At 48.8% G+C, this 71,717-nt stretch overlaps 1 protein-coding gene across 1 annotated transcript; it reads right to left on the reverse strand.

Moving 5' to 3' along the window:
* Positions 1 to 6,399: 6,399 nt before the first annotated feature.
* Positions 6,400 to 55,570, reverse strand: CUNH1orf94 (chromosome unknown C1orf94 homolog). Its single transcript, XM_004704985.2, has 7 exons — positions 55,242 to 55,570; positions 30,582 to 31,273; positions 27,240 to 27,500; positions 26,087 to 26,256; positions 16,286 to 16,363; positions 12,230 to 12,426; positions 6,400 to 6,482 (listed from the first exon to the last, which is right to left on the reverse strand). The coding sequence occupies exons 1-7, from the start codon at positions 55,568 to 55,570 to the stop codon at positions 6,407 to 6,409; spliced, it is 1,803 nt and encodes a 600-aa protein (XP_004705042.1). The 3' UTR covers positions 6,400 to 6,406.
* Between the last annotated feature and the right edge of the window lie 16,147 nt (positions 55,571 to 71,717).

Raw genomic sequence — 71,717 nt, forward strand, 5'->3', positions numbered from 1 at the left:
TTGGCCTTTAGGAGTGTTTTCCAGTTGAGTCTGTTGGGGAACTTGCATCCCTGTTTATATTATTGGGGGGGGGGGATGTATTTGGAATGAGTAAGTTGTTGGTCTTACAACCTTCTATCACGAGACCTCTGGTGTAATTTCTATCGCCAAGGCCATATTTTCCCGTTTCTCATCCTTCTCCTTTGTTGCCAACTTTCACCTTCCAATCACAAACAGTTATAATGTATCTTGATTGTGTGTTTGGTCAACTTGAGACTGCAGAAATTGGTGAAAAACTTTAATTTCTTAATTTTGGGCATTAAGAGTTGGTGAATAAAATTGAATAATAATTGTGTTAGTCTGGGTACTTTGAAGAAACAAATCCACAGAAACTCGTATACATAAGGCAGTTTATATAAAGGTTAAGTGCACATCAAGAAAACATCCCAACCCAGTGCTGTCCAAGCCCACAAGTCCAACATTAACCCATATGTCTGACACCAATCCACAAAGTCCTCCTCCTTCTCACAAAACAGAAGCAATGATGCCGACTGCAGGAGGAAAGCCGAGTCAGTGAATGTGTAAGCATCTCAGCACTGGCAGGGGTCTCCACATGGGTGCCCCAGCACCCAAGGCTGCATCAGGGTAAGTCCATGTGGCTTCTCCTTGGGGATGTCTTGCAGGAAGTGAGCCTTGCCAGCTAAAGCAGGGAACTGGCTAAGGCAGCTGCACCCTGGTCTAACCATCAGGAGGCAAGAGACCTGAGAACTAGAAAGGTGGGGCTCACCGAGCCATTTATCCCTCCACCCTTCAATTAACCCCACATGTTCATCGGCCACGTTGGCACAATGAACTAACTACCTCAATAATCTTAATTTGTGTTCCTTATAGACGTATGGATAGTGCCCTATTGCTGACAGTGTTGAACTTCAGGGTAGATTTTATCGCTAAATCTCCCCACCCCACCCCAAACTATTTAAAAAAAAGCCTCTTTATGACAATGAATGCTATTCCATTCCTCTTCAATATGTCATGCTAGCTGTAGTAGACCATGTGATAGTACAATTCAGATGGTCAATACATGTTCATGTCAAGTCACTAATGCCCAGGATATCAAGAGTGTTTCATTTCATTTTCAATTTCCCTAAATTCATACTTAAAACATTCTATATCCCAACTATGAATAGATGTTTGCTGGTGTTTTTTTCTCATTCTGAACAGTGTCACATCAGTGGATGAAGGTACTGGAAGCTTTACTCCATCTATGTAATTAAAGTCAACTCTACTTTGAGGAGGCTGCTCTTCCCCAGGGGTGTCTTGGGCCCCTTCTAACCTAAGGAGATCATCTTCTGACACTGTATCGGACAAAGTCCTGGTGCCACTCTAAGGTTTTCACTGACCACTTTTTTAGAAGTAGATCCTTCCCCGTACTCTACCATGGTCTGAGACCCCAATGAAAACTGCCCATCGTGGGTGAGCCTGCTGTTATTTAAATTACTGATGGCATAATTTTCTGCTTCACACCAACATGCAATCCACCACAGCAAGCCAGTTGGATAGACTGGTGGTGAATATAATTATGTAAATTCTCTATCTCTTAACTCGTCTTAGATATTACCTACTCACTTCCCAATATGATAAACGAAGAATTTAGTTCTCTTCCCATATCCCTTTTTCTTATCTCTCCTCCCATTGCGATTAAATGACAATGTTTGATTAAATCCTTATTTGGGCTTTTTATTTTGATGATCAAGTAATAAAGTTCATTGCTGAGTTAATAACAATGGTTTCATTTTTCATTTGAATTTATAGCTAAATATCCCCACCCTCACTAGCTGCTATAAAACAACTCTCAACACATTGTTCCACACAGTTGATTGTATCATTTTCTTTCTCTCCCACATCTCCCTCACCAGCCCCCCCACCCCCCCAAGCACAGATCTTTTTTGGAAGTTTCCAACTAACTGCCTGCTCTAATCTGAACTGGTGGTGATGGTGATGACTGTCTGTATATTGCTTCAAGGTTCTTAAGCGAAGATCTTCCTTTTCCATGACTAACTTCCCTCCTACATTGGGTACCGCTGTCTCCCTTTCCCTGTCTTCTTATGTACCGAGGTGTTTTAGTGGCACACATCCTCCTTTTAGCTTTCTGAAAAAGGTACAAGGAGGAAAACATTTTGAGACTTTTCATCTCTAAGGGCATCTTCATTTTACCTTCAGCAGGTCTGAGTTCAAAGCTCTGGGTTCAATTTCCACTCCACGTTCTGCCAGTGTTGCTTCGGCATTATCTAGTTCCAGTGTTACGGTGCATGTCCAGAAGGTCAAGCTGGTTGATTGTGTTGTTTAGCTCTTCTGTTTCTTTATAGATTTTTTTGGTTGCTGTTGTTTGTATTTTTTTCTTAAACCCTGATGATGTCTGCCCTTGAGAGTGGTGTTTTGAAGTCTCCGACTATTGTTGTTGATGTTTCATTTGTTTTCACCTCGGTTAGAATTTGACTAGTGTATTTTGAGGGTCTTTCTGTGGGTGTGCATATGTTTATTAAGGTTTTATGTTCCTGTTGCATTATTTCTTTAATCATATGTAGTGTCTATTCTTGTCTTTCATTGTTACTCCCCTTGTAGTCTATTTTATCAGAAATTAATATTGCCACTCCTGTCTTTTCATAGTTGACATTGGCTTGGTAGATTTTCTTGGCCATTCTTTAATTTTTAGTCTTTTCCTTTAATGTTACTGATGAGCATTCTGATGTCATTTTGATGTTTGATTCTTCGTACGTGAGCTGTATTTTGCTGAATTTGTTATAATCTTGGCTTTGTCCCTGATATTCTGAAATTTCATATCTGTATGCCTTGATATAAGTCTTCATTAATGTTGCTGAGCAGTTGTTTGGACTATTCAAGATGGGGAAATTGCTTGTATATTTTAATACTTACCTTTCCTCTATTTTCATTGTTCTTACTAGGACCTCCATCAGTCAGCTATTGAGTCCTGGAAGGCCTGATCCTCCCCCTACTTTTAAACGAAACCTTTATTTCCTGTAATCCATCCCTACCTTTTTAAGATTCTTTCTATGAGATTACCCTGATGTTATTTTACAGCCCTTTCATTGAGAAAATGATATCTGTATCACTATTCAATTTCCAAAAGCACTTTCATGTTCTGGCATAAAAACAATAAATGTATGACATTGCTGTGGATTGAATTATGTCCCCCCAAAACATGCATTATCAACCCTGCCCCCTGTGGGGTCATAATCTCACTCGGGACTGGGTTTTCTTCATTATGTAAATGGACAGTATTAGTGTAGGGTGCGTCTTAAGTTCATCTCTTCTGAGATATAGAAGAGATTAAACAAAGCAAGCGAACAGACAGGAAGGGGAGCTGCCTCGAAGATCACCAAGGAGCCAGGGACCTGAAGCTGAAGAGACAAGTCTTCCTGCAAAGCTGGGCCCCTGAATTTGAGGCTTCTTAAATCGTGAGGAAATAAATGTTTGTTAAATCCACCCACTTGTGATAGGTGTGTTATGGCCGCACTAGATAACTAAGACAGGCATATCAACCTGATTGTTTCAATGAACTATTTTCTTCTCTTATCTGGGAAAACGATGGTTTGGCTCTCTTTTCTTGATTCCTTTTGATCTTTGTTTGATTCTGTTTCTTTCCTGTTGGAGACTGGCTATTCTTATTAAGAATCAAGTCTTAAAACATTGATGGGAAGAGCTCTGTGTACATGCACATAATCGTAATTTTCATTAATACCTCCAGATGTCTTTGGGACAGCTCGACCATCCTCCCAAATGCTGTATCTTGGCTAAGACCTGAAAACTGACATTCGTGTGCCCCCCATTTTAATCTCCATTCTCTGTCTGGGTCCTCATCTCCACAATCCTTATACAGGGTGTCCTTAAGCTTCTCCAGAGCAGATGTCTCTGACTAGTCTAGTTACAGGCTAGTCCCTGGCCCCTAGACATGCTAGACAAAAATAAGGCCCTTGCTTTCACCTAACTCTGCAGTCCTACCTTCCTAGGTGCCTGGCAAATCCAATTCCTGAGACCATCAGGGCTCTCCAAGGAGAAATGTCTTGGTTGGTCTCTTGTTTTGTGATGGTTGCACCGGGTGCAGCTGCCTTAGCAGTTACCTGCTTCAGCTTGCAAGATTGACTTCCTACAAGACATCCCCAAGGAAAAGCCACATGGACCTATCCCAATGCGGCCCTGGGTGCTGGAGCAGCCGTGTGGAGACCCCTGCTAGTGCTGAGATGCTTATTCGTTTGCTGACTCAGCTTTCCTCCTGCAGTCGGCATCATTGCCTCTGTTTTGTGAGGTGGAGGACTTTGTGGACTGGTGCTGGGTTTGGGTTAATGTTGGACTTGTGGGCTTGGGCAGGCACATCAATTCCATCTTCCTCTGTTCTGCTGGACCATTTCCCATTCCTACATCCTCTTTCTGCCCTAGTAGAGAGTGGGTGGGATTGCAGGCTTCTTTTAATTATATGGGGAATGATGTTTATCTATCTGTGCTCTTGTGATTGGGGAGCACGATTCAAAAGGGACAGCAATGTCTCTACTACACTAACTTAAATACACAAGTCTATGCTGTCTTTCAATTCTCATGTATTAATACTATCATTACTGGAACTGAGATTCAGGGTGGTTATGTTTTGTGCCCGAGGTCAGAAGTGGAAAGTGGCTAAGAACCCAGGTCTTTCTCTTCATTCTCCCACTGCCCCACATCTGAGGAGAACAACAACTTGGGTCAATACCTGGAAGTGATTTGAAGATCTCCTTAGGAGGGAAATGGGCTCCTGCCTGGGTGAAAAATCCCAGGTAACTAGAGTTTCTCAGAGCCAATGAAGAAGCTGGGCTGTTAGTGTAGGCTACCAATGAGAAACAGAACTCCTGGCAAGAGGACCCTGCTTTGGGACAAGAGGCGGAATGGAGCCCAAGGCTAATCTCCAGACTTAAACCATAGAGTCACAGAAGAATGATCAATAAACCCTGAGAGAACTTGGGAGGTAAAGTGGTTTTCAGTGATGCAGGAAGGCAAGCTAGAGGCTAGTGTAATGGTGTGATAATGTGCAAGAGAAATGCACTTGTGAGCACTGAGCTTAAGGCCGTCCTGAGATATTGGTGACTTCAAGATCAGGGTTAGGGCTCTTCTTGCTCTACCGGTGCAACTCTCCTTGGCCGCAGCCCAGGTGGGGCTGAGCTTCAAAGTGAAGAACGGGGTTGGTAACAGAGCATGCTGAAATGAACAATGGCCCATCGCACACGCGCATGGTTTATTTTTGTAAGACTCAAACTTGCGTCTTTACATTTACTCTCTTTGTCATTTCACCTTCTTAGATTTTGCCAAGACTGTCAAATGGGCTTGGTTTCACACACTCACTGTGATCAGTGATAGCTTCCTGGAGCACATCTGAAGAATGGTGCCATAGCTTTGTCCAGGCTCAGAGCAAAAGACTGCCATAGTTGACTAGTGATGCCTGCCATGGGTGCAAGAGAAGAGTTAAAGTACTTCTGCCATCACCAATTCAAACCACTGTTTTGAAGTTTGTCTCTTAAATAGGACTCGTGTCCTCTTTAAATGTGACCAGAATGCTCTTATCCAAGATATGGATAAAGTACTTGAACATGACAGGTCCAGAGGAAGGATAGTTCCATGTGCTGTAGTCTTTGAGACTCATCTCGAGATTGGCATTGTTGTGTATCTTTGGATATAGTTTGGAATTATTTAAAATTGTTTTTCAGTCATTTTTCCACCTTGTACACAAGAGACACGTCCACTTGGGGAAAGACAGAGGAGTATGTCCTCATTTTATATCCATTCCTGACATGCATAAGCTGGAATACTCAGAAGTGTGTGGATCACAGAAGAAAACCTACCGCTGTCAAGTCAGTTCCAACTGATTCAACCCTAGAGGACATAGGGAGAGAGCAGACTTTGAAGTCTTCTAGTCCCTGGTCTCTTCTCATGCCCTGAGCAAATGTTGAGTGCAGTGGGAAGAACGGGCAGTGAAGACCATGCAGAACATAAAATACACAAACAAGCCACATTTCAATAGCTCATACTTTTATCATAAAATACAAACGTTCTAAAATTAAATGTCTTACTTCTATTTTACCAACAACAACAGAAACAAAAATCACTCGTGTTAGCTAAATACAGGTATGGATGTAGTGGAACAAATGAGCATGCAGATGAAGGGTGTGTATGTGTGGTTGGTGGTGGTGGTGGTGGTGGTGGTGGTGGTGGTGGTGTGGTGGTGTGTGTGTTGGTCAATAGATGAGTCTGGTCTTGCTGTTTTCTGTCGGTGACCTGGTTGGAACCTTGGCTTTCCAAACTTCATACCAAGCTGTTGCAGAATCCAGAATTCCAGAGCCCCTAGCCCTTGAGTCAGGGCTAAGGAGGGAGAAGAAGAGGAAATCTAAAATTTGATGCCATTCCCACAGGAGGAAAAATAGGGGCTGTTCATGAGTGGGCCCCCAGACGTTGAGCTGAACCTGAAAGAGAGGGAGTAGGAGAGCTCTCATGAAACCCCTGATGCTGTCAGTGATATTACCTAAAACTCTACGTGAATTTTTGAGATTGTCAAAGAGTATGACGATCATGACAGGTTTGGAGGCAGAGTGCTTTGGCATAATGAAAGGGCAATGGCTCTGGGAAAATAAAATATCAAAGCAATATAAGCAGAAGATAATAAAGAGCTTTATCGGCCACTTAGTTCAGTGGGGGAACATCCAGGGATCTGTGAGGCTCATGCTTTGGCGTGGGGGGCTACACTCTTTCCATGATCAGGATGACAGGGAAGGGGGTTCCCCTGGGTCTGAGCACCTTTACTGAGTGGCTGTGCTCTCTGGAAATGCTATAGGGGACCAGGTGTGTTCCACGGAGATTCCACAACACCGGAGAACTAGGGTCAGGCACCAGCATTGGCCTTGGAATCTAGAGAAGCCGAGGGCCCCCTCTTTCCTTATCAGCGCCGAGCTAACTCAGGCACTTCATGTCAGTGCTGGTCCAAGAAGCGAGGCCTCACTGAGACACCTGGGTCTCTGCTGCACCTTCAGGGAAGGAAGTGCTACTAAGAGCAGAGAGAAGTGCACACCGTTCTACTTTTTCTCCCTGACACCCTCCTAATCACACTTCAAAAAGAGTTCAAAGGCCAGCTCTTCTGGGAAGCCTTCCCTGGACTCGGTTGCTTTCCTTTCCGAGTTCCCACTGCAATTTCTTCAACCATCTGCTGGGGTACTTGGAGGGATGGGAACACAGCTCGGTCCAAATTGCAGCAGAGAAAATGCCTAGATTTAGTCTAATCCAGGGATTCTCGATCACTTTTCAGCTCGGCAGATGCCTATTACCCAAGATATTCACATTTATAGCATCCTCCCATGAACTGAAAAAAGGAGGCAGTGTTGGAGGAAGAGGGGGAGGCGGGGGGAGGGGTGGGGAGAGGGGTAGAGTGGGGACAAACCAAAATCAATGGACGCAAACCTTAGCTGTCTTAGCTGTCAAGAGCGTCTATCTCTTGCTATGCACTTCCCCAGACAAGCTAGGATTTGTTTGCTGTCAGACACCCTTCTCATTAAAATAAGTTCCATGAGGGTAAAAACTCTGCGTGGACCATTCCCAAGGCAGTTATGCAGGGATCTAGGCCAGGACTTGGCACCAGGTGAAAGCAAACGAGTTGCCATGAAGCTGACTTAGACCCCTGGCCGCACCATGTGTGTCAGAGTAGAACAGAGCTTCCTAGGGCTTTTCAAAGACTGGTTTCTGTGGAAGCAGATCACCAGGCCTTTCTACCTCGGGGCCCTTGGATGACTCGGACCTCCAATCTTTCAGTTGGTGGACAAGGGACAGGAGGTAGATGTCAACTAACTCTGCCTCTTTACCTTTCTTTCAAAACTCATATTGGAACCTAAATGATTGAGAGTGATGTTATTATAGGGGTCCCCTGCACCCTACTCTGATGTGTAAAACAAAGGCCAGAACCCATGCTGCTGGTTTTAATAAATTACTCGGGATGCCCTTCACATTTGATGGCCACACCCCAAATATCTAGGCCCTCCACGTTGAGAGATTCACTTAAAGGCCCAGGAAGAGGGGAAGTCCTGTGGACTGAAATAGTCAAGAAGTTATTTGGAGGTTGGGGGTGGGGAGGAGAAATTTGAGTTGCTCCTTAAGTATGGCAGCCAGACCTCCCAATCGCCCGGGAGAGACCCTGCGCTGGCACTTGCAGTGTGATAATTATCAATGCTTCTTTGCATTCTCCACATTATTACTGCGCAGAAAAATAAATCATGTGGTTAGCCAGTATTGAGAAATATCTGCAAATCGCCTTGGCAGAGGAAAGAGAGAGCTCTTCTCTTCCTTCCCTGAGATCACAAAGGCCGCCTGCTCCTTCCTCTCCCACTTGATAGAGTTTAGCCTCTTGATGGCACTTCATTTTCTCCTAACCCAGAGAAGAGCCGACTAGCCTTGTCTTCCAGGCCTAAGTCTCCATTGAGGGCCGTGGGTCCTCTCCTTCTGAAGCAGCCATTCTGCATCACCGGCCCTCCCTCCAACACACCGCTGTGCTCAGTGCTCCCTACACTGCACCCTACAGTGCCCAGGCTTCCCTGCCCCACTGTTACACTTCCCTCCTTCACCCCTCTTCCTTCACCCCTCCTTCCTGCAATCATTTGGATGACTGGCCCCTATGCTTTCTTCTCCCATCTCACTAGATGCTCCTGAGCTCTTGTGCTGACTTCTCCATATCCTACACTCAACCTCTAGATATTGGAAGCCCCAGGTCTCAGTCCTGGGACCTCTGCTCTATATACACTCACTCCCTGGGCAATCTCAAACCACCCCAGGCCATGGTTTTCAATATCATCTATATGCTAATAGAGCTCATAGTGTATGATCAGCCCAGCCTCGCCCTTGAGCCCCAGAATTGGATGCCCCTCTAGCTATCAAGCATTTCACACCTGTCCACAACTGAGAACTCGCATGACGCAGCTTCTGGCTCCAGTCACCCTAATCCTAGCATGTGGGGCACCGCCAGCCACCCAGTTGCTCCAGGGACTACGCTCTCCCCTTTCTTTTCCTCAGCCCATTTTCACTCCAGCACCAAGTCCTAAAAGCATCTCAGATCTTGTCACGTGACTCCTCCTCAATAAACCACTAGCTCTTGCGTGGGCACCTCTAAAAGCATCCTAATTTGCTCCCCTATGTCCAGCTCTTACCCCTAGAGTCCACCCTTCCCGCTTTGGCCAAGGTAGTCTTTTTCTGAGGAGAATTCCTATTTGTCAGGTTATCATACTATGGTGGCTTGAGCACTGCTCTGGTGCTGGGAGCTATGCATTAGTATTTCAAATACAGGCAGGGTCACCCGCCCGGAGTGGCAGGTGTCAGCAGACCTTCCGGGCTAAGACAGACTAGGGGAAAAGGCCCATTGGCTAATGAAAACCCTGTGGGTTACACAGAATGTTTCTGATCTGGGAGGTTGGATGGTACTCAGAATACAGTGGCTGTAACCATGGATACAAGCATATCAAAAATCATCAAGCTGGTGGAGGACCGTGCGTGCGACATGGCTTCCTGTTGTACAGAAGGTCACTCAGGAAGCAGAGGCAACCCAACAGCAACTAACTACAACCTGCTCCATCCACAGCATCACATCAACTCTTCTCCCCGTAGCTCCTTCTTCACATGTTGGCCACAAGGACCTTTAGAACGTCGAGAACCCGAGGATGCCCTCACCAGTTTAAAGGCTTAACAGTTTCCCGGGAATCCCAAATAAAAGGGAAACTCCTTGCCAGGCACGCCAGGGCCAGTAGAGGCCAGTCCTGGCTCCCTCTCGGATTTCAACATCACACTCCGGGCTGCAGCGGCGTGTCTCCGTCTCGGGGTCTTTACACTTTCTATTCCTTCGGCCTAGACGTGTCCATGGCTCATTCAGTCACTCGTTTCACTCTGAGCTGGGTTTAAAATCCATTTCTTAATTCTCTTAGCCCACTCCATTTTCCTTCAGCGTTCCTTCCTTCGTTTATCTCCTTATTGTCTCTCTTGCCTCTAGAATGCAGGCTCCTTGGAGGAAGGACAGCCTTCATCTGTCCACTCACCCTAGTGTCTCCCCTGCCCACAGGAGTGTCAGCCATACGAAAGGGGCTCGTCGATGGGTCTTTAATGGATGCTCTCTTTGGAGACATGCGCCTGCACTCCGTGTCCCCTGGTACTGACTTCGCTTTCCTTGTCTTCCCAGCCTCTCAGGCCACCACTCCACCCGGCAGACCAGGCTCTCCGTCCTCCGTGCGACCCCATTTCCGCTCTCCCCAGCCTCTCCTGCACGTCACACGCTGTGCTTCTTCTTCCTCGCCTTGTCCTCCCTGCAGTCGCCCACAGAGGCCAGGTCCCAGCCCTCTACCCCTAATCTGCATCTCCCTTTTCGTAAGTGACAGGAGGCACAGGGGAAGATTGCAGGGCGGCAGGCAGCTTGTCTCTGCGGTCTCACTGACTCTCTGGCCTTTAGGGAGGGGGTAAGCATGTATGAACCCCAAACCTAGCCCCCCACCAAGAAGTCAATTCTGACTCATCGTAACCCCATATGAATAGATGCTCATAAATAAACCCAAAGAAAACAAGCTCCACTGTAATCGAGTTGTTTCTGACTCAGTGTGACCTGATACGGGGTTTCTGACGTTGTATCTCCTTACAGGAGTAAGCAGCCTTGTCTTTCTCCCAAGGAAGGGCTGGTGGATTTGAAGCGCCACGCTTGCCCTTAGCAGTGCAACGCTTACAAGCACTCCCCCGCTGCCATCGGCCTGACTACAACTCATAGCGACCCCTACAGGCCAGACTAGGTCTGTGCCTTTGGATTTCCAAGACGTTCGGTCTTTCCGGGAGCAGGCAGCCTCGGCTTTCTCCAGCAGAGCAGGTGGGTTTGCACTGCTGCGTCTCTCGTCGTATAACCCTCTCGCTCACACAGACCCTGAACGTCACCCCTAGACACAACTCCTTTTCTTGTCTCCCAGGTCTCCTCCGTCCAGTCAATCCACTCTGGGTCCCCAGGCCTGGTAGCCAGCAGTCGTTGGCAATTCTATGGCAACCACCCTGTTCCCATCTTGTCTTTTCTCCTTTTTTCAGGGTCAAGGAAGGGAGAAAGGAAAAAGAGAGACAAAAGGAAGTTGTGAGGTTCATGTTCAAATACCACTATCAACCATCCTCTTGAAGATTCTCAATACACCCTAGGAAATTAAATGATCAGAGAATTTCCACAGTTCAGAAATCTATTCATCTTTCATCCCCACAGCTTTCCCCAAACATACCTGATTATAGAAACTTCTTGCTAGCCTATATCCCCTTTAATGAGACATTGGGTGAGGAGTGCTGACTAGAAGGACGAGGGGTGGGAGAAATCAGTGGACCTTGCAGTAAAGGTCTGGGATGGGAAGTGGGAGGGGAGAGGACAAAGGTCAGGGTGGGAGTGCTGGCCCTGATCCTATAAACGAGCCCCTCCCCAGCGGGGTGCACACTCTCCATGGTGTGCCTGGGAGACTCCAATCCCAGGGGAGGGCACAGCACTTCCTCTTGGAGTTATGAGTTGGAGACTGGGCGGGTAGAGATGACAGCTGTTGGTGGCTCTGGTACAGAGAGTCATTACTGAAGATGTTGGTGTATTCATGCTCCTGCTGGGGGTTTGAGGCTGTGTCTCAGACCCCCCCTGGAGACTGTGACCCCGTCTTCTCTGCTGTTTGGGGGTCTTCCGTGGGAAGGCATGAGCAGCGCTGATAAGCCGTTGAAGGCCCTTCTGCAGGGCCTGTCATCAAGTCAATGGGGTGTTCAGGAGATTACCCTGGCCAGGGACTCTCGGTGCACTGGATGGGAGGACAGCGGTAAGAAGATTACCTGGCCAAGACCTGTTGGACACTAAGCAAATGGGTAAAGGCAAAACAGCCTGCTCCACGACTGCCCTTCCTCTGGCGCAGCGTGGCTATTCCACAATGGTTGCATTTCTGCAGTCCAATTGGAAAGCCCAGCCTGGACTGGACATACCAAGGGGAGTCCACCAAGGACCTTTATCCTACTCACCTCTGTACAAGGCCCCTCCCAGGATTCACAGGCACAAGGCTTCCCCCACCACCAGCACCACCACCCCCAGCCACAAAGCATGCATACCAAGAAAGCACCCATGAAGCCCACCACACTCCCGCCCCCTGTCCAGCAGCTTTCTGGGTATGGGCTGGGCTGCTAGAGTCGGCTGAGGACTTACCCGTAGGCCTGGGGAAAGAGGTACTGCCGTCCATCTCCTGCCATGGGAGAAGGGTCTCGGGGGTTGGTGGAGAGCTTCGGTGGAGTCCTCTGAGGATATGGATAGTTGGGCTGGACAAAGGGGATGTAGCTCAGCAAGGGGGTGTAGGATGATCGGAAAATCTGCTGTCCAAACTGCTGGGGGTTGTACGGTGCCACCTGGAAGTCAGAGGGAGGGAGGGAAGGGCTAACTCCAGTAGATCTCCCTGCTTCTGAACATAACCATTCCCAGGCCTGACCTCTGCCCCACCTCAAGCCCTCAGCCCCTGTGCTCAGCCAGGGAGGGGTACAGAGAAGGCAGCATGATTGCATGGGAACAGCACCGGAGTCAACTTCTGCCTATGAGTCTAGTGATTTACTTAAATGTTGTGCGTCTCCGTTTCCTCATCCAAAAAATGGGCAAACGCTGTCAAGGTTGTGTGGGAATTGAAGGAGCTGATATGAAAAACTCACATCAAACAAATAGCAAACACATTTTGTTAGTTTTCGCTTTTCAGTCATCACCCTCCCACTCTCCTTGTTCATCTCCAATAAGTAGGGAGCACAGGCTTCCACCTCATGATCTCACTAGACCCCCAAGTCCAAGACTGTGCTAGCTAGTGAGACTCCTTGATAGGACCCCTGTCTGTATCTGTGCTGCTCGATGCAACAGCCATTAGCCACGGGTGGCCCTGGGGCACACAAAATGTGGCAAGTGCACTTGAGGAACTGACTTTGTTAGTTTTACTAGATTTTCATGGATGGGGCTTTAATACAAATTTAAATAGCCACACACAGCTGGTGGCTTCTGCATTACACAAGGTGGCTCTAGGAGAAGGGGCAAACGCCCCGAAGTGAAGTGAAATTCAGTTCCAACCCTAGAGGAGTACAGGATCGCTGTGGGGCTTCTGAGGTGGCCTGGCTCAAATGTCCACCAAGAATTGTGACTCCAACCATCCTGCCCCAAGGTAGTGACCGCATCTGTCTGATTTTCGGATCTTTCCCAGTCCCTGAGTAGTCTCTGGCACATGGTAGCAGTTCAATACATGCATGTTTAATGAATGCATGCAAGATAGGAACAGAGCAAAAGGAGGGAGGGAGGAGGGAGGAAACAAAGGAGGAACAGATCACTAAGAAGCTGCTTAGCACCTAAATTGATGGGGATCTCACTACACTGTGAGGATTGTATTCCACTATTGGTAGCTCCAAGCACCAGAAATCCCTTCCTCAGAAGGAGCTGGCATCCTCCTCCTGAGCCGAGTGAAGGCGTGAAAGTGAAGTGAAGAAGTGGAGAAGTTTCTGGATCCCCACTTGAATAGCAAGAGTCTGAGGTCCACGCTGCTTGGGGAGCAGCATTCTGACAACCCTCTCGTACCCTCTTGTCTACTGAAAAAGAACGAAAGCTAGCATTTATGGGATGCCCAGGGTGGGTCAGGTCTTTGCAATGGATTCTTTCACTTAAACCCCCAAACAACCCTGGGCTGTAGGACTATTATTTTCCCCCTGCTGCATATGAGGCAACCGAGGTTCTGGGAGGTCAAGTGACGCGCTTATTAAGGTTTTTGAGCATCCGAGCTATGGCTGGAATACCCATGGTGTGAGCCCAGACTCTGGGAGCAGCACCTCTGGGCTGTGTGCCCCGGAGTTCTCTCTGCCTTTCGCCTAATGGAGATACAGGGTCTGCTGAGAATGTCACCCCACCCCCAAGATAACGAGCTAAGGTTTGGACCCACCAAGGGCTCACAAGGAGACCCAGGAAGGTCCTCCCGGGACAGACCCCTGCGGGTCAGCATGGCAGGCAGATTGTGCTCGCAGGAATGACCCCTGGACTTTGCACTGGAGGGCAGGGTGCGGACTTGGGAGGAAACTGACATGTAAGACAGGATGTGGGGCCCAGAGCTTACATAAGCTTTCTTCCAAGATGCAGCCCTAACTCCGTGTAACTGATAAAATGCATAAACCGGAGCTTTGTCGACTGTTCTGGAACCATCTCCAAGATATACTTGTCACTGACAAAAGCAAAGCCCGGAACAGCGAGCCCAGAATGCCACCGTTTGTACAAAACGGGTTCTATAAATAGATTTCACGGGAAGGATACCTAAGGCACCATTATCAGTGATTGCTTCTAAGCTTGTTTGTTTTGTTTCACCATGTTCTTATCGTGCTGTTTATATTCTTATATGGTGCATGCACACACACACAGTTATTGTCCGAGCGCATCCTCTCTGGGGCCAGACGGACGGATCACGGCATCACTGCTCATGGTGTCAGCTGAGCTTCCTTGAGCCAGGCGATCGATTTCTCATGGTCACTTCATCTCAGGCCACAAAGGGCTCTGCAGCTGCAAGGCAGTCCTGGCCCAGGGGACAAGGCCACTTACCCTTCTGGGCCGCCTCCCTGCTCTTGGGGCCAACATGAGCATTCTAGCATTCTAACCTTTCAGGTCAAGGTGCGGAGGCAGGGTGAGGCTCTCTGAGGAGAGGGATGAGGCAGAGTTTTCGGGGAGGTGAGGGTATGTGTGTCCATCCAAGTGCAGACCAATCCACGGAGGTAGAAGGTTGGCCTTTGGTGGCCTCTACCCCCCATTCTGAGCTCCCTTATCACTGCCCCAAGAAACCCAGTGTTTCTGAATGGCCTGCTTGCTGTGCATGTGTGCACCTAGATCGTGTGTGTGCAGCGGTATGTTTCCTTGCATCTGTGTGCCCGGGGTGTTGTCTTGTTGGTTCTGCGGCTCTGTTGCTGGCTGTCTTTTACTGTAACGGTGGCTGGGAGCTGCAGCCCCTCGGCCTTTGGCTCCTGGCAGCCCCACGGTGGCACAACGGAACGGAGCGCTGCTCAGCCCAGCGTCAGCCTCATGATGGATCCAGAGGGCTTTCACTCGCTGCTTCTCAGAAGTCGATAACTAGGCCTGTCCTCCTAGCCCTTTGTCATCGGGAAGCGCTACTGAACCCTGGTCAACATCTTAGCCACACTGGCAGCTGGGTGGTGGCTGAGCAGGAGGTACCTTGGCTGGGAATGGGACCCAGGTCTCCCCCCTGGAAGGTGAGAATTCTACTCCCGGGCCGTGAGTATGACGGGAGCGCAGCCTGGCGAGGGGGAGCACGGACCCTGATGCCCGAGGTCATACCCGGATCCTGCCAGTGTGCCAAGGGCCAGCTGATGCTTGCCTGCCTCTCCTCGGTGAGAGGAGGGCCATCAGATGTAGCCAAGTAAAATGCAGGACGGCAGTTCGAGTTGTATTTCGGTTCCATAAACGATTTTGAGAAAGGGTGACCCCGCAGTAAGTGAGATACACTCATGCTGCGGTTGTACCCACGGTCCCAAATGCATATGAAAGTTGGATGCTGCACAAGGAAGACCAAAGGAGAAATGTGCATCACCATCTATGGTGCTGGCAAAGACGATGGAAAGAACCAAGACTGTTCAAAGGACAAGCGGCCCTATCTTGCTGGAAGGACAGCCAGGGGATCCCTAGAAGGGAAGATGGCAAGACTCTGTCTCTCACGCACTGGGGACATGTAATCGGGAGGCCCGTCTTTGGGAAAGCAGAGGGCCAGTGCAAACGAGGACGACTGGCATGGGGATGGACTGACGCAGCAGCTGCAACAAGGGGCTCAAAAAAACCCCCAGGCCCGGGCCGTGCTCGGTTCTGTGCTCCACAGGGCTGCCGGAAGTTGGGGCTGACGTGACAGTACCTCACAGCAGTAACGGACTGTCGATCTGGGGGACGAGCAGGTTGCACTAGTCAACACAGGCAAAGCCCTTGCAGGTGCTCTCGGCACGCAGTCCAGGCTCGGCCCACGTGGCCTGTGATTCTCTCGTGACCATGCGGCCCCTTGTCTTCACACGCGTGAAGGTATGTGTGTCCGTACTCCTGCGCTAAAGGCCCAGCAGCACGTGTGGCTAGTAACAGACTGGACAAAGATGACTACCAGAGCAGCAGCCGTTTCTACTGGACCCTGTGGTGGGGACTAGCTGAGTCCATGGATGGGAAAGGCCTTCGTGGTGCTAAGACTAGGGTGAGCAGGTCATCACTCACCTGTCGGGAGTAGCAGCCCAGTTGGGGGTGCAGGGTTTGCTGGTAGGGCATCCTCATGGCTCTTTGTGGGTACAAGCCCTGGGGAGAGGAGGGAGGGGCTCAGTGTCGGGGACAGCAGCGTGCCAGCCGCACGGCCATTGCTCCCCAGCTCAGCTTCCAATGCCCATCCCCAGATCATTAGGCATGGCCGATCTGGTTCACCCCACTGCTGCCCAGTCCCACAGTCATTCAAGACTGGCTGGAATCAAGCCAAAGGGAACACAACTTAGGCCACCCAGTAAGCTCCTCTTCAGCAGGGGCTTTTTGGATGAGTGGTTAAGATTTCAGAAGCTTCAGGAGCCCGATATGTTTCTTGAACCTCAGGGCAACCCCTCACTGGCTGTGTTAGCTTGGACAAGTCGCTTCACCTTTCTGGGCCTCTTTTTCCTTATCTATAAAGTATGTGGGCTGAAGGCAGCCAAGTTATCATTGTGGCCACCTTCACACCTCTCCCCAAATCCATTCCTGCCCTAAGACTCCTGAGGGCCAGGAAAGTCTCCCTGTCGCTGTTGGTCTCCATCTCTCCTTGTGTGTGTGTGTGTGTGTGCGTGCGCCTGCACCTACATTTACTTATGTAACTCTGTCTGTACTGACATCTGCATCTATGCAGCTGTACATTTCTGTGTGCCCAGGTGTATTAGTGTGGGTTTCTTCTGCTGTGTGTTCATACATACGTACACCTGTGTCTGTGCCCTGTGGGAGGGTTGGCGTGAGAACAGATGAGTTAATACATCAAAAGAGCTTATAATAGTTACATAAAAAAAAACATCGGGGAAAAAAAACCAGTAAGGACGTGATAATGCCTGGCATTTTTATCATCTCTCAGTGCCCCCTCACTTGAAGAGGCCATCTGGCAGCTCAGCCAGATTCTAGTCACAACTTTGTCCCAGGCGGCCTTAGGATGCTCTTGTGCACACACACATGTGGTGTGCGAGTGAGTGAGCGTACAAACACACACACACACACACACACACACACACACACACACACACACACCATTGAGTCAGACTTCAGTTATGCCACTGCAAGGAGGGTCCATCTTAGACTTCTGTCTCTACCCCCATGTTGTGCTCAAAGCCCAGCATGCCCTCAGCCCACGGTTCCCTCCCTGGGAGTCCACGTCCTGAGACACCCTGTGCCGCCACCCTGTGCTTGGACAGTGACTGGCATCAAGCAGGGTCAAACGTAAAACAAGGGCCCCGGAGATTCTGACCGGGAAGATCTCATGTGTGCCAGGGTGGCACTGTGTGCTCCACAGGGTTTTCAATGGTCGTGTCCTTTCAGAAGTAGACTGGCAGGCCTTTCCTGTGAGGCACTTCTGAGTAGATTCAAACTACCAACCTTTGGGCTAGTAGTCACACAGTTAACCAGTTGCACCACCCAAAGTCTCCTTCACAGCCCCTGGGGCCCCGGTAGGTAGAAGGCTCTAGAATCACTGACAGGGGCCCTACCCAGATGTCTCCAGGCTCATAAAGACTCACCAGCATCTCAATCCTGAGCATGAGACCCTCTACCCCCATGCGCTTGACTCTGCCCACCCAACCTTAACTCCTACCAACTCTTGCTCAGGACACCTGCGCCCTCCTCCCAGGCCTGCTACATACAGGGCAAACCCACTCATTCACTGCCAATGGCCAGCAGCCTTAGCTTGGAACTGGACATTGTAGCCAGGCAGATAGGGCTGCCTTGCCTGCTTGGCCCTCTGGTCAAGCTCCGGGGCCACTCCACAGAGTGCCAACCTGAGCTCCTCCACCTTATCCCTCCGGTGGTCTCCCTCCTACCCTCCAGGGGCACCTAACTCTGCTTTCTACATTCAGATCTCCTCCCCAAAGAATGGCAGTCTCCCTCAACCACCCCCTGACCATTCCTCTTGAGCCTGTGAGAGACAAAAAAGCTACCCACCCACCCCTGCCAGCTCGTTCTGGGGACAGACTTCCCAAAGAAGGGCATCGTCACAGTCATCAGTATGAGCAACACTGTCTGCACGACTTTCAGAGCATTTCTGCCGTTAGAACTGCAATTCTGTAAAAGCATCAGTAAGAGTAAATAAACATCAATGCTTTGCTCACAGCGAGGCCTCTTCCCACACACCCTCCTTCCCTCACTGGGAACAGTTTCTCGATGCCAAGCAACCCGGGGGCTTTGCCTTCCACATCTCGGCAGAGATTCCCTTGGGGTAAATCCCATCTGGGGACTCATCTTTATTCCTAAGCAAGGAAGATGGCTACCCCTTCTCTGGGTCCTCGGCCTCCAGATCTGTGGAGTCGCGGGCAACACTGCCCAGGACCCTGGTGACAGGAGGAGCATAAACGCTGGCATCTGCACCATAGTTGAGCGTTGACAGAGTCCCTTCTCATAGTGACTCATCTAATCCCCATAACAGGGTCAGATGGAAACGGCCGCCACTACTCTCATCATTAATAGCCACTTGTGCAGATCCACCACCTATCTGTCCGTTTGTACTATGGTGGGGACTGAGATGATGCTGTGATACTGGACATCTTGACACTAGTGTTTTAAATACCAGCAAGGTCACTAAGGGTAGACAGGCTTCAAGTAAGCTTCCAGATGAAGACAGACTCAGAAGAAGTCTTGGCGATGGTATTTTGAAACTTAGCCAATCAAAACCCTATGATCACACCAGAAAAGTGCCTGCTATAGTGCTGGGAGAGGATCCCCCTACCGTGGAAGGCATTCAGATGCACAGTGAACGTAACAAAAATACACAGCACACCAACAGCCATGACAATGGCAAAGGCCTGGGTGATGCGTTGTCCCATTGGGCATGGGGCACATAGGATGGCCAAGAGTCCTAGCTGAGTCAGGGCAACTAAGGGTAACGTGGTAGAAATGAGGAAACCCAGCCTCAGAGAACTTAACCAACTTCCCCAAGGCCACACAGCTGGAAAGCAGCCGGATTCTTTTAAACCCCGGTTGGTCAACAAATTCCAAAACCCGCCTTCTCCCTTGACCAGCTCTCTCGGAGCTTGGCAGTAGCCTAAGGCCATGAGAAGTTGCAGAAAGTAAGTCGAGGGTCCCTCACTGCTCCCTGGGAGGATCAACTGCTTTCACAGCAGACTTCCACAGGCTCATTCGGTGCCTAAACTGCACTAGAGGGCCCAGAGGTCCTGTCAGCCCTGGACTGCTCTGCCTATAGCCAGGGCACCTGGGAGTCAGGCCTTATGATGTGCATAGTAAACAGAGGGCACCTTCATGCTCAGAAAATGCTAAGTCCAATTCTAAGCCACTACAAGAAGTCAAGCCAGAAGAAATTAACATGACAAAGAGACATTATTTCCTCTTTATAAAGCAAACCATTGCAAATTTGCTTTGCCTGGTGAGCTCTGGGAGTGCATTTTAGAGTGACTTGGTTTATACCATATAAACATATATGAGTGTTTCTCTTTCCGCGGTGGAGGGTGTATGGCCTGAATTGTGTCCTCCCCCAAAGATATGTGAACGTCTGGGCGAGATTTGACCTTGTTTGGAAATAGGATCTTTGAAGATAGAACCTGTTGAGGACCCCTGGTGGCAGAGTGGGTTAGGCACTAGGCTGCTAACCCCAGAATCAGCCATTTGAAACCAGTACATGAGGCTTTCTTTGTCCCCAAAGATTCACAGTCCAAGAAACCTACCGGGGCAGTTCGACCCTGTCCTGTAGGGTCACTATGAATGAATCAGAATCAACTCAGTGGCAGTGGATTTGGCTTTCTTATGACCACTTACCTTAACCTTAGGTTGTGTTGGAGTAGGGTGGGATCTAATTCAATCTGAGTGGTGTCCTTATAGAAGGGAAGAGAGGCAGAGACAGAAAGACAGTCATTTGAGGAGGAAGATAGATGTGACTGCTAGCCACAGGACACCAGGATGCGGGGGAGCCACCAGTAGCATGGAACAATTTCTGTCTCAGAGTGCTCGGGAGCAGACAGTCCTTCTACTACCCTGACTTGAACTTCTAGCCTCCAGAATTTATGAGGCAGGACCTTTCTGCTAGTTTCCTTTCAGCAGCTGGAGGAAACCGACACAGAGGTGTCCAGTGTGCCTGCTGTTGGTCTGTGGTTCACTCCTCCCTGGGATCAAACTCTGAGCTGCCCAGTCCCCCTGCCAGCCCCCCAGAGCACCGTGCTTGGCCTCTAAGTAGACTTTCCAAAAATTGTTTCAATACGTGAGTACATAAAGAATGAATAAATCAGTGAGTGGTTGAATGGGCAGAGAATAAGCAGGCACAAAAATGCACAGGTAGAAGAATCATGGGGAAGGAGTCAGGGACACAGGAAGCCCGTGAACCAAGCACTTCCCCCAAAGACCTATGTAAGCGGAATGCGCTGCACGTGGGAAACCGCTGCGCTGTCACGCATTACAGTGCCTTGCATAGGCTTCATTATCCCCTCACCTCCATGATGGGACAGGAGACTTTCTGTCCCGGGGGAGCGAGGGTGGACAAACAAAGAAAAAAGACTTGAGATCGTAAGTGAGGCCAGGCTTCCCGGTCAGAGGGAGGCTGGTTGGGCATCCAACCTTACCCTTTAGGTATGGAACGGTCTGTATTAGAATAATCAACTGTTCGTGATCCAAAGTGCGGCACTCACCCAAGGACAAAGTTCAGAGCCCTCAGAGAAGAGGAGGAGTGGAAGGAGAGAGCACAGGAAGTGAGGTCCAAGTGGGACTGCCATGAATCAGAACATAGAACTCTCTCTGTAAACCTTCACCCAGTTCACAATCAAAAGCTTAAAAAACAAAACGGCCTGCTAGCAAACCTCTGAGAGAGAGAGAGAGAGAAAGATCGGTGTTAAGACATTCCGTGGAGTTCCAGCTGAAGATTCAGGAACTAAGTCTGATGGACCAGCAGAGAGAGTCTTTACATGGATTATATTTAGGACCGCTGAGAGAAAAAGATTCGCCATCAGTTGTAGGGGAGAAAATGATCTGTCTTAGTTACCTAAAGATGCTGTCACATAGATGCTATTAAGTGCCATGGAGTTCATTCCGACCCATAGCAACCTTATGTACAAAGAACAAAATTCTGCACGATCCTTCGCCATTTCACAATTGTTCCTGTGCTTGAGCCCATTAGTGTGGCCACTGTGTCAGTCCCTCTCATTAAGGGCTCTCCTCTTTGTCACTGCCCCTCGACTTGACCAAGCACGAGGCCCTTCTCCAGGGCATGGTCTCTTCTGACAACATGTCCCAAGTACAAGAGACGAAGTCTCGTCGTCTTTTCCTTTAAGGAGCATTCTGGTTGTCCCTCTCCCAAGACAGCTTTGTTTGTCCTGCTAGCAGTCCATGGTTCTTTCAATATTCTTAATTCAAATGCATTGATTCTTCTTTGGTCTGTGTCCAACTTGCACATGCAGATGACACAATGGAAAAGACTACGGCTTGGCTCAGGTGCACCTTAGTCTTCACAGTAACATTCTTGCTTTTCAACATTCCAAAGAAACCTTGTGCAGCAGATTCTTCCCAGTGCAGTGTGTCTTTTGACTGCTGTCTTTTGACTGCTGCTTTCATGAACAATGATTGCGCAGCCAACCAAAACAAACTCCTTGACAGCTTCAAGCTTTTCCTCGTGTATTATGATGCTACCCATTGGTCCAGTTGTAAAGACTTGGGTCTTCTTGACATTGAGTTGCAATCCTTGATCTGCATCAGCAAGTGCTTCAAGTCCTCCTCACTTGCAGCAAGTAAGGTTGTGTCCTCTGTGTATCACAAGCTGTTAAGAAGCCGTCCTCCAAGTCTGATGCTACACTCTTCATAGAATCCAGCTTCTCGGATATCACATTTACTAATGGAGACTGGAAGCTAAAGGTTCAAATCAGGGTCTAGGCCAGAACCCTCTTTGCTGATAGCTCCTGACATTCCTTGGTTCCCCAGCGTTACTTGACTTACAGGCTATCCTGCCATGCCATCTATCTTCCCCAAGGGTGTCTTTCTGAAGCTGTTCTTGTCTTTTTATCATTGAGAAGCGACTGGGTTTAACATTCTCTCTACACTGGTACGGCCTCAACTGACTGACTGATTGACTGGCTGCATCATACCACGTTGCATTTTGGAAAGCAATCCCCTCTCTCCAAGGCTAACTAATCTAATCACATGGAAATACTCCATGACCACAAGTAGACCAGTGTTTGGCCAAATAATGAGGAACAACTGATTATCCAGGCTGCCACCTGAAATTAACCATAGCATGACCTAAGGGGTCAGGGAAGAAGAAGAGGCACAGAGGCAGGACAGACTGAGTGTTGGGCATAGATCTCTAGTTCCTTTCTCCAGCTTTGCCTGACAAGCTTGAGGCAAAGGGATCCCCAAGAAACTGGACATCCCAGTTTGTTTGGGTTCCTGTCTCTTCCCCACACACCGACATGTCGATCTGGAGAGAATCCAGGTAAGGGGTCTGAAGACTGAGAAAGCTTAGAGACCAAGCAGTTTTCCTGAGCAGTACCAGAAGGGACTATTTAAGTTATTGAATTGGACAAAGGTTTAAACTAGAGTGGACAGTTATTTGATTTCTCCCTCCTACTACCTGGTGGGCAGCAGCTCTGGAGGGATATTAAGTTAAATAGACAAAATAAAGAAACTACATTTTCCCTGCATAAATAAGTTCCCTGAGTAAAATTTCCAACTCCATTACAAATGTCTCCTCATCCCTTTGTGTCTGGGCACACTTTCCTTTTAGCTATAATTCCAACACCAAGAATGTATGCCAAGTCACCTTAGCTGGGGCAAGCTAAGGGTGCTCCAATGCGGTTTAGGGCCCCATAATTTCACATCCAGACTAAGGCCATACAATGTAATGTCCGATCGAAGATGTGTATGTACTTGAATTTGTATGTGTATATTGTGCTGCAATGGTCATTGGTGTTCATGTATCTATTTGAGTCTCTGATGTCAGGTCCTTTGGATATACACCTACAAGTGGAATTGCTTGTCAGATGCTAGGCTCTTGATGAGATGGGTTGGCACAGGGGCTGCAACGATGAATTGCAGAAACCACCATTGTGAGGATGGTTCAGGACCGGGCAGTGTTTTCCACAGTCATGGTGGCATTTTCTAGTTTGACCAGCACCCTCGCCAACACCTGTTGCTTCCTGGTCTTTGTTTTTAGCCACATAGACCTTCAGGCGGGTGTTGTAGTGTCTTACTGGAGCTCGCTTTCTATTTCCCTAATGACTAATGAGCATCTTGTCATGGGTTTGTTGGCTATGTTTCTTCTTTGGTACAATGTCTATTCAAGTCCTTTGCCCATTCTTTCCGTCGGGTGGTCTGTCTGTGTGCTGTTCATGGCAGCACTCTTCACAGGGGGTGAAAGGTGAAAACCAATCTAAATGTTCATCAATAGATGAATAGCTTCACAGAACGTGGGACCTATGTAGAGTGGACTACTCCTCCGCTAATCGAGAGAAATGAAGTGCGTGCTGTGCCGTGGATGAACTTTGAAAACCTACTGAGACAAATAAGACCGTCGCAAAGGATAGATAGTATATGATCCACTTATATTAAACTATCTGGAAGAGGGAAATGCATGTAAAGACCAAAGTTTACCAAGGGTTACCGAGGATGGCAGGGATTAAGAGAGAAAATAATTGCGTAGGAGGCACTGAGCTTCTGTGGAGGATGATGAAAATTTGAAAATGGAAGATGGTAAGTATTTCCCAGCATGATAAATGCAATTTGTGTAACACATTTTATAGAAAAATCGTTACAACAACGACAAAAAAAAGCAATAACTACCAAAAAAAACATTTTTTGTGGTTGTATTGTTTTCTTATGTTGTTTTGTTTTGCTTTGTCTTGTTTTTGTGCATATTACTGTCTCTGCAGGTCTATCTAGATAAGATAGGTGAGATAAACAATCCGGAGGAGAAAGCAACAGTACCGATGGCTCCGGGGTCACATGGAGAAGGGGAGGTTGGGGAAAGGAATTGGGTATTAACAAACCCAGGGACAAGGGAACAACGAATCATCTAAAATTGATGGTGAGGTGGGTGTAGGAGGCCTGGTAGGGCTTGATCAAGGGCAATGTAACCAAGAGGAATTACTGAAACTCAAATGAAGACTGAACATGATAGTGAGACAAGAGGAAAGTAAAAGGAAATAGAGGAAAGAACTAGGAGGCAAAGAGCACTTAAAGAGGTCTAAATACAGGCATGTACATATGTAAATATATTTTTATACAATGATGGGGAAATAGATCTATGTGCATATATGTATAGGTTTAATATTAAGGAAGCAGATGGACATGGGGCCTCCACTCAAGTACTCCCTCAATGCGAGAACACTTTGTTTTGTTAAACTGGCATTCTATGATGCTCATCTTCCCGACACGATCGCTGAAGACAAAGTAGGTGCATAAACAAATGTGAAGGAAGCTGATGGTGCCTAGGTATCAAAAGATATAGCATCTGGGGTCTTAAAGGCTTGACGACAAACAAGCGGTCATCCAATTGAGAAGCAACAAAGTCCACATGGAAGAAGCACACCAGCCTGTGTGATCATGAGGTTCAGGTATCAGGCATCAAAGACCCAGAACAAAAAAATCCTATAACTGTGAATGAGGTGGGGGGAGTACAGATTGGTGACCCAAAGCCCAGCTATAGGCAATTAGACATCCCCTTACAGAAGGGCTCAGGGAGGAGACGAGCCAGTCAGGGTACAGTATAGCACTGATGAAACACAATTTTCCTCTAGCTTCTTAATGCTTCCTCCCCCCATCCCCCTACAATCATAACCCCAATTCTACCTTACAAATCTGGCTAGACCATAGCACGTACATGGGTACAGATAAGAGCTGGAATACAGGACAGATAAAGTTCTCAGGACCAATATTGAGAGTAGCCATACAAGGAGGGGAAGGGGAAGGTGGGGGGAGAAAGCGGGAACTGATTCCAATGATCTACCTATAACCCCCTTTCAGGGGGATGGACAACAGAAAAGTGGGTGAAGGGAGACATCAATCAGTGTAAGAAATGAAAAATTATAATAACTTATAAATTATCAAGGGTTCGTGAGGGAGGGGGAAACGGGGAGGGAAGGGCAAAAATGAGGCAACATATGTACAAATGTGCTTGACACACGATGAATGTATGTATTGATTGGGATAAGAGTTGTACAAGCCCCCAATGAAATGAATACAAAAAAGATTTGTGTGAGCCCCCATTAAAATGATTTTTAAAAAGAAGAAACGTTGTTACAATAAGGTGCCCATAGAATTTAACCACCAAACTAAGCCCCTTGGGAGTGAGTGGGGATGTTTTCACAGTTGTGCTGAAAGAGAGCCTTTACACAGAGACAGGCACAAGTCACGTAGGAGGCATGGTCATCTCACTTCAAAGGAAATTACAGGAGGTAGGTGGGAAATGAGGAGCATCCCATCATCCTACCCATTAATCCGATGAGAAATTGTACGGGAAGCACAGAGCCAAGCAAAATTTGAAAAGCAGCGCTGGGATACAGTCCAGAGTGAGCTGGATACAGAAATAGATATGTATCGATGCATAAAGTGCATATGTGTGTGCCTGCATTCTCGCAGGCACGCGCACACATGCGTGTGCACACCAAATGATTAGTGTACCGTGGCCGCTGGAAGAAAAGCACTCAGCAGGTGCTTACCATAGTGCCCGTGAGACCTCTGGAATGGAGGGATGGAGATCAAGAGATAGCAGAAGACTTAGGATGAACTGGGTTTCCTGCAAGCACCCCTCCTCTATGGTCAGACCCCCGAGTGGGTGGCCCCAGGAGGAGCCAGGCCCAGCGCCCACACGCTCACCTGATACTGTGGGAAGGCGGAGTGGTTTGTGAACACCGGTGGAGGAGGGTAGTTCAGGTTCAGCCAGAGTGGCTGGTTCAGGGTCGCGGAGGTCAAGGCGGTGGCAAAGCGTGGGGTGAAAATGTTGCCTGTGTACTTGTTCTTCTCTGCCGCTGTCACAGACCGGTGCACTGCAAGTCAGAGGAGAGAAGAAGTGTTCCAGTGCCCAACGGGGGCATCGCCAAGGAGTATTGTTCTCTGGAGGAGGTCAGGTTCCTTAGGCTCCACGAGAGTTCTGCAAGGTTCGGATGCATTTCCAGCCACAGGGAAGGAGGATGAGTTCCCGTAGTGCAAGTTTGGAAGGGGTGAAACTCCCAACGTGCTCTGGCTTGGAGCTTCTTTTTCCCCCATCATCCTTTAAGGAAGGCGGCAGCTTAGCAAGGGAATGCAATAAACCATATTGCTAGGAAGCGATTGCCTCTGCTTACCAAGCCAAATTCTTTCAAGTGCTTGAGAAAAATCCAGTTTTCTGCAAACAGTTGCTAGGCCCCTGGAATCCATTCTTATCAAATTATTAAAGCAGGCCCCCTAAGGACACAGACTTGGCACTGCTGCGAACCTTGCACGGGTTGTTGTATTTATATGGGAATAATTTGTTTAATGATCTTTTTAAGTATTATATAACTCAGCTTGGCATGAGGCCAAATTTATCTGAAAGAATGCGGTTTTGTTGAATAGTTTCAGGATATGAATCCTGGAGTCTGGCCAGGCGCCTGTGGCCAGAGCCGCAGGGTCCTCAGTTTCCCCCGTATCAGCATCTTTCCGGGAGAAAGGAGGTTTGACGGCCCGTCAAAGAAGCCCATGGGGGAGAAAGCAAGGAACCAAATAACCCTAATGGGTGCACAATAACCTAAAGCCGTGGACCCTCCTTGGCCACGTGACAGCATAGGATGCATGCTGGGTCGGGACTGTATTCAACACGGGCCATTCATCATGCCCAGGTGACCCATGGAAGCTCGCATCATAGTCCCAAGAAGAACCGCAGAGAGAAAGGCAGCTCCCCACTTTGCAGGTTGGAGAGCCGACTCCGTTTGCTGTCGGAGGTGCCCTTGGGGCCCCGAGGGGTCCCAGGCTCCCTCCCGCTGCTGACACCCCCTGGGGAGGGCCGCCTTACGTTTCAGCTCCAGTCCGTCCACCTCCACTTTGCTGCGAAGCCTCAGCTGCCCGCTGGGGTGCTTGGTGGCCCCGAGGAGCTCATAGAGCAAGTTCTTCTCGGCTGGCCTTGCAGCCTTCTTGGCGGCCAGAACCACGGACACGGTCCCTGCTGGGTCACTGCAACCCTTCTCGCCACAGCTGTCCTTCCGGCTCAGGGGCCACTGACCGAGGCAGAGGCTCTCTCGAGCCCTGCTCGGCTCCTTGGCGCCAGGGTTCCATTCTAGAGCAGGAGGAAACCGAGTCAGGGTCCTAGGAAGGTCAAGGGCTGACTGTGAGGAGCACCTTCTAGTGACCTAAGTGATGGGCCCTTCATAGCACACACCTCGGGCTCAGGTCACCCTGGGGGGCTGTTTCCCCTCCATCCTCCCAGGCAAATGCAACCTCAGTCTCCTCCCTGAAGGCTGCCCTGACCATTGTTTCCTCTGAGCTTCCCCTTTCATCCATCCATCCACTCAGTGGTCCAGCCACCCGCCACCCCTGTCTGGTCTCCTTCACAGCCACCCGTACACCCTTCCCTCCATCATTATTTTCTTCCATCCAAACCTCATTCCTACCTCCCTGGCTTCCTTCTCTCCTTTCTTTTCGGTCCCCTTTCCTCACCCCCACTTTTCCTTCCTCCCTTCCTTCCAACCGCCCATCCATTCCCTAGTAACAAGCCCTGTGCCGGATGCTGGCAATACAAGGATGACTTGGACGCAGTCCTTGCCTTCAGGGGGCCTGTGAGTTAGTGGGAGGGACACACATGGTCGGAGCCACGCTGCTGGACCTTTTTTCCTGGGCTCTACTCTATCTCGTTGTTTATGGGCAATTCAGCCAGAGCTCACTCTCTGAGGCCCATCCCTGACCTGAGGCCTGGGGACGCTGAGGTGAGTCCGTCAGACTCTTGTCTGCAGGGGTTCGCAACAAGAGGGAGAGAGAGACAGACTAGAAATAGCTCTGGGACACAACCGATGGGGATCGTGAGGTGACAGAGGGATGCAGTGAGAGGAGAAGCCGGCTAAGACCACTGCTGTCTTAGAGGGCCAGAGGACTCCCAGGAGGAAGTGGGGTTCAGTAAGGCCTGGCATGCAGGTGGGGGGAGACGCATCGAGTGGGGTAACTGCATGCTTAGGGAAAAGGCATGGCAGCACGGGAGAGATGTGTCGAGTCACAGGATGGTGCCCAAGCCAGGGGTGGTACCTCTCTCCAAAGACCCCAAGCACGTCCCTAGCATGAGGACGCTATCTGGGCCAGCGGGGGTCCTCCGCAGCTGTGGGCGCCACACAGCTGTTTCTCTTGTGAAGGATGGGACTCTTTCTTAAGACAAAATTAAGTGTATTAGTGTATGTATATATATATATATATGGCTATATATACATATTCATATGTGTGTATGTATGTATCCATATGTGGATATAGCCCCATAAAGTCACACATTTAATTTTACTTTAATATACATATCCCATAAAAGTGCATATATATGGAGAGATATATATGCATATGTGTGTGTGTGTGTGTGTGTAGATATAGCTATTTTTAAGGCATTGCTTTGCCCGCCCACACTCCAGTTCCTTTCACTCCTTGCCCAGCCTAGAAGTTCGTGAAGCCTCCACGGATCTTTGCCCGGAACAGGGTTGCGCACCAGGGACCTGTGCCCTGGTATTCCCGGTTTGGGAGGGGGTTATTTGCTGAGCCCGGCAGCTCTTGGCCCCACCCTGGCCCCACAGCCTTGAGGCCTAGTTTGGGTGGGACCTCCATGCCTGGTACCGTGCCAGCCAAGGGAGAGCTGCTCTCACCTGAGCTAGTTGAGGAGAAATGCCATTTTTAGCAAGATGTGTCCCTAGAGTCTCATCCAAGAGTTTCTCTGGTTGCCGCGTTTAGCCCCCAGCCAATGCACTGAAATAACAAATACTCACTAATAATAGCCATCTCCCCAAAGACCCACACACCTGCAGAGATTCTCTCCTACACACCGACAGTGCCTGCTCGCTCGTTCACAACGCACCCGCTGTCCAAGTCTGCACAGACACACATGCACACAAGTACACACAGGAGAGGTGCCTGTACAAGCAGGCAAACATGCAGGCATCACTCACCCAGCGAGTTCCCAGTACGCTCACACTTGCAGAGTTGCCTTTGACACACGTGGCCCACACATGACACATGTGGCCCACACACACAGGAGGGAGGACAAGACTGCCTCAAACCCAGCAGCCCAAAGAGACGGAGGGACAAGACAACACCTTCGTGAAGAAAGGCACAGAAGGAAGTCCCCTCCCTCCGGGCAGGCCTCAGCCCTCTTACGCCCACACAGCTCATCATCCCCAATGAGCCCCCTGGCTTGATCAGAACCCAGAATCTAGTTCCCTGTCCCAAGCTCTAATCCAATGGTTCTCAATCTTCCTAATGCCGGGACCCTTTCATACAGTTCCTCATGTGGTGGTGACCCCACCCCCACCGCAACCATAAAATGATTTTTGTTGCTACTTCATCACTGTCATTTTGCTACTGGGATGAATCGGGCGACCCCTGTGAAACGGTCGGTTGTTTGACTCCCAAAGGGGTCAAGTGCGACCCACAGGTTGAGACCCGCTGCTCGAATCCCTTGGCTTTCCGACGCCGTCCCAGAATGTTCTCTCAGGTAAAGTTGGTTCCTATTTTTCTTGGGGGATGGATTCGGACCCTCGCCGATGCAGGCATCTCTCAGTGAGTCATCCACACTCACCCAAAGCCCTCAGAGTCAGAGGCTTCTCGGGGTGCAGATCTTTAGGGGCACAGATAGCCTCATCTGAGTTAGAACTGCTGACAGTGTCACCAGATCTCATGGTCACAGCCGGCTGGTGACTTTCGTTTGGGTGGCCTGGGGGTGACCTGCCTTCCTGCTGACTGTGGACTGTAAGCACATGCCTGCGCCATCAGGCTGCCGTGCACCAGAGCAGTCACACAGGCACAGAACACAGAGTCCTGGGAGGGAGGAGATGCGCCGGGGCAATGGAAAGGATGAACAGTTCTCAATCACGGGAGGGACCATTTTCTACGTTGATAAGGGCTCACAGCCCAGAACCAGCCCTCTGAAAGGCTGCTTGGGGAGGGGGGTGGTGTGGGCTAGCCACAGATCCCCAAGGGATGCTTCTTCTTCTTCTTCTTCTTCTCCTCCTCGGAATCTGTTGGGTCTGGGCCTCCTAATGTGCACCCAGCAGAGGAGGGGCTTGGGGGCTGCACACGGCCCGTGTCCTCCAGAAGGGGCACCTTTTCCTAATTTGCACAAAGGTGTCTTGCACACCTGACAGGCCTGCACCCTCCCTGCTCCAGGTGTACTCACCCATCAAGAGGTGGCCCTCAGCGGCCGTGGCCATGTCTTCTTCCGGCTTGGAGCAGATCTTGGCAAACACCGGAAGCTGCCTCTTCTGAGTGGGGAGCTCGGGAAGCTTGTCCAGGGGTACAAACGGAGGCGGGGGCGGCAGCAGCAGAAAGGGTCCCAGCCCCGCCGGCTCCTTGGTTCCGGTGCCGCTGAACATGCTGTTCTGCAGGAAATCCTTGATGACCTTGGCCTCCTCCAGCACCATCTTGTGGTCAGGGACCTTGGTGTCCATGGACTTGAGAGGGAACTGGGCCAGGAGCTTGCTGATCTCTGAGTTGGAGGGGCCCAGGCTGTGGCCCCCATCTTCTGACCCTTTGGCACTCTTGACCTTGGCAGAGCGCAGGATGCCGGTGACGGTGGACATGGCTGAGTCGCAGTTCTTCCTGTTGCCAATCACAGACATAGCCATCTTCGGCTTCAGAAGCTTGTCACCGGCGATGACAGCGGTGCCTGAGAGCTCAGTGCTCTCTGCTGCCAGAGAAGGTCCGATGATGCAGGGAGGTGGCTCTTTCCTTCCCTGGGCTGAGCGGCCAGCTGCCTCCAGCTCACTGGGGCTCTCTGGCCCGAGGACGTGGTTCTCTTTGGTGAGGCTCAAGAACTCCTGCTCCACCAACAGGGAGATCTCATCCTTGCCACTGCTGAGTTCCAGTGCCCTGCAAACAGACCAGGAAGACAGACATTTCTAATGTTAGATGACCCAACGGTGGGTTCGTAGCAGGACACAGGTCCCAAGGAAAGGGGGTGAGAGAAACCTATTGCTTTCCCAAGGGGAGACCAGAACTGGGGTACAGCATCCTCTCCCAATACCACCTCTTGCTTCACTGGACCTTAGCTGCAATCCATCCTGCCTGGCCAGTCGTGTTCAGGAGCTGAGGCAATGAGACTCTTGAGAGGTGGCTCTCTGGGAAAGACTGCACTCGAGCAAAGAGGTCAGAGGTCAGTGCTTGCTTGAACTGGGTCTGGGGAAGCCCCGAGCAAGGTAAGAGTGCCCTCACACCCTCCTGGCCCTTCCCCACGGGGTGGCCTTAGGCGGGTCTCTCAGTGTCTGGGCACCTCAGTTTCTTTGCCTAATTAGCAGGTGTGTTAGTCTGGGTAGACTAGAGGAACAAAATTCATAAACACTCATATTTTATGAGAGAGTTTTACATAAAAGGTACGTGTACATTAAGAAAACTTCCCAACCCAGTCCAGCCCAAGCCCATAAGTCCAACATTAGCCCATATATCCGACATCGATCTACAAAGTCCTCCTCAAACTCACAAAACACACGCAAAGACGCCGACTGCAGGAGGAAAGGCGAATCAGTGAGCATGTAAGCATCTCAGCGCTGGCAGGGGTTTCACGAGGCTGCTGCAGCACGCAGGGCTGCATCAGGATAGGTCCATGTGGCTTCTTCTCAGGGATGTCTGCAGGAAGTGAGCCTTGCCAGCTGAGGCAGAGAACTAGCTAAGGCAGTTGCAACTGGTCTGACCCTCAGAGAGCAAGAGACCAGACAGGTGAGGCTCACTGAGCCATTTATCTCTCTGCCCTTCAATGAATCCCACATGTGTTCATCGGCCAGTTTGGCACACTAAACCTTAACTATCACAGCAGAGATGGCATCGTGTCCTCTTCCGGTGGTGCTGTGAAGATGCAGACCACAAAGGACAGTGTCTGCCACACAGAAATTGTGACACGAGAGTCAGCCTGGCAGGGCCAGGGGGCCTGGATTCCACTCAGTGCCCCCCCAGATTCCTCTTCCCCTGGCTGGCCTGACCCTGTGACCAGGTCACAGCCTCTAGACTGCGCTTGCTTTCTAAGTGACACTGGCAGTTGGATTGTCCCAGCAACTGATTTGAAAGGACCTCTTTAAATGGAAGACTCTGGTACCTACAGGCTCCCTAGACCCCTGCCTCCCCCACCCCACCCCAAACGCTCACACACTGGAACCCGTGATGGCCAGCACTGCCTGATAGGGGCTGATGTACCTGTGGGCCGGGATCCACATTGTTTTGGGGTGGCAATCTTTCTAGCCTGGCCTGGAACCTCGGTCTGCCTCACTAGAAGTCTTGGCAAGGATGCATCTTCTTCCATGGTGTGCCCAGAATGACCATAGCCACCTAGCTTGGAAGCACCTGCTGTACCTATTCAATGGGCTCCTGTGAGGGCCAGATGAGATAGCATACATAGAACATTCTGGAAACTGAAAAACACTCTGTTCCTGGGAGCATGAAAGGTTAGGGGGGTTAAGAAGAGACAGAAAGAAATTTAAAAAGCTCCAGAGGAGATCTCAGCTCCGGGGGCTTGCTGTTGGCACTTGGGGAGGAAGCCAGGGCCAGGCCAGGGAGGAGGGAGGCCCAGTGCCTTTGGCTCAGAGGGCAAAATGAGGCTTACAAACAGTGAATATAAAACACTGTAAGCAGAAATCATCCTGCAACCTGGTAATGTTCTTTGCGCATTAGCACACAGACGCACAGACACACACAGTGATCGTTGTGTGTTTGTGTGATACATGTGTGTGGAGAATGGCATAGGCACACAGGTACACGTGTGACCTACACGGAGCTAGGAGAAGAGCATATGAGAACCAGTGAGAATGACAGACCGAGTCTTAGAGGCCCCACTGGGGCGGGAGTTAAAGTCTTGGGATAGTGACGAGGGTCAGCGGAACCCGTTTGGAAGGCCTGAGCTGCCAGGCCACTTGGGAAGCCTGGGGGTGAACTAGGTCCTGAAGCTTCGGAAGCCCGGTGATATGGTAAGAACGGATAGAGCTGCAGCTCCTCAACACCAGGACGCATGCTGGGGAGCAGGAAGCCATGTGAGGCAAAAGCAGGCTCCCCCAAAGCCCTGGCAGCACTGTGTCCTTCCTGCCAGACCCTGGGAGCCTCAGGGCGACCCCCTGTAAGATGGGCACGGCACTGATAGCACCCACCCAGTGCATGAGCTGTGGGGAGCCTGGCACAGTGATGGGCACGCAGGGCACCTGACCCAGGCTGTGCAGGAGGTCAGGCCAGCCCTACTGTCTTTCCTTCTGTCCGTCTCTACGGCTCCCCTTCTCTCTCTCCTCGTCCCTTCCTCTTGTGTCTCTCCCCTGTCTAGACGTCAGTCTATAAATAGGCCCAACTCTCACTTATGTGCCCCCTGGGAACAATCAGAATCAAGAGGTTGCCAATCCATGGTCCTCAATTCTAGGCCCCTGGCCCCCTCTTCCTCTACCGCCTCTCCATCCTCCTCAAAGGAACAGGTGAACCTCACGTCGCAGGAAGGACCAAATACCCGAAGGACCGATTGTCACCACCCTCCCCCAGAAAACACGCTGCCGAGCAGGCGGTCGACCAAATAGCTTTTCTGAATTAAAGATTTCCCTATAATTATGTCAATTTTTATAGAAATTATGATAATGGTATTGTACTTATACTTTTTTAACAATTGGAAAGCACCCTTATCCCTGAGAGACAAACTGAAGTGTATACAGATCAAATGGTGCCTGGGACTTGCTTCAAAATGAAGGCAGCAAAGGGAGAGAGGAGATGGACAGGGTCTTAGTCAGTTAGCCGTAGATTGGTAACTGCTCGCGCTGGGTAATGGGTAGGTACAGCGACGTTCACCATGTACTATCTGCTCTCGACCTTTTTATGTGTCTGCCTGCACACACGCTCACAAGAGACTCACGTGAGACCCTCTCAAGCACAAGCCCCAAGGTACAGGCAAAGCAAATTCCAAGACCTGAAGTCCCTATACCAAAAAAAAGGACAGTCCCTTTTGACCAGCTGAGAGGATGCTCCTAGCCCTCTCGCAGCTGGGAGTCGGGCTGGCAGAGAGGAACAGGCAGGAGCTTGGGTCACCTCTAGAGCTTCTACTCATTGGCACTCCAAAGCACTGACGAGTAGGTCTTCTCCATGCCCTATCGCACTGTGAGAAGCAATCTCACGTCCTTGTATTTGCTTCACACAGGTTCTTGTGGGATGTGGTTTCCAGACTCGCCCGGTCATTTCCCTACGGGCACGCCTTGCAGTCAGAGCCAGCATTTCCAGAAGGGGGGCACAGGGCCCACACCAGCAGCCCCCAACACCCCCCACCCCCTCACCCACCGCCGGGAGCCCCTGGAAGGCACTGCTGAGGGGCCTGGAGGCTCCCGAGGCCCGGTCTCTGCAAACTCCTGCTAGACTGGTACTTGTCATCACAGAGCAGGCAGGCGGGACGCCAGCCATTCACACACACCCCTACACTGAATCCTCTCCACATCCTAGACAACAGACAGTGTGACCCTACTGCTCAGAAGAGGGATGTCACCCCGGGAGACACTAAGGGTCTTGCCAGGGGGGAAGTCACGGGGTCGAACGGCGGACGCAGACGGGTCCAGCTGCCTTCGCTAACTCCTCCCCAGCCCTATCCTGGTCTTCTTTTTGTGGGAAGAGTGATCAGCAAGGTCTTCCTGCTCGGGGCTGGCTCTGCTCCCCAATCTGAATGTAATCACGGTTCCTGCTGGTCTCCTCCCATCACTCCCGCTGGTGGAGAATCATCCCGGCGAATCTTGAGCCCATCATCCATGGCATTAGCTGTCCCTGACAGCCCCGCGTCAGCTGCATGTCTGATGAGCATGTCTACTGGGTCTTCCGCCAATTTACAGAGAGAAATGTTGAACAGGGGAGAGACCAGGGCAAAGCCGTGGGGACAGCAGCCGAGACCCTCCTCCCAGCCTGACCATAATCCTGGCTCAACACTGGAGGAATGAATCAATCCAGGGACTCTCACCCCATCTCCAGTTTTCCATGAGAGCCTTTGTCAAATGCCCCGCGGTAATCAAGATCTACCACCCAATTAGATGCTCCCGGATCGAGAGGCTCCCTTGCCCTGCTCCCTTTGCCCCACAAAGAAAACAGGGTTTGTTCTTATTTCTTCTAGAAAACTGCATGCCCACAGAGCTAGGAGAGTCTTGGAACTCAATGCACACTACTCCCCTGCTTCAAACCCTCACCGGGCCTCTCATCACAGCGGGAGCACCTCCATCCAGATCCCTGTCAGGACACCCCCAGCCCCACCACAGGGCGCTGCGTCACTAGCAAGGCTGGGGCGTCCTGTCCCTCTTTACTTCCCCCTTGTCCAACACAACAAAGCCACATTGGTCTTTTCTTCCTGCTTCTATTTCCCTTGGAATATGCACTTCATTCTGCCCAAGGGCCTTTGCATTTCCCCCTCTCTTCCACCTGCAATGCTGTCCCTGCTGTCTTCCCAGGACAGGCTTTTTCACACCCCCGATCTCAGTTCCTCAAACTGCCCTCTCCTGCCTCCCTTTTAAAGGCATCTCTTCCCAGCCCATTACTAGGCGCACTCGTCTCCACCCATATGCTGGTTCTTCTTTGCAGGTGACACTCTCTTGTGTCTTCTTGACAGTCTTACTCCCTGCAGATGAACCTGGTAGCGCGGAGGCTGAGGGACCAAGAACCGTTCTTGGCATTTAACGCCCAGCTCAATGAAGAAAGTTGTCAGCTAGCTCCTCACTGGCCTCCATCCTTCTCCACATCGGAGCGTGCTCCCATTTCCTGCTGCTCACCCACTCCTGCTCCGCGCCTTTGCCTGTTCAAGGACGGCCCAGTGCCTCCCACAGGCTGCAACCTGTGGGGCTTTGATTCCATTCTCTGACCACCCATCTCAGGTCCCACCTCCAGTCCCATGGTCACCAGGGATAGGGCTGGTCACAAGACCCTAACCATCCTGCAGGGCCAGCTTCAAATACCTCCAACCTCCCCAAGGCAGTTCCAGGGGCCGGCAGACCCCACACAGAGCTCTGGCTGACACTCAGCGCTCACTTGGGGGGTCCACAGAAAGACCTTCAATGACCCCCAACCCCAGCTACTCATCTGCATTTCCAGGAGTCTACCTTTCCCCCTCCCTTCCCAAGAAGTCGTGCTGGCCCTGGCACCTCTCCCGTGCTATTTGCTTTCTCCTCCGGGTTGGTAAAAATCATCGCCTCTCTCAGGGATGCTACCACAGTGAATCATTCCCAACGGAGAGGGGTGAGGATGAGGCTAACTCAGCTCCAGGCTCCTGACAAAGGAAGCAAGTCGGAATTGGAGCTGTGGCCCCGACCGCCGCCACCCTGTTCTGCTTCGCCCACCTCCAGAAATCATAGGTGCTGGATGGAGGCGCCGCACATGGATGCTGTGCCTACTTTATGCGTCTGCCGTGCACGGAGTCTTATGAAAATAGAGGCTATTGACTGGTTGGCACCCCTTCCCAGAATAATGACTAAGCAAGCATGCTGTTAGCTCCCCGACAGCAGTTCTGTGTACATAACATAGAGCAAAGAGGGAAACTGCTATTCATCGGAGCCAAACAACAGAAAGATGCAAGCAGAAAATTGTCAGTGCTGGAGGAGGACACCAAACAAATATTTTCCTCCAGCTATGTCATTTCAGCCCGGCGACGCACACGGCGCGCAGGCCCGAGGCCCAGGCAACACGGCTGGTTGAAAAGCACCAGAAGGGAAGGGCTTCCAAGTCAGACAGAGACCTGACCTTGAGTTGTGGCCTAGCCATAGCCAGACCTCGGGGCTCTGGGAGAGGTTCTGACTTCTCAGTGTGGGTGTAGGGAAGCAACATACCCAGCAGTGAGGCAGAAACTGGGTGCGGGTCCTCACCACTCACTGATGACCAGCTCTTGAGCACGCTGCCTGGTATCTCAAAGGCTCATGCCTTATTATATAAAATAATAATAAAGGGTAAGTGAGTTAGTTTGAAAGGCGGAGGGATAAATAGGTGGTGAGCCTCGCCTTTCTAGTTCTCGGGTCTCTTGCTTTGTGATGGTCACACCAGGGTACAGCTGCCTTAGCAGTTCCCTGCTTCAGCTTGCAAGATTGACTTCCTACAAGACATCCCCAAGGAGAAGCCACATGGACCTATCCCGATGCAGCCCTGGGTGCTGGAGCAGCCGTGTGGAGACCCCTGCCAGTGCTGAGATGCTTGTTCCTTCACTGACTCAGCTTTCCTCCTGCAGTCGGCATCATTGCCTCTGTTTTGTGAGGTGGAGGACTTTGTGGACTGGTGTTGGGTAAATGGGTTAATGTTGGACTTGTGGGCTTGGGCAGCATTGGGTTGGGATGTTTTCGTGATGCACATTATCTTTACATAAAACTCTCTTATACATGAGTCGCTGTGGATTTGTTTCTCCAAAGTACCTAGACTAATACAGTAAGTGACTGTGCTAAGCACCTCACATGCAAAACTCTCATTTGGATCCATGAAGCAGTTGCAGTCAGTAGTGTAACAGGCTGAGCCCTATGGTATACCACTTCTGTGCACCCACACCCTCTAACAGCTCCCTCTCATCTTGACAAGTGCTGGAACACTGGGGTCCAGCCTCTCGTTCTTCTTGGAATGTGGCTATCTCCTTGAGGACAAGCACGGGCTAGCCTGCTGGAAGGGACACATCACACGAAGGAAACATGACGCGTCCCTCAGCAAATGTGTGGATGAGCATGAGCCCAGGTCAGCCCAGGAGAACCATCTCACTGAGCCCAGCCGAGCCTTCTGAGCTGTCAAAATTAGCTTAAACTTTAGCGCCCTATCACTTGATCTCCCTTGTGATTCATTTAAATTTGTCCTAGTTTTTTTTTTTAATTTAATTTTTTTAAACTATTTTATTGGGGGCTCGTACAATTCGTATCACAATCCATACGTCCATCCATTGTGTCAAGCACATATGTACATTCGCTGCTCTCATCATTCTCAAAACATTTGCCTTCTACTCTAGCCCCTAATAGCAGCTGCCCATTTTCCCCCTCCCTCCCCACTGCCCCCTCCCTCATGAAACCTTCATAATTCACAAATCATTATTGTTTTGCCATAAGTTACACTGTCCGATGTCTCTACCCTCCCCCTCCCTGCCCTCTTCTCTGCTGTCCATCCCCCAGGGAGGCTATACGTAGATTCTTGTAATTGGTTCCCCCTTTCTACCCCACATTCCCTCCACCCTCCAGGCCTCGCCCCTCTCACCACTGGTCCTGAAGGAGTCATCTATCCTGGATTCCCTGTGTTTCCAGTTGCTATCTGTACCAATGTACATCCTCCTGTCCCGCCAGATTTGTAAGGTAGAATTGGGATCATGATAGGGGCGGGGAGGAGGCATTCAAGAACTAGAGGAAAGTTATATCGTTGCTACCCTGCACCCTGATTGGTTCATCTCCTCCCCACAACCCTTCGGTAAGGGGTGTCCAGTTGCCTATATTTTCTTTTTTCTTTTCAATTGACATTTTCTTTTTTTTTTCTAATCATTTTATTATGGGCTCTTACAACTCATCACAATCCATACATACACCAATTACAAGGAACTATATGTGATGTCCTCCCTGGGGGACGGACAACAGAAAAGTGGGTGAAGGGAGACGTCAAACTGACATTTTCATCTGTTTTACTTTGTTATTGTTGTTAGGGTTGGGTTTTGTTTTTTTTTTTACGTTTTTCTGTATATAAAATGCAGCACAGATAAATATATATAAACCATAACTGGACTGATGGTTCCTTCGGGGTAGGACAGGCGAGGCTGGAGGGAAATGGGGAGCTAATTATAATGAATACAAGCATGAAGGAAAAGTTCTAGAACCGATGGCGATGATGTCTGTACAACTCTCCTTGGCGTGAATGAGTTGTTGAATTGTATAATACGTGAATTATATGCCAATGGATGGATGTATGGATTGTGATAAGAGCTGTAAGAGCCCCCAACAAAATGATTTTAAAAGAAGAAAAAGAGGTAGAGTTTTGGCCACTAAACTTTGGGATGGATTGTAATATATCAAAAGCTAGCTGACACACATAGCTGCAAAGAGCTCAAGTCTATCAATGAAGCAGCCAATTCATACAGGTCAAGTCTTTGTCCCAACATCACATTACAAAGGACAAAGTGGCTGAGCCCAGCAGGTGAATCTTGCTTAGCCGGCCCCTTAACCATCCACTCTCACATCTACAGTCCGGCCGCACATCCACGACCCCACAGCCCTGGGGATCTAGCAGGAAGAAAGCAAACTAGGGACTGGCAGTCCGAGGAGCATGGTGGGGCTCTTTCCCTTTGGGGGGGCGGGGGGAACAGTGGAAAACAACTGCAGATTCCATTGCCATCCCAGGGCCGGCTGTGCTCCTGCATCCCACTGAGCGCTGTGTGTTGAGGCCTCTCTGGCAGGGTGGAGGGGCTAGGGTGGGAGAGGGCCTGGGAACGGTTGGGCTCCCAGCTCTTGGCCTCCCTCCTGCTCCCCAGGCTGCCAAGAGGATTAAGTGAGCTGATGCATGCGAAAGCACTTGGTAAATTGTAAGGAGTGCTAGGCAAATGTTAGCAGTGCTGCCTCAGAAACTGCACGGTGGTGTGGGAAAGCCGGCCGGACCTCATAGTCACACTGACCCCATTCCCATCCCAGATCTGGGCTTTCTGATGACGCCAACTCCAGGCAGCCACCGCCACCTCAGGTTCTTCATCTGCAAAATGGGAGTGGTGAGATCTACTAACGTTAAAGGGGATCCGGCTATGAAATCTCACCACGCATGGAGTGTCATGCCTGGGCTTTTTGTTACGCCAATTTCTCAGTACAATTGTTGACACAGGATAGATTCGATTAAAAAAAAAAAGCTTCTGGCATACACTTCAAAAGTACACAAAACCAAAAGCCCCCTTGAATCCCCTGTCATTAAGTCCATTTCAACTCACAGGATGGGGAGAACTGCCGCTGTGGGTTCTCAAGACTGCAAAGCCTCATCTCTCTCCCATGGAGTGACTGGGGGTTTCAAACTGATGACCTTGTGGTTCAAGCCTAACAAGTATCCACTGTGGCACCAGGGCTGCTCTTCCTAGGAGCAGAAAGCCTTTCTCCCGGCATACACTTCGAACTCAATAACTATTGGTCTCTTTCCTTCTGTAAATCTCCTCGCCGCTGGGCCCCCAGTCTGGGCTGCCATTCTCTTTGGTCCCCAAAGTGTCACCCAGCCTTCTGTATGCACAGCATGTCAGTCGTCGGAGGGCTTACTTCAAAGGCAGAGTCCTGGACATTCTTGAATAAATGCCAATGCCCTTGATCTACAATGATGCACAAGCAATTGAACACCCTTTGGACACTATCACCATCGCTATCACCACCAACCACCCAGCCCCTGCCAAGTTTTCATGCAGATGGTGAACTTGGAGATCCCTGGCTGCCAGTCGGGGTCTGCGGTCTGCCATAGGCTCAGTACCAGTGCGTCACCTCCTCCCAGATCGCCTGCCTCTCTATGACTTGCCCGCCCACTAGAGGGGAAAGGAGGTGCTGGGAAAACGGGAGCAGGTGTGAGTAGGACCAGGGACTGGAAGGTGGGGGTGGGGTGGGGTGAGGGATTCAGTGAGCTGGGGAATGAGACAGGAAATGCTGGGGAATAAATACAGCAATAAAGGAACTTCGGCTGGGAGCTACAGAGCGATTCTTATTGTTCAAATTATCTTTAAAACTTTTCATTTGAATCTGTTTAATAAGGGAAGGCTTACCCTAAGGAAGAGGTATTTTTTTAATGTGACTTGGGAGCTGAATTGGAAAGAACGTTGCAACAAAGATATTAAAAGGGGGATTAAAGCAAACCACTGGTGGCCCATCTCTGCGGCTCCCACAACCTGCGACAGAGCTCCCGAAACCATAAAATTAAATTAAACAGGGGGACACGGGAAGTGGGACGTTAATCAGGATTCATCTTCCCTTCACCGTCCCTGACTCCTGGTGGTAAGCAGACACTGAAGGCTCCTGGTGTCCAGGAATGAGCTACGACCTCGAAGCACCACCTGGTCCCTGGCCCTGCTCTGCCCCTTCTTTGCTGAGTGACTCTGGGCAGGCCGCCTAACTTTTCGGCGCCTCAGTTCCTTAATCTGTACAAGAGAAGAAATCTCAAACATCTCCCTTGAAGACAGTGACCTAAAATGGAAATTTAAAATGCAAAACCCAAACTAAACCAGTGGCCACTGAGGCGACCTCGTGGGTGCCAGTGCAGAGCTGAGCACCCAGCGTTTTCAGTGGCTGTGCTCTTTTGGAGACAGATCGCCAGGCCTTTCTTCCGAGGTGCTTCTGGGTGAATTTGAACTGCTAACCTTTCTCTTAGTGGCTGGTCATTTAACTGTTTGTATTACTTAGGGACAAGACCATGAAATAAAAAGAAAATTAAAATGAAGAGCCTGGCATCTATGCAGCGCTCAAGAAAAGGTTCATTTCCTTCCCTGCAGTGGAAGGAAGGAGGGGAAAAGAAACACTGATGTCTTGGCTTATTGACATTCTGTTGCTCTACTGCTCCGTGGCTCTGGGGATGATCATGACACCCCACCCCAGCCCCCATTTGGAGCACAGCCACCCTTGGGCTTCACTCCATTGGGATATTTATGGTGCGTCCATTAATTCATGTCTTCATTTCCGCATACACACCACAGGGTCCCTGGAGGGCAGGAACCAGGCTGACCTGAGCGAGGGAGCAGGCGAGGACAAAGAGGAGCGAGGCACAGCCTTTGGCCTTAAGGCACTCAAGGTTAAGTGGGGAAGAAGGATGTTGCCCAGGAAACTGAGCCTGTGCGAGGTTGGGTGACTTCCCCAGGGTCACTCAGCAACACTTGGTCACAACATATGACTGATGACCCCAACAGAGTGGTACAACTGGGTCTGATCTGGGTGCGTGCCCGGCCCTCTGGCCACAGAGCAAAGGAACACGGGTTCTAAACTGACTCACCCATCCCGTCACCTTGCTATAGAGACCGCGAGGTCCTCAAAGCCAGGGAAGCGCTTGTCTTTCTCAATGATCTCATCTGCTTTCTTTTTTTAAGCTTTGATGAGTTTGGGAAGCCAATTGTTGCATTCCTCCTTGTGATCCTGGTGTTCAAGGTATTCAACGAGAAACTCGGTCCTCCATCGAGTAGCTTCCCTTCTCACATGAGTCTTGTCTCCCCAGGCATTCCTAATCATTCCACCACGGCCTTCTTCTTTTTACAATGCACACAATGTGTATAAGAAATATACAATGAGCTTGATCATGTTTCAGCTATGCAGACCTTATTTTATTAACCTTCCTAATAATTCTGTAGGGTGGTCACTGGCATGGTTCCCATTTTGCAGATGAGGCATTTTGCAGGAATTGAGGCCCAACATGTTTGAATAACTGGGTTATAGAACTGAGGAATATGATAAGATTCTAGATTCCTGCCTCCTTATTTTACTGTATCTGAATCACCTTAAAATCCTTAAGAAGGAGATTGGCTCATCCCCACCCCACGCCCCAAGGCAAGAAGAGGAAGAATAGAAATGCTGATTGGGTGAAGGGTCAACTATTCAGAGGGCGGTGCATTTACTTGCAGCCTTTAAAGATGGAAAGAATTTTACAGGGATTTGGAGAAAGGGCCTTCCTGGTAGTGGTAGAACCTGAGAAAAGACAAGATGATGTGCACCTCTTGGTATCACCTCTTATTTGAGAGAGAGAGGGAGGAGAGCAGCAAGTTGTGCATCTGGATATGCAGGTCAGCTCGACTACAGAGGGCCTTGAAGATCGGACTCAATGGTCAGAGGACAGTGAGCACCATAGGAGAGATCTGAGCAGACCTGTGAGTGTGCTTTAGAAAGAGGAAGCTGATCCATGCTGGATGGTGCCCTGTTGGGAAAGGAATCTGATGAAGCAAAGAGGGATGGGGAGGAAGTAGAAGCGGGGAGAAAGCAGGGAGGGAGGGAGGCAGAGGGATAGGGCTTACTGAGCAGGATGTGAGAGGAGGCCAGAAAAAGAAAAGGTCGGGGTAGCCTTGAGCCTTGTCTCCAGCACTATTTCACTTGACCAACAATGATGGGGCATGCATGGACATCAGTAGGACTGGGGTCATGGAAGAGGCTGAGATCTAGCCCTGAGGAAGCTCAGGAGAGGGAGGCATTCATGTAAATGTTGGGTCATTTTGTCCATCAAAAAAGCATGTGGTTCAGGCAAAGGGGTGCACAGCAGCTTTCCTCAGTCTCAAAGAAGTGTTTGATCCAGTGTTTGATCCAGTGGGGAAAAGTGACAGCATGCATAGAAAGAACACTATGTAGGTAGACAGATGATAGATAGAAAGATAGATAGATAGATAGATAGATAGATAGATAGATAGATAGATAGATGATTGATAGATTACAGATAGATGATTGATATAGATAGATAGATAGATAGATAGATAGATAGATAGATAGACAGATAGGTGGATGGATGATAGATAGATAGATAGATAGATAGATAGATAGATAGATAGATGATAGATAGATAGGTGGATGGATGATAGATAGATAGATAGATAGATAGATGACAGATAGATATATGATAGATAGATAGATAGATAGATAGATAGATGATAGATAGATGATTGATAGATAGGTGGTGGGTGGATAGATGGGTGGATGGATAGATGATAGATAGATACATACATACATACAGACAGACAGACAGATATTCTGATCAACTTTCCCAGAAGCATAGGGCTCTTAACCACTTGTTTAAATAGTGTAAGCACAAAGAATCGATGTGTTGCAAGAGGTGGCACTTGGGGGCTCCAAGTCTCCTCGGCTTCATGAACATAGGAAACTGGCCTGCAGGGACCAGTGATGAAGATGTAAAAAACGGAGATGTGAGCGTGTGAACAGTCATCTTCCTTCTCACCATAGATCATCTCTGGAAGGTTGACAAGCAGAATATTTTTGTTGTTAATGCTTAAGGCGTCACTTTACTTTCTGTAAACTTACTTTCCCACTTCCGCTAGCTGGTCACAAGTCTCTCTGTCTGCCCTGGTCTCCAGGGGTGACAAGTGCTCCTGGGGACCAGGCCTTGGAAGCAGCCTCAGGAAGCTGACCACGCCCAGGCAAGCTCCAGATCACCTTAGGGGCTTAGGGGCAGATTGCCTAAGAAGCAAGATAAGCACGAGCTTACTTGTGCTTACTCAACTGCAGCGAACAAATTTCACTTGGATTTCACCACATCTTTGATTGGGGAAGTAAGCACAGTTAAGCCTGTGCTTACCTTTCTTACGGGACACTCTAGGCCTATCAGGGATTGTAAATTTGAGAAGAGGGTGCTTTGATTTTGTCGCAGGGTGCTGTGGGGTTGGGAGAGACAGATGTCAACTCCACCTAGAAGCAGGATCTATGATGTGATGAAATTGCTCATGACAGATTAGTAAGTAGGCCCAAATAGAACCATGCTTAACTGGGTAATTCAACCCTGTCCATAGCCTACACTCAGAGAACTTCACGCCCTTTGAATGTGCTCCAAATCTCCTTAGAGTGCCCTTCCCCTCTCCTCGAGACCAAGCTCAAAAGTCCTCAGCCATGGGAAGCTTCATCGTTACAATTAAATAGAACGCCATCTGCTCTCAGAGAACTATGGCCCTGTCATTAACCCCACTCACAGTGTGTGACACCAGGCCTCATCCTCCATCCTCCTCTAGGAAGCCTTTCTTGAGCTCCAAGTTCTCTGCCCCTCGGGGTGCTCCCCTGGCACCGGGAACCTTTTCTTCGGAGCATTTATCATATTTTTCTGGTAGGATCTGTCGTTCTCCGGATACTGGAGAACCATAAGAGAGGTCAAAGTCTATCCTCATCTTAATCACTGCCTGGTCTTCAGCAGCTGGCCCACGTGGTCGCACACAGGTAACTGTTGAATGTTATCGAATGTCGTGTTCATCCCACTTCCTCGAATTGTTGAGGGAGGGGCTTCCATCTCACTTGTCTCTGTATGTCTGAGACCAAACCCTGGGTCTAGAACCAAGGTGGCTACTCTAAGCATTTGTCGAATGCACCCCTACATGTCGACATGAGCTCCCGAAAGCCCTCAGTTTGACCATTGAGGTGGTGGTTTTAGCAATGAGAGGAAGGAATAAGTATCCAAGGGTACGAAGCACTAAGTGACTCACCACACTTTTCTGGGCCCAAATTTAAAACTAATTAAAAAATAACTGAACATGATCCCAGGGTTTAAGTGACAATAAACAGAAATATTGATCCCTCCATCTCAGTCCTTACCTCCCCCTTTCTTCCTACCTCGGTAAATGGCACCCCACCCTACAAGGGGTTCAAGCTAAATCCTTCAATCCTCCTGAATATCTGCATGCACACCCCAAACCTTCATCGGCCAATCTGTTGATTTGTCTCAAAATAGATACCGAACCTCCCTTTTTTCATCACCAAGACAATCATTCTGGTCCAACAACTACCACCATCATCTCTCATGTGGATTACAGCAGGATCTTCCTAAAGGTCTCCCAGCTTCCTCTCTCACACCTCTAGCAAATTTCTTTTCCACAAAGCAGCTGCCTAGATCTTTAAATAAAAGTTAATTTGATCATGTTACATTCCTTTCCTCAAAATCTCCAAATATGGAAGTCTCGTAATATGCAGCATAAAATCTGATTTGGCTGGCCTTGCCCCTGCCTCCCTCTGATATCACTCTATGCCATGTCCCATCTCTTAGGTTCCAGCGTGCTGTCGCCATCAAAGTTCACTGCCACCTCGAGGGCTCTGTGCATCTTCACCTGATTAGCATCCAGGTGCAAACTCAGATAATCCCTTGGAGAGAGACTGTTCCTGGCCACCCCATCAAAGGGCACGCTCTCTAGTGCTTTTCTTTGTTTCCATATTATCCTTCATCACCACATGAGATTCTCCAATAAAATTACTTATTTTGATGTATTTATCATGTGCCCCTGGAGCTAGAATACCGGTACTTTTTAAGTTCTGAAATTGGCATACTTATTGACTGGCTTTCCACCTTTCTCCTATCAGAAAGTAAACTGTAGGAGGACGGCACCTTATGTCCCTACCTCCCAGCAGAGTGCCAGATACACCATAGATGCTCAGTAAATGTTGAATGAATTAATACACTTAAAATAGGCTTGGGCAGAGAAGTGAATGTGGTCTTAATGATCAGTAATAGGAATACAAAACATCAAGGAGGGCAGAAGAACGCAACTCCATCATATCTGGATGACAGAACTGGGTTCTGGGAACCACATTGCAACAAACACCAGCAGTGTGTGCAGGAAAGGGGCCAAGATGGAACGTGAAGGGAGATAACTGAATTATAGGAAGGAGAAAATAGAGGAGGGAGAATACTATTCTGGCCTTCACTACCTAAGGAGTTACTGAGGCAAGAAACGGCAAATTTGGTATGGAAGCAGAAGAGGCAGAATTCAGACAAATGAAGACGAATTTGATGGATAGAGTCACATTTCAGCTACAGGAAGACAATCGTATTTTGAAACCCCAGGCTCACAACAAGAGAATGAGGTGGCTTGCAAAGTAATCAAGGCAAAGTAATCAAAGTAATAACCCTGCAAGGTGAACCAGTTGGCAAGATGTTGGAGAAGGGATTCAAGCAGTAGAGTAGGATCTCTAAAGTCCCTTTCAAACTTCATAGGGGGAAACTCGGGGCACTAAGTTCGCTGCTGTAGTTGTCACATGCCTAAGAGTCAAACCGACGTCAAGCGACCTTCCGTAAAACAAACATAAACACTACCACCCTCGCCGCTGTTGGTATGGTAGTCCACTCTAGCAATCCAGGTCGTCGAGAATCTGCTTTTGGTGTTTATTGGTTTCCTGATCCTCTACTTTACCTTGCATGGTGTCTTTTTGTGAGGAACTGGTCCCTCCTGATGATATGTCTCAAGTAAGATCCACACCCAGAGGAGGGAATGGCACCAGGGCCTAGATTCTCAGCACCTAGTATGTAGAATGCTGTGAAGAATAGTGTCAGCGCAAGATCTACCTGCAGGGTCCCTACGTGGTTGAGTCCACAGGGAATCCCCAGTGTCCGCAGACTAGGAATGTGAACAGCCCTGACGTCAGACAAAGAGCCCCGAAATAAAGTCTTGCCACCCTTGCTTGCACGAACAATTCTGGCTGCACTCCCTCCAAGACAGATTTGGTTGTTCTTCTGGAAGCGCAAGGTACTCTGAGTGCTGTCACCAACACCATCATTCAAAGAAGCATCAGTTCTGCAGGCATCTTATTCCTTATCCATTTGAGATGACTGAAAATACCATGACTGGTGTCAGGCGCACCTTAGTCCTCAGAGTGACATCTTGGCTCTTGAACACCTGAAAGGGGCCCTTCTGCTTTCTTTACTACCACTTCCATGGGCTCTGAGTGTGAAACTGGCATAAGGAAAGTCCTCCTCAATGTTTTCTCCGTTGACCATAGTGCTGCTTATTGGTTCCGTTACGAGGATGTTTGTTTTCATTACCTGGAGGTTTAAGCCATACTGGAGACGGCAGTCTTTTTCTCCTCAGTAAGTGCTTCCACTCCTCTTCACGTTCAGCAAGCAGGGCTGTGCCACCTGCATAGCTCCAGCTGCGTCTGAGCTTTCTAGTTGCTCTGCTGCCAGAAAACATCACTACAAATTAAGTTGTGGAAAATTGTGGGACAGGTGTTTTTGGAGTCTAAAGGGGTCCTAGAAATCTCACGGATAGCTCATTGGATTTTAAATGTTATTTTTGTGGGATCATCCAAAAATAGATCTTCCAAAATTTTGACTATCCAAAAAATACATAAGTTTCTAGAAAAAGATAGACAATGTTATAAGATAATGGCTAACGTGAACTTGAGCTTGAATTCCAAAGCTCTACCACTCCCTATCCATGGAGTTTGAGGCAAATTAACCCATCCAAACCTTAATTTTACCTCATCAGTTTAAAAAAAATGATTTAAAAGGTGGTTCCTGGTTATCGGAAAACAAAATTGTGTCTGGGGTCTTAAATGATTGTCTCAAACCAAGCACACAAAACAAGACAGTTTGATCCAAGGATTGTAAACAATAAGATCCAAACCCAGAGGAGGGAATGGTACCAGCGACCAAATTCTCAACACCTGGGTTTGTGGGATGCTATGAAGAATAGTGTCAGCCCAAGATCCACTTGCTAGGTCCCTACAGGGTTGAGTCCACAGGGAATCCACACTGTCCATTAATTAGGAATGTGAGCAGGCCTAATACCAGACAAAGAGAACTGTAAAGTGGTTCTTAGCAGCTGTACTTAGACTGGAATATAAAACTTTGTCATTACATCTCCTTGTGGACCTATTTTTACATTATTCTAAAATTTTAATATCCTCTGCTTTTTCTTAGATTGAGGTATTTGTCTGTTTTATATATGATCACTGTTGATGGGTCTCTTTTAGTTGTTCTTCTTTGCTCTTCTTTTTGTATGTTTTTCTGTTTAGAGCAGTCACAATGGGCGGCTTTATGAAAACAGTAGGTGCGTAATGGAAATGGGGGGGGAGTGGAGAGTCAACACCAATGGGTGTAAGAATGAAGAAAATGGGGGGGGAGTGTGGAGGGAGGGGGGAAATGAGGAGTTGATGCCAGGGGCTTAAGTGGAGAGCACATTTTTTGAGAATGATGAGGGCAATGAATGTACAAATGTGCTTTACACAATGGATGGATGGATGGATTGTGATAAGAGTTGTATGAGCCCTAATAAAATGATTTTAAAAAAAGGAAGGAAGAAAATGTTCCAACGTTGATTGTGATGATGATTGTACAATCGTTTTTAATATGATAGGACTGTTAAATTGGATGATGTGTTCATTATGACCCAATAAAACTATCTTTTAATGATTTACTTCTGTTTTTATTACTGTTGGGTACCGTTACATTGGCTCCGACTCACATGACCTCATTTGAACAAGTCCAATCCCCCATCAGCCTAGTTTCAATCTTAACAAGCAGATCACCAGGTCATTTTCTCCAAGGAGAGGGTTCGAAGCCCAACCCTCTGTTAGCAGCCGAGTGCCACCGGTAGGGGAAGGGCAATTGAATGAGCGCCACCAATTTGAAAATAATTCAAAACTCAGTAACAGATATATGAACATCCACTATTCTGTTTTGCTTTTATGTTTTTGAAATTTTGCATAATGAAAACTAGAAAGAGGGAGAACTCAATAATATTATCTACCTCACAATCTACCACTTGTCTGCCAGTTTGCTGCACTGTGGTGGCCTGTGTGTTGCTGTGATGCAGGATGCTATGCTACTGGCATCTTAAATACCAACAGATTCACCCATGGTTGACAGTTTTCAGCCACAGGTTTCAGTCAACCTTCTAGTCTAAGATAGACTAGACAAAAGAATGTGAGAGTCCAATTCGGGGAGGGGGGTGCTATCGAAAACATTATAAATAGATGTTCTGAAACGTGAACCCCTTAGGTTACAAGGCCCTCCAAACATGGCTGAAGAAGAGCTGCCTCCTCGGAGTGGAGTCAGCGTTAATGACGCAGATGGAGTAAAGCTCACTCCAAACCTTCCTCGGATGCTAGAGTGACTATGCACCAGAGGAAATAACTGTACACAGCCAGTAATAACATGGAATGTAAAAAGTATAGATATTAAAATTAGAAGTTGTCAAAAATGAAATGAAACATACAAAGATTGATATCTTAAGCATTAGGGAGCTGAAATAGACTGGTAGTGGACATTTTGGATGAGATAATTATATGCTCTACTATACTGTAAGTGACAAATTCAAGAGAAAAAAAATTGTCATATTCATTGTTAAAAAGAACATTCCAAGCTCTACCTTGAAATACAATGTTGTATATAAGATAATAGCCATGCACCTACAAGGAAGACCAGTTAATATTCAAGTTTATACATTAACCACTAATGCTAAATATCAAGAAATTAACGTTTTTATCAGCTTCTTCAATCAAAATTGATCAAACATGCAATGAAGATGTATTTATTATTAACGGTGATTAGAATGTGGAAGTCAGAGTTAAAGAATGTTCCACAGTTGGAAGATATGGTCTTGTCGATAGAAATGATGCCAGAGATGGCAGGATAGAATTGTTAGACCAATGATGTGTTCATTGCAAATACAATTTTCAACAACATAAATAGCAACTATACATGTGGATCTTGTTGGATGGAATACACAGAAACTAAATCTGTGGGAAAAGAGAATGCTCCCTTAGAACAAGGGCAAGGGCTGACCTTGGAACAGACCGTCAATTGTTTATATGCAACTTCAAGGTGAAACTGAAGACAATGAAAGGAAGTCTAGGAGACCCAACACACAACTTTAAATACATTGCAGCTAAATTTGGAGATCATCGCAAGAGTGGGTTTAACACATTGAACAGTGATGACTGAAGACCAGGGGAGCACATGAAGGGCATCATATATGAAGGAAGCAGAAGGTCACTAAACAGACAAGAGAGGAACGACGAATGCAATGCCAGAGAGACTCTGAGACGTCCTCTTAAACAGAGAATGGCTCTGGTGAAAGGAAGAAATGATCAAGTGAAAGAGCTAAACAGAACTGTTCAAAGGGCAGCTTGACAAGCATTAAAATGAAATGTGTGAAGACGTGGCGGTAGAAAATCACAAGGAAAGATCCGTGTCTGGCATTACTCACACTAAAAGTACTGAAGAAAAGTGCAAGCCTCGGGTTGAAATATTGAAGGATTCTGTCCACTAGGATTGAATGACAGAGGACACACTACAGATGGTTGAGTTAATGCATAGAGTCACTGAACCAAAAGGATTTATTTCAACTATTTCAGGATGTAGCCTATGATTAAAAATAAAAATCCATGGTATTGAAGGAAGAAATGTGTGCTGCATTGAAGGCACTGGTGAAAAACAAGATACCGGGAATTTACAGAATTCCAAGTGAGATGTTTCCACAAACAGATGCAGTGCTAGATGTTCACTCATGATGCCAAGTCACCTGACTGGAAGAGATTCACATTCATGATGATTCCAAGGAGAGGTGATCCAGTGTAATGCAGGAATTATAAAAAATATTGATATTTCATACAAGTAAACATTTTCAAAAGCGAATTAAAAAAAACAATTACAGAAATTCAGGAAACTGCCATAAACTGCAAAGCGGATTCAGAAGAGGATGCAGAAAAAGAAGATTATATCATTTCTGAGGTCAGATGGATTTTGGCTGAAAGCAGATAACACCAGAAAGCTTTTACCTCTGTCTTATTGACTGTGCAAAGGTATTTGAATATGTGCATTAAAAACAAATCATGGACAACACTGTATAGACTGGGAAGTCCAGAACAATTAATTGTGCTGATGTGGAACCTATACTTAGACCATTTATACAAAGGAATACTGCCTGGTTTTAACTCAGAAAAGGTATGTGTCAAGTCTGTGTCCCCGTGCCAGATTTAGGAAGTCTACATAGTAAGCGAATGATCGGACAAGCTGGACGGCATGAAGAGGAATGAAGAGTCAGGATTGGAGGAAAACGCGTCAACAGTTTGCGAGGAGGGCAGAAGAACAAAAAATCACATCAATGTGAATGAGGGGGAGTGCAGAGTGGAGACCCAAAGCCCATCTACAGACGATTGGACATCCCCTTCCAGAAGAGTCGCAAAGAAGAGATGAGCCAGTCAGAGTGCAGTATAGCACCAATGAAACATACGGCTTTCCTCTAGTTCTTTAATGCTCCCCCGCACCACTATCATGATCTTACAAATCCAATTCTACCTTACAAATCCGGCTAGACCAGAGCATGTACACAGGTACAGATAAGAGCTGGAAACACAGGGAATCCAGGACAGATAAACCCCTCAGGACCAATAATGAGAAAAGCGATACCAGGAGGGGAAGGGGAAGGTGGGGGAGAAAGGGGAAACCAATCACAATGATCTACACATAATCCCCTCCCTGGGGGACAGACAACAGAAATGTGGGTGAAGGGAGACATTAGTCATTGTAAGAAATGAAAAAATAATAATAATTTATAAATTATCAAGGATTTGTGAGAGAGGGAGGTAGGGAGGGGAAAAATGAGGAGCTGATACCAAGGGTTCAAGTAGAAAGAAAATGTTTTGAAAATGATGATGGCAACACATGTACAAGTGTGCTTGACACATTGGATGTATGTATTGTGAAAAGAGCTGTATGAACCTCCAATAAAATGATGTTTTTAAAATGATGAAGGTAAAAAACTAATGCTTCCATATGGATTACATGTCAATACAAAGAAAACAAAAATATGCCTAAGTGAACCGATAGACATCGTCATGATAAATAGAAAAATATTGAAATTATTAAGGATTTCATTTTGCTTGGTTTGACAAACAGCACTCAAGGAAGCAGCAGTTAAGATATTGAATACTATATTGCAGTGGGCAAACCTGCTGCAAAAGAAAGCACTCTCTAAAGTGTTGCAGAGTAAAGATAACACTTCGAGAACTAAGGCATGCCTGATCTAAGTCCTATCATCTTCAATTGCCTCATAATGCATGTGAAAGCTGGACAATGCATTGGTGATCATTTCAAAGAATATTGGTCACAACACGGATGGCCAGAAGGATGAGCAAGCCTGTCTCAGAAGTACTGCCGGTTTGCTCCTTGGTATCAAGGATGGCAAGACTTCATTACATGTACTTTAAACCAGATAAGAGATATCATGCTTGGTAAAAACAGAGGCTCAGAAATAAGGAGGAGGGACCTCATTGAGATGGACTGGCACAGTGACAGCAGCAATGTATTACAGTGTCACAGGATGGGTGAGGGTGGTGCAAAACTGGGTGGCATTTCTGCCTAGGGTTGCTATGAGTAGAAATGGACTTGATTTCACCTAACAATAACAGCGACATTCTCATTGTAATTATGGATTTAAAGCAATTACATCATCGTTCTACTAGGGATTTATAAAACCTAATTGCCACTAGGAATACTTTAAGTGTCCCATTTAATCATCTCCCACCCACACCCACCCCCCAAAATCCCTAAGACATGAATGTTCATCACCTCCATTTGGCAGATGAGGAAACCAAGGGCCCCCATTGGTGAAACGCCATCTGAAACCAGAGTTATCTCACTTCCCCCCTTCACATTACCTTTATTCCAAGAATAGCTCATTATGTTTCACTTGGTTGATAAACACATGATTATTATCATTTCTTCATCTAAGCTTGCAGTTCCCTAACTCTGTTCTCAGCAGCAGAACCCTTTAGTCAATGTAGCTTTACTCTGGACTCCAGCAAGCACAGCAGATCAAAGCAGAACTGCTCTGCTGAAACAGATCCTGGGGCTCAGCAAGCAGGCACTTGACTCTGGGGTGGCCCTGAAACATCTTAGAGTCTATGGCACACCGGTTGAAGACCCCAGATAGAAGCCAACAGCCACTACCAAATCCGAATTGTTAAAGAGTAAGAGCAGCCTTCTCTTGTGAAACACCTCTTGTGCTTTCCTGTCACCCATCACATTTGATACTCATTATCAACCGAGGTGGACAAGGCAGGGCACATCATCATCAATTTTTGGACGAGAAAATCAAGGCCAAATGAAGTTAAGCAACTGGCCAAAGGTGAGCCAGTTCAATCTTCCGCCAAGTACAGACTGGAAACAGAGTCTGTGTCCATTAATTCTGTGTGACCTGGCAGAGAGCGTGCCATCTATGGGAAATGACAGCTGATTCTTGGTTCCTGAGTAGATGGCTTTGGTAGGGGAGAGGGGCTCAGTGTCACGGGCGGACCATTGCCATCAGAGCCATGTCATATTGAGAGCAGGGTAGGGGAGGCAATAATAGCCAAAGTGTTTTTCACCATCCTCTGCAGCAAGCAAGTGAATGCAGCAGGCAGTAAAGACTGGTGTTGCAATTCCACTTCCCCTTCTAAGTCTTCTAGGTCTTGCTTAGAAATCCCTGAACCCAGAGGCACCTGGTAATTGCCTGAAGGGTTCCCTCCATTCCACAGCATCGCTGAGCCGAACTAGAGCATGTGTTGGAATAGGCAACACTTAATTATCACTTAGTCGTAATTAGCACTTAATTATTAACACTTAATCCATCTGTAAAATGGGGACACTAATACCTGCCTCATAGAGACTCCAGGAGGACTAATTAATGCTTGCAGCCCACTTTGAAGATGGAAAACATTGATGAAGTGCTCAACGGTGACATGACTAACCACATTGGATTTATTTTCTTTCCTTAATGAGGTCCCGTCTTCCTCTTGGCTCCTCCCTCCCCTTGTGAATTTCCATTTCGCCCCTGACAGTATCTGCCCAACTTTGCCCTGGTAGAGAAACACTTAGCTCCGTATTTCCCAGACACAGGATTTCCCCATCCTGGAAACTGGCTATTTACAGCCATCTTCCCGCACTTTAATTTGCTATTACGTCCTCTGAATATGTCAATGCCTTCCCAGTAAATATTTTGATGTGAGCTTTTGCAGCGGCTTCTGTGGAGGCTGAATGGGACAGCTGCTCCCTGTATTAGGGAATTCCAGATGTGGTTTAAAAGCACCAGACCCGTCTGTGAGAATGCCCAGCCTTTGTGGGTAGCAGGAAGGAAGGATCTTCTGGTTGGCTCTGGGGAAAGCCATCTAACCTTCAGCCTTGGCAGAGATGGCATTTCAAGGACCTCAGACCCAAATCTGGTCTAGCTCTACCTTTAGGATGAAATGTGTCCCCTTGGTGGACTGGTAAAAGTGGCAGCTGGAACACTGCCCTGCCCAGAGCCAGGGTCAGCTTTGCTGTAAAGGTTGGACAAAAGACCAGGATGCAGGAGGAAAAGTATATAGCTTTAGGATGTAACCGACCTGGACCAGAACATTTCCCCAGCAAGCCAGACCTTAGCTCCTGCCCCCTCCCCCAAGTACCAACCAAGCAAGGAGACACTTACTCTTCGTGAGCGTTGAGCCCATGGTCCCTGGGAGTCCCAGCCACGGGGGCAGAGAGCTGCTCCCTCCAGGTCCTAGGCTGCAAGGCCTCCGGCAGGCCCTGAACCCTTTTCCAGATTTCATGGCAAGTCTTGTCTAAGCTGTCTTGCGGTGTGTCATGGTGGATCCAGATGTATCTGGGGAATGGGCCCAGGGCGGAGGGGCGCTTGGCCACCAGGGCCAAGGATGAAGGGAGCCCATTCCCACTGGCCATGCTGCTCCCCTCTCGCCTGCAGCCCCTATGTGCACCCAGGGTTCGAAGACAGGGGGCGCACCCACCACCGGCCCTCATTCACTAGGAGGGGAGACGAGGCCGCGATCCAGCAGAGGTGAGTCAGTTGGGTCTGGCTGTTGCTCCGGAAAGGTGACTGGGTTCACAGGCCCTGGATTTGGGGGTGAGTGGTGCAGCGGGGACAGGGACGGCTTCTTGTGACTTGCTACTATTTGCTCTTTCCTGACCTTTGCCCCTCTCCCCGTCTCCCTTAGAAGAAAATATTTAAAAGTCAACAAAAACCAGTAGCTTAGTAACCTTAGAATCCCCTGGAGCTCAGGAACCAGGCGCCTGGGCGAGCCGAATGACATCTGGGAACAGCTGGAGGGGGAGGGCTGGCTCTCCCCACAGTGCCTGACACTACCCCCTCGGGACACACCCCTGGCACCTTGTGAGCCCTGGGGTTCATCCCATTTTCTGCCTCTAAGGCAGCGGAGACAGGTTAGGAGACTGGCAGTGTGCTAGGCACCTTTCGGTCAGGAGGCCACCAAGAGTCGCAGCACCGCCTTCCCAGGGAGCCCTGGGCTCTCTGAAAGCCAACGGCCTGTCCGCCGAAACCACCCCCTCCCCCACCCCCCAGGACCCCTCTCTTGCTCTTGCCACTAAGCTCCTTCGGCCCCCCTTTCTAGCTGCTTCGCTGTGGCCACACCAGGAGGGAACATTTAGGGGCAAATCCGGGGCGCTGTGCCCCCCACTGCAGCCCCCCTGGTGTCCTGCCGTGCCCCCCACACCCACCGGGTCCCGCGGATGGGCACCGAGAAGGGTCTCTACGCTTTAAAGGCGCTGTCCTGGTGGGACAGGCCAGGCTAGGTGACTGGGGCTGGTTTGCCTGCCAGTGGCTCACAGGGCGCCTGCCTGCGCTGGAATTCTTTCTGTGGGTTTCAAACGCAACGGTTCCCTGCGTGCGCGGGCCCGCCAGGGTTTGGCGTCCCAGGCCCCCCGGTGGTGGCCTCTGGCTGGGGTCTCCCCCCAGAGGTCACCCTCACCTGGGTGCTCTTCCCTCGGGGAGTCTGGTGCCCGCCTCAGAGGCCCTGCCCCTGGGTCAACCATCTTTCCCTGGTACTGGTCTTTGTTTTCTCTAGGGGCTTGTCCTGTGCGGAGCACTGGTTTCTGAGCTCACGTGATCAGGCTTGTTATTCATCCGCCTTCAGTCGCTCCCCACCTTCCTAATGCCAGGACCCCTTAATACAGTTCCTCATGTTGGGGTGACCTACCCTCAACCATAAAATTATTATAGTTGCTACTTCTTCACTGTCATTTTGCTACTGTGATGAATCGGACAACCCCTGTGAAAGAGTCATTCGACCCCCAAAGGGGTCGCGGACCCACAGGTTGAGAACCGCTGGCATGAACAGAAAGGGTGGCCCAATCACGAAGGGGCGTGTCCAAGACAAGTGAGTCAGCAGGGAGCTGGGCTTCAAGCAAGGGCACTCCTGGCCTGGGCGGCCCAGCTAGCCATCTCTTTCAAAGAGCCTGGAACTTGCAGCTGAGCAAACTCAGGCAGAGGAGCTCTGGGCTCAGGCATCCAGGATTGCCCCTCCAAAGTTTCCTCCTAGGGGCAAGAAGGAGAGAGCTGAGGGGTCTGGCAGTCTGTGGAGGGTTGAATTCTACACAGCCACTTCCCAGCCGCGGATACGGATCCTTGAAACACTTGTTTAACGTCTCTGGTCCTCCTCCATTCAGATTCCAACTGTTGACTGAACCCTTTCTTGGTGCCTTCCTGGGCACCATGGGGGCATGAGAATAAGCAAAGTCGCTGCCCCTTCTCTTGTGGAGCTTACATTGCAGTGCGAGGAGACAGACCACAAAGCAGTGAAGTCAGAAATAAGTGTTCACTACAGATCCCTGGTGACGCAGTGGTTAAGTGCTGGACTGCTAACTGAAAAGGCTGTGGTTCGAAGCCACTTGTAGAAAACTATCTAGCAACCTGCTTGCATAAGGAGGATTTGGGCTTGCAAACTGTAAGGAGCCGTTCTGCTCTGTCTTAAGGCAGTGGAGTACAGATCTCTGCGTGGCACAACGGGTTAAGAGCCTGACCATGAGGTGGCACAAGCAGTTTACTCTTCACTGACAAGCTAACACTCAAAAGGCTCGGGCCCACGCCAAGACTTGGGGCTGTGTCTTTGTAAAGATTATAGTCGAGGAAACCCCATGGAGTTGTAACCTATGTCGTCTCCATGAGTTCAGGGTGATGACAGCAAATGGAGCCCCGGTGGTGTGTAGTGGTCATGCCTTGGGCGACAATCTGTGTGGTTGACAGTTTGAAACCACCAGTCGCTTCGGCTTCCTATTCCTGTGAACAGTTACAGTCTCAAAACCCCATGGGGTCGCTGTGAGTCAGCACTGACTTGATGGCAGGGAGATCACAACAGACAACAGCTACTGCTCCAGAAAGGAGTCAAGTGTACCTGGTGATGCATCTGAAGACACTCTTGCTGTTTCTGAAATGGGGAAAAACATGCCACTTTGAAACCCGTGAGATCGCTATGAGTCAGAACCCACGTTAATGCAACCAGTTTGGTCATGTGTTTGTGTTTTACCAGATCAACAGGGGGCTGTGATGGAAATGAACAAGTGAGGGAGACCGTGTGTAAAGTAGGAGTAGTCCTGGTGGCACAGTGTTAAAGTGCTCGGCTGCTGACCGAAAAAGCAGTGGTTCACAGTCACCATGTGGGACGAGGAGGCGTGGAACCCTGCTTCTGGGAATAGTTGGAAATGGTCTGGAGCAGCCCTGCCCTGCCCCGTGGGTCTCTCCGAGGCCCCTGCGACTTGCTGATAGTGGGATTGGTGTGGGTGTGGGTATGTAAGGGGCCGGGGATGCCAGAGGTGCCCAATATAACACTCTGGCTCTTTCCAGAGGGGCTGATTCTGGGAATATTGACTTTGACTTTTGAAATCGGAGCTTCATTCCCCTTTTGATTTTCATTATAAATTTGAAGATGTGTTCCTTTGGGGAAAATTCCAAAGACCTAGACTGAATAAAATTAGAGTTAAGAATGTAGAAAACCTTTTAAGATAGTGTATTTAAAGGAAAAGTGATCATTTCTGATGAAATATTAATAGTTCTGAAAATGTCACTCCATGTTTGTCCTGCTTGGCATTTGGTTGGCTAACACCTGTGCTTAGAGCAGAGCGCCGACCACGCTGAGCCGCACAGGCCACAGGTTTCTGAAAAGTTAGCCAGCAGTGCACTCACTCCGCCTGCTCTTCTTCCCCCACCCCCAGCAGGAGACTGGGCAGCAGGGTCTGGGGCAAAAAGGAGTGGGGTGGGGGGAGAAATATGTAAATGTTTCTTAGAACTGACAGCCAAGGTTTTGTTACTGGATGCCATGGGTTCGAGACTCTAAAGCACTGGTTCTCCACCTTCCCAATGCCATGGCCCTTTAATATAGTTCGTCATGTGGTGGTGACCCCCTCCCCAACCATAAAATTATTTTCGTTGCTACTTCATCACTGTCATTTTGCTACTGTTATGAATCGGGTGACCCCTGTGAAAGGGTCGTTAGACACCCCCCCCAGGGGTCGCGACCCACAGACTGAGAACCGCTGCTCTAAATGATCCAAGAATGACACAGAATAAGTGTGTGAGAAACAAGCGGTTTATTTCGCATAGCGAGAAATGGAGACAGTCAGAGTAGTCTCGCAGAAAAGATGGGAAGGGAGCTGGGTTCCACTTTTTATGAAGGAAGACAAGGAAATTGTAGCAGCAGCTAGGTTGGAGGTTGGGGAGGTGGGGTTTTCCTGGAAGGGGTGCTCCGAGTGCGGAGTCACTGCCCATGCTGAGTATCTGCAAACAGAGTGGACCGGTCAGTGCTGCCAAGGTAGCCAACGCTTAGTAGGTCACGGCCATTGTTCTTACTTCTACTTGGGAGGAAATTCCTGCAAGATTGCTGATAAACACGCACGAACCACAAGTTTCCTTTACTTTCACTACACTTATTCCATCTGTATGCTAAGCAAATAATACAAGAAGCTGGACTAGATGAAAAAGAACTCAGCACCGCATTGGAAGGAGGATTATTAACAATTGATAATATGCAGATAACACTATCTTGCTTGCTGAGAGCGAAGCGGACTCTCAGCACTTGCTGATGGAGGTCAAGGACTGCAGCCTGCAGTCTGGATTACACAACTCAATGGAAAGAAAACCCAGCTCCTCATCGCTTGGGCCCATAGACAACATCAGGACCCACGGAGAGAAGATTCAAATCCAGGAAAGGATTTAATCTGCTCGTATCCACAATTGGTGCTCAAGGAAGTCGGGGACTCCAGTGACGTTCCACACTGGGCCAATCTGCCTCACAAGATTGCGTGGAAGTGTTGAAGAGCAAGGATGTCACTTTGAGGACGGAGGTGCACCTCACCCACAGCACGGCGTGTTTCAGTCCCCTCTTCTGCATGTGAAAGCGGAACAATGAATGGGAAGACAAAGAGGAATGGATGCCTTTGAAGTATGGTGCTGGCAAAGAATGGTGAAAGTACAGTGGACTTCCAAACCACCAAAACTCCCTGCCACCAAATTGATCCCAACTCATTGTGACCCTATAGGTCAGAGAAGAATGGCCCCTATGGATTTCCAACACTCTATATCTTTATGGAGGTATACAACCGCATACTTCTCCTTTGCAGTGTCTGGTAGGTTGGACCTGCTCGCTTTGTGGCTCGCAGCACCAAGGTTCTTTGAACTGCCAGAAGCACAAACAAATGTGTCTTGAAAGACGTCCAGCCAGTGATCCCTAGAAGCCAGGATGGCAAGCCTTCCTCTCGTGCTTTGCACAGGTCACCAGGAGAGGATGGTCCCTAGAGAAGAATCATACTTAGGACAGTGGAGGGGCAGTGAAAAAGAAGAAGAGCCTTCATACGATGGACCGATACAGTGGCTGCAACGGTGGACTCCAGCCTGAGAACAATGTGCGGCTGGCGCGGGGCCGGGGAGGGTTTCTGTTGTACATAGAGGGGGGCGCTTTGAGTCGGAACCGATGGGATGCTACCTCACGGCAACAACTACCACGAGCTCAGGCTCTCAAAGGAACGAAACAAAAGCTCACAGCCATGGAGTAAATTCTGACTAATGATGACCCAATGCCTGGGACAGGGTAGAACTGCCCCTGTGGTTTGACAAGATTGTAACACCACGGGAGTAGAAAGCTGGTCTTTCTCCTAAAGAGTGCCTATTTTTGAACTTCAGACCATGTGGATCTCAACCCAACTCATAACCACTATTCCACCAGAGCTCAAGCCCAGGCTATCGCTGATGATGGCCGAGCTTGAGGATGGGGCAGGAACTTTATGAGATGATGCAGTTGGTCTCGCTGGGTCGTTGTGCAACATTTCTTTCTGGTAGATGGGACAATCCTGCACTGCCACTCCCTAACTGATTCCTCTGCCTCCTGGGTGGTCTCGGTTTCTAGAAGTTTCTGAGGCCTTAAGCAAAGACCTTAAGTGACGTGCTTAGAGAGAGTTTCATCAGATAACTAAATAAAATACACTTAGAATATCCTATTCCTCCATTGCACTGGCTCCACTTCGAGTGTGTGGCTAAAAGCTGTGCCATCTTGTGCACTACAGAGAGCACTTCCATCTTCCCAAGACACATTCTCCAAGCAGACTGACTGAATTCAACTTCTGAGTTCACGCCTGCTGGCAGTGCAGGACCATGTGAGTTAGACAAAGTGTCGGTGTGGTCAGGGGCTTTGCAGTGGGCTCAGACCCAGCGATCCAACACACAACAGAAAACAAAGCACTGGCTGGTCCTGCACCACCCTCTCCATTGTCCTTATGTCTGAGCATCGCTGCAGACACTGTCGGTCCAGCCTGCCAAGGGCTTTCCTCATTCGCTGTCCTTCTACTTGACTAAGCCCGAGATCCTTTTACGGAGACTGGTCTCTCCTGACAACGCGTACAACTTAAATGAGATGACGTCCTGCGGTCCTGGCTTTTAAGGAGCCTTCTCGCTGTGCTTCTTCCAAGACAAATTTGTTTATTCTTACAGTCCGTGGTGCGTTCAGCGCTCCACCAGGACCATAATTCAGATGCATCCATTTGTCTTTGGTCTTCCTTATTCCGTGTCCAGCTTCCACATGCATATGAGGTGATTAAAAATACTACGGCAAGTTTTCTTTCAATAAGAACAATGAAATGCCATGATTTGGGTCAAGCCCCCTTTGTCCTCAAGATGACAGCTTGTTCTTCAACACTTTAACAAGAGCTTGCATAGAAGATTTAGCAATGCAATATGTCCTTTGATCGCTGGCCGGCTGCTTCCAGGAGTTTTGATTGTGGATCCAAGCAAGATGAATCCTTGAGAATTTCAAACTTTCCTCCAGGTATCAGGACATTACCTCATGGTCCACTTTTGGTTTTCTTCACATTGAGTTGTAGTCTATGCTGAAGATACCGCACGGTCCTTGATCTTCATCAGCAAGTGCTTAACAAGGCACGTCCCCTTGTAATGGTCTTCATTTCATCATCTGGAAATTAGAGATGAAAACAAAGAATGGCTGTCTTCTAGAATTGTTGTAGATAATCTATTACTACGTGATTACTCAACACATGGAAAGTCCTGGAACAACACCTGCCTAGCACATGAAAGTGCTCTATGTTGCTTGTTGATTCCATTGAAATGTGTGCATCTGAATCATGCCTTCAGGTTATGGGTGGAGAGCGGGCACTGCAGTTGGACTTTCAGCTGTACTGGGAAAATTGCTTGGTGTTAGAAGAATAGACTCAAACAATCTTCTAAGATACTGTTCCTTTGATCACGGTGTGGATTTTCTGTACTTGCTATAATGAATTACCATGGAAGTGGTGACTTAACCCAAGAAAAATGTATCTTCTCACCCCTCTGGAGGCCAGAGTCCCAAATCAAGGTCCTAGAGAGCCATGCTCCTTCCAAAGGCTCTGGGGGAAGAATCCTTCCTTTCATGGTCCAGCTTCTGGTAGCTCCTGACATTCTTAATTTGTGGATCCCTTCACCCTGGTGCTATGTGTTGCACCACAAACCACAAGATCAGCAGTTTGAAACCACCAGCTGCCGCACAGAAGAAAGATGAGGCTTCCTACTTGAGTAAAGATTTACAGTCTCAGAAACCCACAGGGGCAATTCTAGTCTGTCTAGTAGAGTTGCTGCAGGTTGGTCTCGACTTAATGGCAGTGAGTTTGGGTTTCCAGTCTTCATCCTTGATCTCAAGTCTTCCTCTGCCTTATAGGAACCCTTGATTTAGTGCCAACCCAGATGATCCAGGATGAGTTACTCTCAAGCTTCTTAACCTCATCTACCAAGACCCTTTTTCAAACATTAGGCCACCTTTTTAGGAGCCAGGGATTAGGATGTTCCCCTTTTTCAGGAAGTGACATCATTGCATTCATTCACTACAAGTACCTATCATGCATCAGCATTGCGCAAGGCACAGTCCAGTGAGGAGGGTAAACATTTCATAAGTGCCTGGCTGTAACAAGAGGCCAGTTGTAGAAATAACAGCACTGCCACCTGTCTGACTTTAGGGGGGATAATACAAATCGCCATTGATACAAGGCTGAACCCTGTGAGGTGGAGGTCAGAGATCTCTCCTCTCCAATCTGACACCAGCTGCCCCTCCCAGTGCACTCTCTACTGCTCCTCAAATTTTCAGAATGCTTTGCCGTGACCACACAGAACTAAGTGGCCATGCTTGCAGTTAGATGGGTTTATGAAGGAATGAGCTACAACTCGGGGTCGGGATCAGGAAGCACGTAGGTCAAGTCTCCCTTCTTTGATGTAGGATAGCCCCCTCAGCTTCCCTTAGTCATGCAGGCCTCCCCACCCCTCAACCCCACCCCCCAGCCCTCCAAAGACAGGATCCTCTCAGCTCTGCCACTGGGTCCCTTCTGGGCCTGTCACTGTCTTTAATGTTTCAGTCTTTAATTGTGTTACTGCTCTTTTAGAAGGTCCCTTGACTCCTTGCCTCTGCTTCCCCTTTCTTTCTCACTATGTTTTCCTGCTCTTTTAGCATCTCGGAAAACCTCTGCAGGCCTGGCTGCTTACATATACAACAAATTCCTCGACAGTGCCAAGATATAGCATTGCCACCAGGGCCAGGGACTAACCCCTGGTTCCCTGGGTAGTAGACACTTAATTTGCATATTATGCACTACTGGGCTACAAACTCACTGAATGTGCATAGTCTGTTGACCAATCCCTGCAAGGCGCCTACCAATCCCAGGGCAGGTGGTCGCCCAGGATCAGACAAAAAGTATGACCTCAAGCTGTTGACAAGCAGATGACTCAGGAAATGCCAAACAAGTGACAGACCCTCCCTCTAGAGTAGAGAATGAGGGCAAAGGTCATGCCGCAAGGCTCCGGGGAAACATGTCTCAAGTTATTTCTCCAAAGAGTCAAGACAAAAGGTCATTTCACCCCACTGCTCCCCAGGAGGGGTCCCATAAATGCTTATTCCAGACTCTGGTCAACACCTGGCTATGACCGGTCAGCACTACTTTGTGTGCTGAAGATAGACTGTTGAGGATGGTGAGGACGGTTTGGCCCCTGGCTTCTTAGAGCTTCAAGTGATGGACGTGGACATCATTTCATCTGTGGACATCATTTCATCTGCGGACTATTTTTCACCTTAGAAATGCTCCCTGAGGGTTGGGATCAACTCGCTCACAGTCGGTTTTTCTTACCAAATAACCTTACAGAGGCTATTTAACCTCTGCGTGCGTTTTCTCATCTATGAACCAGAGGTATTTAACATCCTGACCTCATAGTCATAATTGATAATACTACATGGCAGATGCTTAGAAGAGTAAGCTTAGCACACGCTATATACCAAGTCATGTTAGCTATTGTGATTTGCAAGTCTGGAATTTTGCTTTCTTATTTGGCTCCAGGAAAGTCCCAGGAGAAGGCAACTCAGCCTACTGATTCTCCAGGTAATTTCTGTGCTCACCTGGCTTCCAGATCTGATCCACCCCTCGCCACGTCCGAAGAACTCAGGAAGCTCTTCACAGGCCTGAAGCTTGTTCACGCTCCTTCTCCTCATCTCCTGTATTTTAAGCACATCCACCTATCATCATAAACATAACTTGAGCAATAAAAGAAAATTGAAAGGATTTTTTTTTCCCATTTTGCTTTTGAAAATTTTGGACCATCCGTAATTCACTTAATTTACGACCAGTTATGATTTCTCACCAAGCTTAGTGCCTATTTGGAAAATCTTGTGCAGTGAGAAAAATCCAACCTACAAATTGTTATCAAATGTAATGAAATTTTTATGACTACTAAATTCAGCAGTTAATGAAGTTGACATAATGTTACAGTGTGCATTTAATTAAATATTTACTGGGTTCCATGTTGTGGATTTCTTTGTGGTATTTTGGAGCTAATAATAAAACTTTCAGGGCCCAAACTTTTTCTGTAGGCCCTCATAAAAATCAAAGAGGCACCCATTTCCAGATCAGTCACTCCTAATGAGTCAAACAGCTCAGAGGAAGGTCGCTGGGGGTGGGACACACACTCATTCCCTGTGAGACATTCCTGTTGAGAAGACACATGGAGCTACGCTAGAGCCCTGGAGCTGAGGGAGCCATGGTGGTCCCAGGCAAATTTTGTCACGAAAAGAACATTCGAATGGAATTAAGAAAGAGGAGGCTGCAGCCATATTTCATGGGAGTGGGCCTTCCCTGGGTGCAGGGAAGTCAGCCACAGGCAGCACTTTGTAAAGGAAGCTAGAGTCTTCTGGGAGCCAAGCTGTGGCTCTGTGGCTTCTCTTTCTCAGAGCCACCCCAACAAGCCCTGGCACAATGCACAGGGTTTGACCCTTACCATCACCCATTCTTTGCATACCTGTGAGGAGGTAGTTAAGAGCTTGGGTGGTGGTAGCTGACAGACATGAAGTTTAACCCCCACTCTACAACATATTAACTGGTGCCTTTGTGCATGCTTAATCTCTCCGGAATGCCTTCCTCTGCAGAATGGTAAAAAAAAACCATGCAGACAGATTTGGGGGTAGGTTCAAATAGGGAACAGCATATCAAATTCTCCACACAAGGTCTGGTTCATAACAACCCCTCAATAAAAAATACTGATGATGAGGGTAGACATTCCAGTGGCACCATGGAGTAAGCATTGGGCTATAAAATGAACGGTTGCTGGTTCAAACCCACTGGCCGCTCTGTAAGATAAAGATGAGCCAATCAGATTCCACAAAGATTTATAGCCTCAAAAATTTTAGGGGCCACTTCTACCCTGTCCTATAGGGTAGTTAGGAGTTGGAATGGACTTTAAATTGGCAGCCATTTGATAATGAACTATCATTAATATTCTTGTAATAGAAACATGGCCACCTGTGAGCTCTCTGTTTACAGACAGAGAAAAGGAAAGCCAAGGTTGGCAGGGGGAGGGAATGTGGTGTTGTCCTGGTGGCCCAGGAAGAGATAAATAAAGGCAGAACCCACGTGCCCTTCTGTCTTCCTACTTTGGGTTTGTCCACTGAACCAAACCCCAGTCATGCGAGCTGGCTTAAGAACACCTGGAAAGAGTCGATATATGTGGTAGCTACATAATCTGTTGTCCATTTGAGACTTAAGAGTGAAGGGATGGAGGCTACCCTGTCAATCAGGTCACAGCTTGATGACCTTATTTGGAGGCGCTAAGGAGACAAATAGTTCGCTGGAGGCGGGACACACATACACACCCTGTAAGACATTCCTGTTGAGAAGACACATGGAGCTACGCTAGAGCCCTGGAGCTGAGGGAGCCATCGTGGAGATCCCTGCCAGCGCTGAGATGCTTCCACCACAACCGGATCCATAAGACTTTCCACCCACTGACCTGTGATCTTCCTGAATTCAGCATCATTGCATGTGTTGCATAAGTCTGAAGATGACTTTATAGATTGGTATTGGGCATATGGGCTAATATCGGACTTATGGACTTGATCTGGACTGGGCTGCGATGTTTACTCAATATTCAATTGCTCTTGTATATAAAGCTCTTTCTCATAGACATATGAGTGTCTATGAATTTGTCTCTGTAGTCAACCTGGACTAGCACACCTGGCAACTAGAAGAATAGTGTTCTGGCCTTTCTCCTTAACGTCCACGCTGGCACACGGGTCACCAATGTGCACCTGCTTCAGAGCTGAAAGATCATGGTGCAGCTTTCGGATGGAAAATCCAAATGGTGGCACAGAAGACTAAAGCCAGCTGTGGCTCCACCCACAGAGTCGCCTCGTGTCCAGGCACCCGGATTGGTCAGGTCACGTGGAGGTGAATGGTAGTAGAGCTGGGTATCCCTATCTGTCAGCTACAGCAAAAGTGCAAATACATCAGATGGCAGGGTTTTCCCTTTCTGACAGCAGAAAACACACATCTTCATCTGCAGAGACAAAATGTTTCCTGGAAATAACCCCAAGCATGAATTTATCATGAGTCCTTGTATAAAGGACACTGAGTGACAGAGTGGGCAATATATTTAATTCTGTTTTCATAAAAGACAGAAATGCCGTTAAGTTGGTCAGTTTCTCACATCAGGGTTCTCTGAAGACCGAGAGAGTAACATTAAATCATAACTCAGAGAAGCCATTTCTTTAAGGAACTTGGATAATGAAGCCGAGGATAGATACCTTTGGGTCCATTCCACAAACATTAGGGAGCACCTGCCCAAGCATCCATCCATCACCCAGCCATCCATCAATACCAACCGGCCAGCCACCCACTCATCCACCCCACACCCAGGCACCCACCCACTCAGTTAATAGCAACAAAATGCCCCCCACCCCCATGCCATGCTGCAAGCACTGGTGAAGGTGGCTTGTAATAACCGGGAGTGGATTTTGAAGGACAAATAGGAGACTGGCCGAAAGAGAAGCAGAGTGCGAAGCTCGGACAAGAACCCAGAGGGGAGGGAGGGACAGAGGAAGGAGACAGGAAGGGAGGGAGAGAAGAGAAGAGTGTGGAAGAAAGGGAGAGGAGAACAAGTACAGCTTATTTCCGGAGTGCTGGGTCTTGGAATGGCTGGGGAGTGGGGCTCAGAGGGGTAAGGAAGCTAGAGGGGTCAAGCTGGAGCAGATAATGTAGTCTCTGGTAGTCTCGAGGGAGCTTAGGAAGTCCTGGGAAGACCGGGGAGCTGTCAAGTCAGGTAACTGTTTTAGAGAGGTAAGTAGTGGCAGGGATGAAGAAGCCTTGCACCGGGGCAAGAGCAGAGCCAGCACTGGTCACGTGGCCACTGCTGTACACCTTCCGGAAAAAGACAAGGCCTTGGTTAGAGTCTGAGGGTGTTCCGGATGTAGAAATGAAAGGAATGGGTGGCTGCCTGGATTCGTAAGTCCAGGGGGACCGCCCCAGTTTCTGGCTCCAGAACCAGGTGAGGGCCGACACCATCTCCTGAGGTTCGAAACTCACCTAGGAGGAGGCATCATGGCGGAGGGCTGGTAGCTGGCAAGTTCAGTTCTGAGTAGGCTGGCTGGAGGGGGAGGCAGAAAGGTCTGGGAGGCCCCAAGAGGAAAGAATGCCAGACAAGGTGCAGGCAGTGGGGAGTCCGGGACAAGAGAGCATTTCTATCCTTTCTTTAGAGATGCCCAGTCCTCTAAGCCGAAGTGTCTAAACTGTGGGTTGTGACGCCATATGTAACTGAATGTGAGGATAGGGGAACATTTGACAAGGTTGGTAGGTGCCATAGAGTCAGTTTCGACCCATAGCGACACTGTGCACACAGAGCGAACCACCACCCAGTCCTGCCTGAGTCCGCTCTTGCAGCCGCTCTGCCAAACCACAGCCTTCCTCTTTCTCACTCTCTCTACTTTACCAAGTCTGATGTCCTTCTCCAGGGACTGGCCTCTCCTGACCACATGTCCAAAGTATGTGAGACAAAGCCTCCATGCCATCCCCGCTTCTAAAGAGCGCTCCAGCTGTACTTCTCCCCAGGGTTGTTTGTCCTTTCGGCAGTCCGTGGTACTGTCCATATTCTTTGCCTGAGCCACAATTCAAATGTGACAATAGATGAAGTTTTCTGAACAGGCCAAGACCCAAAGTTAATTTAGAACCAAACGGGTAATGAATCCAAGGTGTTTCTGGCAGCACTTGCTCATGCTGCAAATTTCTCGAAAAAGCGATTGCAAGAGGAAGAAGTTGAAGAAGCCCTAGAGTCTAGGCAGAGCCAAGCAGAGAGCTGACCACGAATGCGCTGCAAGGTGCAGGGAGATGGACAGAAGAGATGCGAGGCGTCCTTCCCCTCTCCCTTCCTCTGGGAGTCCCAGACTGCTTGAGTTAGGCCAAGCTCTGCCCCATCCTGAAACATGCCATGCCTTCTTCCTGAAAAGTGCCCTTTCTCCCCTCCCTACCTTTCTCCCCAGGTTGGCTCCCTTGCCTGTCTCCTCTCCATCATACCCTGCATCTCTCCCAGAGCCCTATAACCAGGTTTTGCTGGGGGACAAGGACCACTGGGTCCACTTGATTCTTTTTTTCTTTGTTTCCTTAGCACCTAGCGCAGAGACTGGCACACAGATACCTGCTTGTGGTGTGAACAAACAAGGGAGCGAGGAAGGAGTAAGCGGATGACTGCACAAGATGTGCTAGAAGAAACGAGGAGAGGACCTATCAGGGTACCGCTGTAAGCTGCTTGAGAATCGCCAGCATTTCAGTGGTACAATACTGTTCAAGATCAGCCCTCCCTCCTATGCTCATAACAGTGCTTGGTGGGTGACTTTCTTCCACAGGGCCATCTGGAGACCCTGGGTTTCTTCTGTCCTGTGGAATGCTCTGGTGGTGTCGTGGTTCCGCCTTGGGCTGCAGTCTGCGTGGTTGGCAGTTTGAAACCTCCAGCAGCTTCTCAGGAGAAAGCCTGGGCTTTCTACTCTGGTAAAGTTACGGCCTGGGAAACCCACGGGGGGTCACTATGAGTCAGTATTGGCAGTGAGCTTGGGTCTAGTCTTTTGAGTGGAATGCTCTGCACATAGTCGGCAGAGAGAGGGTTTTATGGGATGAAGCCTCAAAGGGACACACATCACTTCTGCTCACACTCCTTGGGCGGGAGCACCATCTCATGACCACCTAACTGCACAGCAGAGGAAATAGCCTCCTGGTTAGGCAGCCATTCCCAATGATGAGTATCTCAACCTTAGTGTTGTTGCTGGGGTTGGAAGAACTCTTTAATATATGGAGCGGTACAGTGCATTTAAGATGTTCATCCCTTTACCCCCTAGGTGCCAACAGCACCCCCCAGCTGGCACAACTGAAAGTGTTGCCAAGTTGATATATGATGGCCTTATCCATACAACAAATGAAAGTTTGTCCAGTCTTTCTGTCATCCTCAATATTGCTGGCATGCTCGCCAGCAGCCCATTGCCCTGATCCCCCTTGATGGCCCTCTACCTTACTCAACAGGATGCATCCATCAGCGACTCAGCTCCATTGACAGGGCCAAAGCAAGCAAGTTGGACAATGATCTGTTGGAATCCTTAAAGTTTTCACTGAGTAATTTTCAGACAGAGATCACCAGGCCTCTCTTCCTCCTAGTCTGTCTTAGTCTGGAAATTCCGCTGACACGCATCCATCATGAGTGACCCAGCTGGCTCTTGAAATACAAGTGACACCACAGTACCAATTTGCACTGCCATAGTCCACAGGGGAGGGGATGAACCGGGCCATTCTCTCTAGGTGAAGTTCCTTCAGTCAGCTATGGTCAGAGTGACACGATGGGGCAGGAGGGAACCACCGGCCAGTAGTTGCCCAGGTTATCATTTTTACAGAAACATATGCCACAGCTTTTTCCCATGGAGCTGCTAGTGGGTTCGGATAACCAATAAGCATTCAGTTAGCCAGTGAGTGCTTAACCACTGCTCCCTCAGGACTCCCAGGGACATAACATCCTGCATGATAGCATGTAAGTGACCGCAGTATAATAGACTGACCGATAAATGATGGAGACATTCCTAAATGTCTCCCAAATCATCCTGAACTGAGAATCACTGCTCTATACTATGGAAGGGGAGCCTAAATTCTCCCTAGATGTTTATAGGGCAAGGTCCCCCTAGGCCAGCTGTTGCTGTTGGTTGTGGGAGAAGGTTCTTTGGGGGAGGTGATGCTTGAGCAGAATGAAGGCATGTTGGCATAGCTGATTGGAGACATTTCCCCAAGAGTGGATGGTCTGGTACTGCCCCTCCCCTGTGGATTAGTCTCTGACAAGCAAAGGGAAACGCTGATCTCTGCTCGATCACAGACAATTTCCTTGTTTCCCAAATGGAAAATTTCCTGCAAGAAATATCAGAATTCGGTGGCCCCAGCATTTGGTAGTCCTAGAAGTGCCGCCAGGGCTGTGGCCCCCATTCTCACTTCTCCCTCCCGGTTTGGAAGTAAATCCCTTGCGACAGTTTGCTCTAGCCTTCTCCACCAAGGGCCCCTCTGCCACCTGTCCTGGGGAGGCGGATCACTGTCATAGCGACAGTGTCAGCCTCGCTCTTGGGAAACACTCGCTTCTGTCTAATCACGCTCATGATTGAACCCCCTCGCCTCATCCCCAAGCTTTTCCTTGGAGCCTGTTCTCTGGCCCTCCTCTGCTGTCGGGCTTGGCCCTCTGCCTCCCTCAGCTGCTGCTTCAGTGCAGCCTCAGACGGCCAGCGCATTCCATTTGCACTCTCCCTTCCTCTTGGCATCAGAAGGCTCTTTTATTTTCTTTTGGGGCCAGAGTGAACATTTCAGGGCATCAAGTCTACAGCCCCGGCTTGAATCAGGCCAAGTTCTCTTGGAGCATTCAGGCCTTGTTTTCTTTCTAGAATGAACTCTGATCTTATCTGGATATTAAGCTTATCTTGGTGAGTCACTATACTGCATTGGGCGTTTTTGCAATGTGATGTTGTTGTAACACCAGGATCCATGACTGCCTGTTGCTCATCCGGAGACTAGAAGGGACAGGCCGAGAGCCAGCTCGGGGTGCTGAGCTGATAACCACCTTCCTCTAGGCTAGCAGGGAGAAGGCAGCCGTCATCTCTTTCATCCAAGTCTCTACCTTGTTCTGCAGACATTTCCAGCATCACCCTCTCTGTCTTTATCCTCATCTCTCCTGGCTTGGACCAGGGTAGTAGCCTCTCAAGCGATCTCCTTCCTCTTGCCCTTTCCCTTCCTATCTGTTCCCTATAGGGAAGCCAGAGGACATCCTCGCTCGTGTCACTTAGATCCCAGTCCCAAGAAATGA

Source organism: Echinops telfairi, unplaced genomic scaffold (genome assembly GCF_000313985.2).
Source record: "Echinops telfairi isolate 266 unplaced genomic scaffold, ASM31398v2 ScPeMD7_7457;HRSCAF=8495, whole genome shotgun sequence".
NCBI classification, from domain to species: Eukaryota; Metazoa; Chordata; class Mammalia; order Afrosoricida; family Tenrecidae; genus Echinops; species Echinops telfairi.

What these genes read in the sequence shown, in the direction of transcription:
- CUNH1orf94 (XM_004704985.2), bottom strand. Translation starts at nt 55,570, where the DNA reads ATGAGGGCCGGTGGTGGGTGCGCCCCCTGTCTTCGAACCCTGGGTGCA. An exon ending in GGGCTCAACGCTCACGAAGA is followed by an intron (nt 31,274 to 55,241) that starts GTAAGTGTCTCC and finishes GTCTGTTTGCAG; the next exon opens with GGCACTGGAACTCAGCAGTG. An exon ending in CTCTTTCCCCAGGCCTACGG is followed by an intron (nt 6,483 to 12,229) that starts GTAAGTCCTCAG and finishes CCTCTCTTTCAG; the next exon opens with GTTCAGCTCAACGTCTGGGG.